This window comes from Schistosoma haematobium, chromosome 1 (genome assembly GCF_000699445.3).
Source record: "Schistosoma haematobium chromosome 1, whole genome shotgun sequence".
NCBI lineage: Eukaryota > Metazoa > Platyhelminthes > Trematoda > Strigeidida > Schistosomatidae > Schistosoma > Schistosoma haematobium.
The window spans coordinates 5,987,860-6,059,948 of record NC_067196.1 but is presented as its reverse complement, the minus strand read 5'-3'; the positions used below and the strand labels follow the sequence as shown (position 1 = coordinate 6,059,948).

The window sequence follows — 72,089 nt, the reverse complement described above, 5'->3', positions numbered from 1 at the left end:
TCTTCCACCGTCTTCAGTGGGTATCTCCATCACACTCGACACGGTTGAACTCTGCTGGTCACTGTTTCTCACTAGAACTCCGAGAACTACCTCTTAAAGATAGTTGCTAGTAAATACATGATAATTGTCAGAACCGATCAACTGATCAGTTTACGATTTCAATGCAATTTAACAATCTCCACAACCCCTTACTGAAAATCAGTGAATGCATTTGTTATTACTGTCATATCTCTGTCTTATTGTGAGCAGGAGGTAGAAATAAGAAAGTATTCCACTTTATCAAACGTCAAAACCAGTGTAGTTTAATTGGGAATTGTGAGGTATTCTTATTAGTTTCATTGGCATCTCATACATAACACACGACATTGAACTTAATACTTTAAATTGTAGCAGAAAGTATAATGTATCTATTTCTTTTTGAATCTTGATAAAGCTCAACTAATTTACGAATCTAACATGTTGTCTATTGTACAATTTAATTTAATTAATGTCACCAGTCTTAGACTTCTAAGCTCCCTCTCTTCACTGTCTTTCTGTTAAAAACCAAGCGACAATAATCTTACTTTTAAAAGTAGGATCTAAAAAATATCTGGTAAAGTATCCTAGTAACTAATGTATTCTGTCACCAAGTGAAATTGATTATTAAACAAAACTCGTCAGTATGACTATAATTTATGGACGACTTTGAGTGATGCCAGAGTGACCTTGAGAGTGTCCGCCTAATAATTAAGACCAAATGAGGATTATAAACCAGTGTGGGAAATTAGAATTATGACTTACGGTCGATGGTCAAGGTTAGGAATTGGATTTTTGGTTTTCATCGCGAAATGACATCAGCTGTAATGCGAAAACTATTTAGCCAAATGAATGAGTGAATTTCGCGCCAAAATTCGAGACCTGTTATCTTATACGTGATTGGTGCGTCTATAAATTATAGTCTCGCCAAATCGTCATACGATATCATGAATTTTAAAGCTCTGATATAAAAATGCAAATCGTTGAATCTTGACTCAGTGATTCTTAAGGTATTGTTCTTACTCATACACTTATATGTATTAATTGTGGTCCGATATAAGTTTATCGGTATTAACACTGGTATTAAATACTGGTTCACATCAAGGCCTAGTCTTTTGTTACAATTCTAAATTGACTAGTGTTAAGTGAAGAAAAACCTTCCCTTTTTTAGCTGATATTTCCGTATAATAATTATGATAATTGTATGGGCTATTAAGTTCCTTTCGTTAATGCACAACATACTTTTGTTTTTATCATATATAGCTATCCAAGAGGAGCGATAAAGATAAAAGATGAAGCGTTATCTTACTTTAAAAAGTAAGGTTACCATTAATTACATTTTATGCATACCGCCTGGTTGGAGTCTTCAGGAAAACTGCTGTCAGTGGTTAGAGACATTACATGATATGGTTCGCAATCGCTTGCAGTGGCACAGATGTATTCACTTCTTATCTTCAATTCGATTGTGAATTCTAGTATTTCTTCGCACACACACAAAATTCCATTCTGTCTTTGCGAACTATATTTCCGATGTTTATTGTGTTTCATCATTGATACAACATTATTTTAGTTTCTTTTACCATTCACCCTGTTATTCTGATCTCGTCGTGTTAATGTGGCATGATAACACATCATTACTTAGACTCTACGTTGATGATATCTCTCTATCTATACTAATGTATTCGCTTTACATTGATCTAAAGTCAATTTCAATAAATTTAACTCATTTATTTGACATCATGAGAATACCAATGAATATCATATTAAATTAATCCGTAGATTAAAGTAAGAAATAAACTAAATAATATCAGAAAACTTATTTAGGTCTCAAACAGTCAAATTGTTGAGAGATTTCAGCACGTCTACAATCGCAGAAGTCTAATTAGACCTTGTGTTATTGGATGAAAAGAGTTACTAAGTGGATATAAAGGGAATAAGCACAATGCAATAATTTACTGTATTCAGACTTATGGTTATGCAATATCAAAATTAAAGGTAAATAATATACATGGATTATTAATGTCTGATTATGAGTACCTCACAACATTACTAATTCATTCCGAAAACACCAATTCAGCAATACTATGATTAGATTTTGGTTAACCGATTATGATTTAGCACAATTTATTATATGAGTTCATGAGTCTTAACATAGTGACTGCCACCTTAAACATACACACAACCCGTTTATTCAAGTTCAATTAACCATAAAACACATATTTATCGGTTACTATTTCATGCATCTATCAAATCAGTCAGCGTTTTACTTATCCACTTTCATCAATAGATCTTAGTTCATATTACCGACGTTGTTTATTCTCATACACTAAACTAACTCAAAGGAAGATATCAACTACTCATATAATTTAATTTCATAGTATACTATGTAGTGTTGCTTATACAAACTATAGCTTATTCAATCCACTTCTACTAATTCCTCCCATTACATGAATATGGACATTTTTCCATCTGAACAGACATTGTAACCTCTTCTCACTATGACAGTTTGTGTTTTGATCAAGTATTAAGTGATATTCATCGTTTTTTAACTTGTCATCTAACTTGATAAAACTTCTCCCACAAAATGAGTATGATGTTACTCATTTACATGATAACAATTATTAGTAACCTTGGTTACTCACAGTAATCAATAAACAAACTACAATTTATGAATGAACTCAATCTCAAAAGAAAGAAAAAAACAATGATACATACATGATCACAGTACGTAATTGATTAGCAATTCATTTATTCATGCGTCGAAAAATGGATTCTCCAGAAAATAAACATTTCTCCAACTAGTTGAAGAATAACACTCCAATTTGAATTGAACTGTAAAATATCAAACTGCTATTTCATCTTCTTCTTCATCATCATCATTCTCATCGTTACTGAATGAAATGTTCTTATGTGTTCACAGTCTATACAGAGTGAAGAAAATATGATCTACCAACCGAAATGATTATTAATATTCACTCTATTCAATAGTTTGTTCACATACTAATAGTTAATATTATCATCAAGTTAAAAGAAATAAACACATGTTAATAATATGACTTTCAGGTCTTGTAACGAACACTTAACTATTATGTTCAATCTCTAATTGGGGCTTAGGTACACATGTACCATAAGTCCTATATTAGGTTGGAATAGCTCTCCAGTGTCATTTGTTGTTCATTGTTACCCCCAAATGAATCCAACTCGTAATAAATATCACTTTCAAATGAAACAAATCGTCATTAAAAACAATATATCTTCAATGAGAGATAATTTTATAAAGAGCGCAAATAGGTCAGATGGCATAGTAAATTAATTTATCTTAAATAAAAGTGTCTTATATCCTTGAATAATTTATTCTACTGATAAAGCAAATAACAATAAGATTTCAAGTGCTCTAAGGATTTTCAATCTTTTTCCTAATATGTAACAAATCGTGGAATATGCTCTGATGATGTTGTTCAGAACATCGATGAGAACTCCACAATTAAATAGTCTAGCTCACAGAATTCAACACCAACAAAAGCATCCACCCAGGTTGGACATCTTTATCATTTCATAATAATTAACACTAACTAAATTGGAAATGTGAACTAGTGATTACCAATTCAGTGATAATCTAAACAAAGACAATGCATTCATTGTCAAGGCCTGTACATTTTAGGTTTGATTTCTGGTAAAATCATCAATATATACTATAGATGAGCTCCAAACTAGGATGAAGCATTCGCCTAAAATTCCACAGTTTGTTTCTTTGAATGACTTTGATGTCTAAAACAAAACAGTCCTTAGTATACCAGTTCTTTTCAATATTTCTTTTGAAGGTGTGGTTCCTCATAATTCTTGTAGGAAATCATGACTTGTAATGTTGGCGATAGTATTGTGTGGAGATGAGCTTAAAAATTACGCAACGAGTTTTCCACCAACTTCTGACCAATCGAAAAACAGTTTGTAAATGAATAGTTTATGGAAAGGGAAACAATAATATTTCAAAGTGTAGACAAATTTCACATTATCAATAAATCTATTAACAATTTCCGTGGGTTACTCTGTCAATTAATCGAAGAAAAAAAACAGCAACAGATTAACTCATCCTTATGAATGTAGATTATCTGTCTTTTCAAACTCTTAAAAGGACCCAAACAGATTTTTAAGAATCTTCATACTATTCTTCGTTAGGATTTGGTATCCTGGTTAGGAATAATGAGTTTATGGTTAGGGTCTCGATCACGAAATGGCAACAGCCATAATGAAGAAAATCTCTGTTGTTGAATTGATGAGTGGATTTCATGTAGAAGTGTAAGAGGCGATTTCTGGTTATTCGATTGTAAAAATCAAGAGGAACTATCTCATAAGTTCGTCCTTAAAATCTAATGCTATCTGGTTTAGGCTTATTTCAAGATGAGGGTGTAGTGAATGAGGACATATTACAGAATATACTGGTAAAATCTGAGATCCATACAGCTATACTTCATCTGCAACATATCCATTAATTGTCTCAGACTTTGTTGATCCCTCGTTTCCATACCAATCACTATCTGTTCTCGTTCTCTTCTCTTCGATTTAGTCAACCTTCTGCCACCAGACATTCCACTTCCGCTTGGTGATACATACTGCTTATATTTGTCGACATCAGTAGTATACACCACAAGGGGTTCATGGTCACAACTTTGTAGTAGTATCTATTTGGTTGTTTCACATACAGACTAGACAGGTATATTTGAATATTTTATGACTTTAACATTATCATTTTATTTCGTGATGGTGGAAACTAATTATTCTTCATTATTTTAAGTGTTAAAAGCAGTATGAATAGGTATTTCTACATCTTGCCATACATGATATTTAAACTTCGCGTGAAAGTCAAAAGTCAAGGTTCTTAATTCTAAATGCCTGATCCATATACATACTTTTACAGTAGAGTTCAGCAACAAAGGTAAAAATGATATCATCAGTCATCAATGAATCTGGACAACATTCATAAAGTAGATTGTAGATAGTATAAAGTTAAAAAGAAAATGCTGACTATAGAAAAATGTATGTATTTAATAATTTTAATACGTTGAGTTATTGTTGAGCAGAACAACGTTTCGTAATTGAGTGTCAGACAGCTCTGCTTACTCTCACCCTTTCTTCTTCTCCTTGCTGTCAACTGGATTATGAAGACCTCAACATCTGAGGGAAAGCACGAAATACAATGGACAGTTTCGATGCAGATACGTGATTTGGATTTCACAGATGACCAGTTAAATACAGGTGAAGACAGTCAGTGAATTATCGATCTCCACAGCAGTAGGTCTCAACATACACAAGGGGTAAATCAAGATCCTCAAATACAGCACAGCGACCACCAACTCAACCACACTTGATGGAGAAGTTCTGGAAGAGGTGGACAGTTTCACGTACTTGGACAGCATCATCGATGAACAAGGAGGATCTGATGCATATGTGAATGAAAGGATTGGCAAAGTAGGGTCAGGATTCTCAAAACTGGAGAACATGTGGACCTGGAAACAACTGTCAACCAACATCAAAGTCCGAAACTCCAAAACGAACGTTGATAGAGCTCTATTGTACGGAGCTGAAACTTGTAGACCTACCACAACCATCATCAAGAAAATACAGCTATCTATAAAACATCTGTTTATGCAAGGTATACCAGATCCGTTAACCCGACACTGTCATTAGCAACCTACTGTGGGAGAGAGCAAACCAGATTCCAATTGAAAAAGAAATTCGGAAAAGACATTGGAGGTGGGTAGGACATGTGTTGTGGAAATCATCAGACTGTATCACGAGGCAAGTTCCATCTAGGAAATCGTGAAGGGGAATGAAAGGATGAAGACACAGGAACATATCGAGTTGAGAATTCGACTGAAATATGGAAAGGATGAATCGCGTTTGGAAACAACTTGAAAGAAGATTTCTGGACAGTGTTGTTTGAGGATTCCTGGTCGGTGACCTGTGGTCCTGGAAGGGTAGTAGGTGTAAGTAAATCATGGTTAACTCCAAAGATCTCTGAAAAGTGGGATCATTCGATAGTCGTCCAACATAATTTGATGATTGTAAGAATGATTGGACGTATATCTGTACATGCATAACGTACATTTACATTTAATGTTTCTAAGTTATAACAGTACACTATAATCATCGAAAATCAATAAGCATCGAATAGTTGTTGTGTTTTACCTTGAGAATACTCACAGTTATCATACTTATAATCACAGACAGCGGGAAAATTTACATCGGTAAATGAACAATAAATTTTCAGACTACTGTACAAAAATCCAGTAGTAGAAATGTTTAATTTCCATCAGTTTATGAGGAACTAACAGTACTCAACCAATATCATTCGTTTCACTTCGAACTTAATATTCTTTACAGTTATTGTAACAATCAAAATTCAAATATCGTGAACTGAATGCACGAAATGATCCAGCAAAATAAAGATCAGCTTGAATGGACCTAACCACTACATTCTTCTATATAGAGTACGAAGCTACTTCGAGTCACTTATGGTCAACCGTTATATCTCACCTATACTGAACACAATTTTACATCAATATCTGTGGTACTATGGTAACGAATTATATCGAGAAATGAAAAATACCTCAACTATTCCCTTCCGCCACCATACAATCTAACGTTTCTCTGATACAAAACAACGTACTGTACAGTGAAAAGTTTGTTATGTTCCTGAATTAATAGAAGTGTTCTTGAAGGAATAGGATCTAAATTCTGTCCACAAGAATCGGGTCAAGCAATAAATGTTTCAAGTAGATAACATTAGACAACAGCATGCCTCAATTTTGATTCCAGTAAGATAAGACTCTATTGCCAATGATGCGATATCACGTACTAACAAAATCAAATATTAAATGCAAATCTTAACCGAAATGAATGAATAAAACTTTAATCGGCTCATGACTGCAATTAAATTCAAAATTTCCACAACTCTATACTGACATATGCTGTTATGAAGTGAGGTTCTATCTGTGACGTGAAATTTCTATTGTTAAAATCGATGGGTAGAATGCTAATCGACAGATGAATGCAATGGTATACTGTGACCAGTGACGGCTACTCACGAGATCATAAATCGACTTCGACCCTCGGAAGATTAAAAATATTTTTAAAAAACAAGGCCATTAGCCAGATGAATAACTTTCACATACAATAAAATAACATGGTGATATACAAAAGATGGACACAAAATAAACACAACAAAACGTCATGAGCAATTGGAGAAATTAACTTATATTTAACCCATCCTCCAATCAATCACACCTGATTATTAGACTTAACCACTAATGACTAGCTTCGAGAGGAAACTGTCAAAGTTCTCATGAGAAACCATAACCTGTGGAGTTGATTTGAGCCAGGTTTGAGGGAGGTACTCAGCTAAGACAATGAAAGATGGCCAACCAGTGCCATGGACTGGTTGAAATTAGACTTGTACATTGTTGGATAATGACTCAGTAATCTAGATTTAAATTGCTCACGTGCAAGATCAGAGGTCCTAGATTTGGATGCACAGTGCTGAAAAGTCCCATAATAGAATGAAACGGTGTTCCAATGCTTCCAGGTTTTCAATGGTGGTCTAATATTGATCAATTTTGCATTACTGCAATGTTTAGCATTGCATTGACAATTTCAATTTGTATCAGAAGGGGTTTTGTTGGAGATTTTAGTAATTCTAATTGTTGAATTCATGAGTCAATTGAAGCTAGACCACCATGGAGAACCTAGAAGCACTAGAAGGCCATTTCGTTCTATTATGGGACTCCTCAACTGTTTTCATACATAATGAACAAAATCGTCCATTTTTTTTGTTTCTAACTAGATAAAAAGTCTTTTGCTCATACGAAATCATACTTTTCATCCCTTCTTATTCATTCTTTCTTTGTTATATCAATGAAATTGTTTTATAGGATATATCTCAAATTCAAACAACAACAAGAAAAAAGATAACGTATTATGTCAGTTCAATTGTCGACAATTCAAAATGTATATTACTTTAGTATAGCAACAATTTACTTATTCTATCTTTATTAAATTAATCGTTGTTCTTTTGTATTGTTAATGATTCATTTCATTTCATTTTGATTAAAATAATACAGTTATTTTATGGTTGTTCTCTTATTTTTCAAGAATAGAAATAGTTGTCATCATTTATTATTCTCTATTCATATTATATAATGTATGCACTTGTTTGTATGTTCATCTCTCTATATATATTTATATATGTGTATGTATGTGTGTGTGTCTAAAAATGTGTCTGTATTCTCTCTTTTTTTTCCACTTTGTATATTGTTTCTTGTCCCCCACCCCTGTTATTCTCCCATTGCTCATATTCATCAACTCTTCATATTTACGCTTGAGTATATATATTCATTTTGTAATTATAATTGTGTTATCACTTGAAAGAAAAAAAAGAAAAGAAAAAGAGACAATACACAGTTTAAAATAGATAAGTGAGACAATTATTTTTTACAATTTGAAAATAAATGAGAAACTTATTCGTTCTCCTTTTTTTTATTCAGAAACAAAAAAATTAATATTCATTATTTCATTTTAAGAGTTTATTGTATTGTTGCTATGGTTTATGTTTCTTTCTTTTTTTCTTCTAGCCTATGAATCAATCTAGTAATAATGATAATTGCAGTAGGTTGTTCTATATATAGATGTGTGTGTATGTGTGAAGATCCGCACGTGTTAGTACACACACACACACACATCAAATAGAGATAGATATATAGATAAACAAGATGTTGAACTGTAAATGATATAATCATATATGATTATTAGTTTGAGATTTAATATTCGAGGTTATGTGTAAATTCGAATGGCCTGCAGTATTATATATATAGGGAGCACGAGTTGTGGACATATATATGTCCATAAGTGTATGTACATATCAGTAAAATAATGGATGACTTCATTCAGATTGTTTCTTGTACAAAATTATTTGTTATTTTTAAGTGATAAGTAGTAGAAGAAATACTCTCGAATGAAACACCTATTATTATTAATAAGTGAACAACTGTCTACACTAAGTAAAAACTAAGTAATAACCAGTGTGATCTAACTCTTATTTCTGAACAAATACTAATCAGAATGGGTTTTGTGGAGATTTTTAGAAGTTTTACTGGTTGAAATTATGAGTCACTTAAAGCTAGACCACTTCAGGAGATACTCCTGGAGTTCTAGTGAAAGCCGTTACCAGTGGAGTTCAACCAGGTATGTTGTGAGATATAAACTCACTGAAGACAATGGTGTACGGTGGCGCAACTTCATGGATTGGTTGAAGTTAGACATTAACACCGTTGGATGCCGGCCGGCTCAGTGGTCTAGTTTGTTAAGCGCCTGGCGCGAGACTGATAGGTCCTGGGTTCGAATCTCGCGGGGGAGGGGTCGTGGATGCGCACTGCTGAGGAGTCCAGTGATAGGACGAAACGGCCGTCCAGTGCATCCAGGTTTTCCATAATGGTCTAGCTTCAATTGACTCATGATTTCAACCAGTGAAAATACTAATCAATCAAGCCATAATTTAGCCATTGGTTTCAGTGACTGAACATTCTATGTATATCATGTTTAATGTCAGAAATTCAAAGATAGCCTTAGAACAAGAATTCACGCTAGTTGGTCCTTATGAGCGATTTATATCTATGATCTTGATGGGATTAATGATCTCCATGAGATTTAACTTCGAATTACGCAATGTCACAGGAATTCAGGAACTACTCAGATAACATACGGTAGTAACTTCCTTGATTAAGAAACTTTATTGGATGAATTAGGATCTTATGGCAAGTACTGATCCCTTTGACGAGTACAAACTAGGTTTGAAGTCTTTTCAGACTAAAGTCAACTATTAAAAATCCAGTAACTACTCCAAATCAATTTTGAGTATTGAAAATGAAAACGGAAATGTATTTCAAAATGTGTAAAGAGTGGCACTTTTCATTATCTTGATGTAGTTAAAAATCAATCAACTACAATACATGATTGAATGAAAGTGGAAGAATACGATTTGGAGAACAACATGAATTCATTATACTTTAAGATTTCCAATCAGTTCAAAGCAAATTAAATTCTATATTAATAATACTATTATACATAAAGTTTATTACATACTGTAATCGATGAAGGTTAGTTCGAAACAACATAAGAAACATTTAATAAAATTGTTATAACGCTCGGTTTTACTTCATCTCATGTTATAACGGTTGAGTTTACACGTTTTCACGTATGGGACGTTGATTTACCTTAGACGAATATTCCCTCCCAGTGTCTATTCTAAAGGACTTCAACACAACTCAGATCAAGAACACGTGATTAACCTGACCACAACGTAAATATATTTCCACACCAAAAACCCGACACAATCCAACAACAATGAACAATCCATAATAAATGAGTCACAATAATAAGGATAAGGGAATATATAACTCATTTGACACCTGTCAGACTATCTACATATCTGACTAAGCAGACAACCAAACATTATCATTCTCGCCCACATATTAACACCGTTGGATGCCGGCTCAGTGGTCTAATGGTTGAGTGCTCGCGCGCGAAGCCAGTAGGTCCTGGGTTCGAATCCCGCGGGGGGCGGGTTCGTGGATGCGCACTTCTGAGGAGTCCCATACTAGGACGAAACAGCCGTCCGGTGCTTCCAGGTTTTCCATAGTAGTTTAGCTTCAATTGGCTCATGATTTCAACTTGTGAAACATCAATAATAGTTAAGATTGATTAGTATTGATATGATGAAGATGAAATCATAAAAAAGAGGAAAAGAGGTAAAGTTGTAAGTGATAATAAATAGATAATGAATAGAAACAAATTATTAACAGATTAGTGATAGTCCAGACACCTAATTGACATATAATTAACACTAACGTTGTAAATGGATGTCAGTGCGATTTTCTACTTCAAGTTATAAATCATATTGAAAAGATAATGTAACTGACAAGCATTAAAGTAATATAACTATCTTACTGTGGTCATGATAGATTTACTACACTGTCTTTTGTATACACAGGTGATGTCGTAAGCTCTTGATGGTAATGTCCTTGGAGAAAATAGTATATTTTACCATTAATTATTTCTAACGTTGTTGATACATCCACCTTGTGTTTATTATCTATTAAATGTTTAATGATCACACTTATGAATACTTCATTTTGAACACAACTTACGGAGAATGTATTTGAAATACCATGTAAATATCCTTCTTTTGATCCTTCCTATTCAATTCCTTTCACAAGTACATGTCAATTCATAACTACAGTTAAAGGTGATATCAAAAAGAGTATTGATCCACCTTTGATTGATTTAAGGAATCATTTGATGTTATACACCAAAAATAGTTGAGCTTTATAGAAGTTTCTCTTTAGCATTGCTATAATACTGTAATCAATCTTGCCCAATATTTTCTCACCTATACACATAAGAATATTGTTTTACTTAATTTAATTATAATGAACACTTAAAAATACAAGATAATTATTTATATCCGATCTAATGTGATTCGTATGTTAGTTTAATTTTTGACTTACTTAGATGTTTATCTATAACAATTATGAAGGCCAACTATGATTTGGAAAGAGAATATTATTAGCTCAGATTGTCTTACTGTAAACACATAAAGTTACTTTCAAAAATTTTCAGGAAAACGTATAGGGTGGTGATAACATTGCAAACCGTAATGTTACTAAGAAATCAGAACACTATACTCGAGTAGGTAAAAAAAGTTGAAGTGATCCTCAACTAGACATCCTAAATTTTCTTGTTTTTTTTTAAGAACAGGAGGAATTCGTGAAAATACATTATCATAGTTCACAAACAAAATAACATTTACTTTTTAAGTTGACTACCGACATCCAGACTGAATCATTAACCATTGATAATCTATGAATTTAACCATAGTAAAAGTTTCTTCCTTAAGTGTAGTAAAGTGAAAGTTCGATCATTTGAGAGATCATACAGATAAAAACACATGCCTTTGAAATAAGTTATCTTTGTCAAAGTGAATTTTGCTTGACCAGTATTAATCGAATGCTGTAAAACGTCTATGATTCGATCATTTTGTTTCAACCATAAGAAGTAAATTTGTGTAAATTAGTTCATTTGAACAGTTTGTAAAATCGAATAATCACTAAGACAATGTTTCCTTCAAGTTAGCAACTCATTCACCATACTCAGTCATGACCTGTTTAGAGATCATAACATCGATATCAAAGTTTAATTTCAGATACTTTACTAATCAGACACTAAATAATAAGTCAGTAATCTACTCCCAACATGACTGAATTCCATCAGTCATTCTTTTTCACAAGAAGTTAGAGAAATATTTGCAAAACCAGTCACTATTTTATCTACACATCATTGTCATTTATTAAGGTTGTGAGTTGTAGAGATTGTTCAGTCTTGACGATCGTAGACTATTGGTTTCAGATTCAGTGATCTAAAAGTCGTATGCTCATCATAAGACTTGCATATCATACGTGAGATTTCGTTTGAATTCTCAAAAACCTATCGTACTAAAGTTCAGTGTTTTTCTATTCGTGTTTCAATCATTGACCTATATCAGTCAATCATATTTTTAAAATAAAAACATCAGTAAAACGTACTTTAAGTTATTAATAAACTTGACTTTTATGTTAGGATAACTATCCTTTTTTTCAAGTGTTCGATAAGTGTGTAATATCTAGCATTTTCAGGCATATTTCTGTTTATTTAATCAGTCAGTACTGAAAATAAAACTCCGCCTGGAGTCCCTCCAGGGGCTACTGCTGGTCCCAAACCCAGGTAAAGGAGGAGGGTTGGGCATGGGGTTAGCGACCCATATCCCGTAGAAAACTAACTCGCTAAAAATACGCTTAACAGAAAAAAATTATTTAAACCATTTAAGTACTGCAAATAAGAATATCATTTTCACTTGAAAGTTCATTTCAATCATTTACATATGTCTCCCATGAAGACGACACTGTAGAACATTCCAACTTGACAGAAAAGTAAAAAAAACTAAATAAACTGAGAGTCAAAACTTAAAATAAAATTTTCAATTTTCAATGTAACACACCTACTTTTTCTGGTTAGCGTTTTTAGAGAGTTAGTTTTCTACGGAATAGAGTCCTTAACCCCATGTAAAACCCTCCGGGGCCGGCAGTAGCCCCAAGGGGCTCAGATATTATACAATATATTGAACATTAAGACATAGATTCACAGTAACTTTACATATATGTATCTTATCTCAATTTTTATCTCTCCTATTTTGATACATCTCACTTCTATAATATCATATCTTTGGGTCAATATTAAAGATTCAAAATTGTTCCACTGCTAACCACTATTAATCTTTGTATATAATACTTGTGAATTAAGACTATATCGAGGCAATACATAAAGTATGCAGATATGCCAATAACAAACTGATCATTTACAGTCCTAAATATCAATGGAAAGATTCAAACAAACAGTACCAATTGAATTTAAACTTGATCCCATTGCGTAAACAAGTGGCTATCAGGACTCAGTAGCTAAGTAGATAACACGAAGGCGCTTCTAGCGAATGATACTGAGTTCGAGTCCTAAAGTGAACATAAACTTTGAGATACAGGTACATCCACCAGCTGACGAATAAAAATAGGACAAAACATGCGCCTTGTATTCCACTACTAATCACTAACCATCTTTGTATATAATACTTATGAATTAAGACTATATCGAGGCAATACATAAAGTATGCAGATATGCCAATAACAAACTGATCAATGGGAATATTCAAACAAACAATACAGAAGTGAATTTAAAATATTACTTCCCTTAATAATTTTTTGATTGGTCAATTCATCGCAATATTTCTTCTTTTTTTTTGAATGGTTACCATGTCTACTTTATTTATTTATTTATTTGAAAGAAAAATCTGATTGGTCAATTCATGGTCATGTGTCATCAATTCTATTTTCATAATATCCATGTAAAATTAGGCACGCGATCAATTTAAAAAAATTAGTTACAATTATTGTGTTTAATTCAAAATGTCAATCGATTGCAATTTATCACCTACCATTGAACCAATTCGTCAATTATTTACAAATAAATTATTACAGAAACCAATAAAATATAAAAATATTCAAATAGAAGCCTATGAAGCATGTATGAAAAGTATACAAAATATTCAAGATCAATATAATATTGATTTAAATCAATTAAATACATTAAATTCAATAATAATTAATGATAAATCCTATTGGAAATGGGAAATAATTAATTCAACTATTGAATATATACCATCATTTTATTATCATCAAAATTATGATCGATCTAATAAAATGATAAATAATCATCATCATAATAATAATCAATTCAATAATCAATATTCTATAAAACATTCAATGATAATTCCATCAACTCCATGCAAAAATCAAATCAAATTGATCGAAATCATCATACAACCGATAATAATGGAATATATATTAAAGATCAATTCACTTGTAAACAATCTATTCCATTGAATAATGAAATGAAACAGATAACATTACATAATAATCAATCATGTAATTTATTTACACTATGGCAACCAAAAATAAAACGTGAAAATTACATTCATTTAAACAAGAATCAATTAACAAATAAATTAAAAAATCAATCATCTTTCATAAATTATCGATCTAAAAGTTTAGATCATTATTCAAATCATTTAATACAATTAAATCAATATCATAAAACTAAAATAAAAAATCACTTTTCTTCATGTATTGATCTTTATCAAATGAATAATAAACAAATAAAAAATCAATATGAAACCATTGATTCTCTATCGAAAGAAATCAATAAAAAATCAAAAAATGAACATGTGATTAAAAAATCTAAGCAAAAAATAATCAATAATCATTTATTGATTACATGAAATATAAAATCGAATATTATGGTTTCTACTACTATTATTTAAATGACGATAAGTAAGTAGCATGTTAAACATCTTTTTTAAAAAATGTTCATTTATTTACTGACTACATGACGCTACAATTTGTTTTTTCTTCTATTCAATGTATTCATGTTTTCCGTAAACAAAATAGTTTCTATGCCGTTTTGTGTTGTTGTTTTTTTGGTGGACTTTGTTCTTTGAGCTGGAATAAAACTCTATCAAAATCATTCATCTGAAATACAAATCTTTTCCATCATCTCAAATCATAAGTGTGTTGTTGAAATGTCATCATAAGCGACAAACAGTTTGTTCTGATTAAGTATATACTTGATAATTCACTTAGTTGATTTCATCTTGATGATATCATCTAAAAAAATATTCATAATTCAATCTTTCATCTGGAAGAATTCGATATTACAGAAATCCTTTATTCATCCTTCCATAATTACTTTAATTTTTAAGTTCAAAACAGTTTAATCATCCGATAGCCTTTCAAAGTTCGTGTCCTTTTCTAAAGATTACTAGAGTTCTTTTTAAAAACCACCTAATAATAATCTTACTTTTTGAAGCACTTCACTATCAATGGATTGAAAGATAATTGAATGCCGACTATGTGGTTTAAAGGTTAAGCGATCACTGCAAGGTCTAAAGATGTTGAGTTCAATCTTTTATAAGGTTGTAGATAAACACAACTGAATAGTTCCATATTAGGGGCTAAACTAGTACGTTTTAGTCATTGGTTGTTATTATCACTAAAATTAGTTCGTGATGTAAACTATTAACCATTTCAACTCCTTTAGAACTTCAAAAATAGTTTATAATTTGATATTAACTAGAAAATGATCAAATAAAAGTTATTCTTATTATTGAATTACCTAAATAGTGACTATATTATATTCCATATCAATAATTATAGAAAATTCATTTCGTCCAACTTTAAGACTCATCAGTGATGCTCACTTATAAGCTTACAGTAAATTATTATCTACAAATATCATGTTTTACATTAACCATGATACTTTTTATTCATTAAATCGAGATCTAATGCCGAATAGTCTCAGATTAACATAAAATACTTATTTACTACTTTTTTATAATCAGTAGTTTACAAACTGTTATTAGTCTCTTGAAAAAAATAGTTTTAATGCAACTCAATAATTAACTATACACACTTTTGTATTTCATTTAATCTTGTTTACCTAAATCGAAGTAAGTTAAAGTCAATGACATAAATTATACTTCGTATATGTTTAAATTCATTAATTCCCTATTTTCAGAAGGGATTTTGTCGAGATTTTTAGTAAATTCAATAGTTGAATTCATGAGTCAATTGAAGTTAGACAACCATGGAAAACCTAGATACACTAGATGGCCATTTCGTCCCATTGCGGGACTCATCAGCATTACGCACCCACGATCGTGCCTCGTGGGATTCGAACCCAGGACTTACTGGTCTCGTGCGCGAGCACTTAACAACTAAACCACTGAGCCGTTCGGCATCCAACGGTGTTAATGTCTAACTTCAACTAATCCACGAAATTGCGGCACCGTACACCAATGTCTTCAGTGAGCTAATATCTCATAACAGAACTGGTTGAACTCCATTAGTGACGGCTTCTCACTAGAACTCTAGGAAATACCTTTTGAAGTCAGTCAATAGTGAGCATAAAATGATTATTATGAGAAGGGGTTTTGTGGAAATTTTAGTAATTCCAATGGTTGAGTCGCACAATAGGACGAAACGGCTGTTTATTGTTTTCAGGTTTTTCTATGGTGATCTAGCTTCAATTAACTCATGATTTCAACGATTGAAATTTCCTATTTGTTAAGGTTATTTTTTTCAAGATCAACATGATGAATTTTAAGCAGAATCAAATGTATTTATTCAAGATAAATTAGAATTAAATAACTGAACAACAATATGGTATGTTAATTAGATGTTAAATTATAATTAAACAATAAAAAGGTGTAGTTGGTAATCACTAAGGCGAAGTATACTCCCTTTTTTTTGAAAAAAATTGATTTTCTAGTCATTTTATTAATAATTATATTTCATCTTAAACAATGACAGGGCGGATTTGCATGCATATAGCATACAATTCTCTTTGAACCTAGCACACAACAATAGCATCATGCACTGTCCCATCGCCATTGGCAGATCAGGCAATCCGAAAGTTAAGAGAACACCATCAGGGCATACGACAGGCTATATGGCTATGTAGAGCTGAAGATCTCATATGAGGCTGGAGGTTCGCCATTGGTATTGTGGATGGTTCGGCATTGCTTTGGCAAGTTTTTCTGACTGTTCATGCAAAAAATTGGTTTGCTGGTTAACTGATTTCATTCATACTTGTGGTTGCTTTTCAGTGTTCCCGAGGGCCATTGTCATTGGGACATTGTAAAGCATGTCGCCATTGTTAACATTAACGAGTTTGACTGTTGTGTAAGCGGAATAGTTCAACTTTGGCCTGTTCGTGCTGTGCATAATTGATTCACGCGATCATTGATCGGAATAACTATACATGTGATGTGAATGTGTATATGAAAGGTGAGAATGGTCCACCAGGGTGCTTGGTACCTGTGTGGTTGCGCCACAGGATTGAGCTGTACCATTCAGATTGTAGCGTTAAAGCCCATACGTTGTCTGGTTCTCCTGAAAACCAATGTAAAATTACCCTGGCTCACAAGGGTATATTATATAACTAACTAATAATATTTCATCTTATCAACAAAATGTATTACAACATACACATATGACAGGACAGGACAGGACATACAGTATGGAAAAGAAACTTTTTAAATTTACATTTTCACATTAAAGAAGAGTGTAGTTAGTTATAGAAATTTTGAAAGTTTCTATTCATAACTACACTAGGGATTATACTCAAGACATTCAGATTTTCTAGTGAAGACTAAGTCATTAGAACCACTGAGTCAGCATTCAATATTATAATTTTGACTGTAACTAATTTATGATATACTGGAACGGTCATTCAATCCAACTAATGATAAGTGTTTCACTCACAAGAAGTCTGAACTTCTTTAGTCACGATTTATCAACCAAAATTTTTCAAGTAAACTCTATTCATCAGTTTACTGATGATCTATTTAATAATGTTCTTCAAATTCCACTGAGAAATTATGTTTAGTGGAGTTTGAACATAACGTGAATGAGACAGCTATCTCTAGTTGCATTTTGATGATTATCCTGCTATATCATCAACTGAGTGAAGCTGGAATTTTACAAGTGAACGCCGATTTGTTAGTTCTAATAGTTAGTGGTTTATAGTGAGGTACGAAGGTCCTACTTTCGAACCCTAGGTGAGCACCACCGAAAAGCCTCCTTAGGAGAATCAAGTAACTGTTCAGTTCTCCTGGTTTCGAATCTCGCTAGGCAGGATCGGGGATGCGCACTGCTGAGGAGCCGTATGCTAGAATGAAACGGCCTTCCAGTGCTTCCAGATTTTCCATGGTTGTCTAACTTCAATTGACTCATGAATTCAACTATAAAATTATCATTATTGTCATTGCTACAATTAACTTTTGTTTATTGTTTTTAGGTGACTACAAAACTGACTTATCGAATGTACAATATTCAATAGTGACTTTCGAGGAGATCATTATCATTATTATTTATCTTACTATTACTGCTAATAATAATAATAATATTCTTATTATTATGTACCAATTGTTTTAAAGCTAAACATTAATTTTATTCTATTTTGTATGTAACGCAATCTTTTCAAATATTTATGTATAGAATATTGAATTTTCTCTTGGGATTTTATATCTTCTCCTTGTATAAAAACAAATTAATATAAACTACGTGTTAATTTATACTTTTTTAAAATATCAGAAGGGTTTCTGTGGATATTATAGTAATTTTAATGGTTGAGATCATGAATACCATTGAATGATGGCCAGCTCAGTGATCTAGAGGTCAAGCGTTTGTGTGCAACCAATAGGTCTTGGGTTTGAATCTCGCTAGACAAGATCATGGATGTGCACTGCTGAAAAGTTCCACAATAGGATGAAACGGCCATCCAGTATTTTCAAGTTTTCCATAATGATCTAACTTCAATGGATTCATGATCTCAACCTTAAAAAAGTAAATTCTTCACATTGTACACATTACATATGAGTGTATATTCATTGATTTTGTTAAGAATAATTGTATGGATCCATTTCAGTTCTTTTATGAGTCAAATTACATGTACAGCCTCTTTGTTTTCTTTCTATTTATTTATCTTTTAACATTTAAAATGTAATCTGTAATAGACATGTAAACATTCCAAGTTTGTTTTTATCCCAATAGTTTTGAAGTTTAGGATTAATATCCTTGATATTCTTAGTTATTTCATTTATTGATTTATCAAATGATAAGTGTATATCTACTGCCATATCAAAGAGTGAATTTTTTTATTTATTTCAACACATAAATATTGGTATAAGAGGGCACTAAATATATATGCGCCACACCATATTTGTGTGTGTGTGTGTGGGCTGTGAATCTGCCCGGCTGCCCAAACAGAAGCAGGTGGTTTTCTTGGGGGCCACATCCCAAGCCTTTGACCTAAAAGTCTGATCCACAAGGTAGTGGAGCATCGTGAGGGGATGCATTCCCATGGTAGCCGGTGACCAACAATCGGTTCATACGCCATTCGTTCACTCAGGATACTGGAGCCCATGTGCACCATTGGTTTGAGATCCGGTTAAAGCGCCGGACATTCGTTTTTCATCCTCTCATTTTCGTAAACAACACCCCGCCACGAGAAGGCAGTGAGTAGGACTTCCTGGCAGAGGCTGTATACGCGTGACCGTTTGAGAGCATTTCGAGAGGGAGGGCGGGCCCACCCCACTCTCGGCCGTACCAGGGCATTTGGGGGTATCAAAGAGTGAATACAGAACATTCAAGTCTCATGACAAACAATTAATCATTCAACTGATTAATGTTTGACTTATAAACCAATGTATTAAGACTCAGTGATTTAAAAATTAAGTATTTGTTGTGGGAGTTAAGCAACCTGTATTTTGTCCTCGATGAGAACATAAATGCCCACAATTGAATAGTTCTATACTCGGAATAAGCAGTTGTTGAATACTTTCTAGTTTCGAGTGCTTGTTCAACCAAAGTCAATTTGTGATGTTAATCTTTATTCTCAATAATCTCCATAACATCCGGTGATAAATTTAATAATACACTTAGCATTGTGATTTCCATTCTTGAATAAGTTTGTCGATTACTCTCTCTAGTATCTTACAACTGATTTATTTTCTTCGCTGTTAATTTAGTGCTAGAAGACATTTATAACTGATCAAATAACTGAAATAACCATTCGTTATGCAATCGAAAAACTCCTAGATGATGCAGAAAGCAACATATTCATGTTATTGTCTAACTCAAATAATTAAACAGTACAGTTATTACTAATATTACTGTCTGTTTCATGTGATCCTAGAGCGCCAAAGTAACAAGTCCGGTTAACGGAAGAGGGTTGTGTATGAGGTTTGTAAACCCATGACGTAAAAACGACTTTTCTAAAACACGTTAATTCGGAAAAATCTTTTAACGTATTTAAACTCTGCCCTGAAAGTTGAAGGATTGTCATTTGGAAGAGTTATGATGCCTCATGGTAAAAGCCGAGATTTTCCGGAATTCACAAGGCCGAAGTCCCTCCCTAACAACCAGAGCATAAATTAACATAGCGATAAGTTCCGTCAAAACTGTATATTCTCAACACCATTTGGAACAGAGTTCAGGAATTTCAAGTCTTTTTGGTCATTGATCTTATGTTCAATGGCTTACATTCCTAATCTCAATCAATCCTAAATGTTTGGGCAAATATACTTCAAATATCACTAGTCGATTGGGGCATGGGGTTAGCGTCTCCATCCCGTAGAAAACTAACTCGCTAAAAAAACGCTAACCAGAAAAAATTATTCAAACCTTTTAAACTCTGCCCTGGGAGTCAGAAGATCTTCATTTAGAAGAATTATGACGCCTCATGATGAAAGCCGAATCCCTTCGGAAGTTACGAGGCCGATGCCCCTTCTGACAACCAGAGCGACCATTTATTTAGGTACATGGAATGTTCGTACAATGTGGGACACCGGAAGAGCCTTCCAGATTGCTGCAGAAATGAGAAGATACAACCTAGAGGTACTTGGGACAGTGAAACACATTCGACACAAGTTGGACAACAACGACTAACTACAGGAGAGTTCCTGTTATACTCCGGCCATGAAGAAGAAAATGCACCACATACACAAGGAGTTGCATTGATGCTGTCCAAACAAGCGCAAAATGCACTTATAGGATGGGAATCTCATGGACCAAGGATCATCAAAGCCTCCTTCAAAACAAAGAAAGAGGGCATTTTAATGAACATCATCCAATGCTATGCGCCTACCAACGACTACAATGAAGACGCTAAAGATCAATTCTACAATAGGCTGCAGTCAATAGTCGAGAAGTGCCCAACAAAGGACCTGACCATTCTGATGGGAGATTTCAACGCCAAGGTTGGAACGGACAACACTGGATATGAAGACATCATGGGACGACACGGACTGGGAGAAAGAAATGAAAATGGTGAGAGATTTGCAAATCTATGTGCCTTCAATAAGCTGGTCATAGGCGGCACCATATTCCCACAGAAACGCATACACAAAACCACATGGACTTCACCGGATCACTCTACACAAAACCAAATCGACCATATTTGCATCAACAAAACGTTCAGGAGGATTATAGAGGACGTGAGAACCAAGAGAGGAGCTGATATAGCATCAGATCATCACTTACTGGTCGCCAAGATGAAATTGAAACTCAAGAAGCACTGGACAACGGGGCGGACAATATCACAAAAGTTCAATACGGCCTTCCTTCAGGATACTGACAAACTCAACAAATTCAAGATAGTCCTCAGCAACAAGTTCCAGGCCTTTCATGATCTACTCAATGGAGAAGGAACTACTGTGGAGAGCAACTGGAACGGGATCAAAGAGGCAATCACTTCAACATGTCATGAGGTCCTGGGTCACAAGAAGCACCACCACAAGGAATGGATCACTGTTGATACACTGGATAAGATTCTAGAAAGGAGGAACAAGAAGGCAGCGATCAATACCAGCCGAACAAGAGCAGAAAAAGCCAAGGCACAAGCTGAATACACGGAAATAAACAAACAAGTGAAGAGGAGCATCAGAACCGACAAACGTAAATATGTGGAAGATCTAACAACGACGGCGGAAAAGGCTGCAAGAGAAGGAAACGTGAGACAATTGTATGACACGACAAAGAAACTCTCTGGAAATCGCCGCAAACCAGAACGACCAGTGAAAAGCAAGGAAGGCGAGGTAATCATCAACATTGAAGAGCAACGAAACAGGTGGGTAGAACACTTCAATGAACTCTTGAATCGACCAGCTTCACTGAACCCACCTAACATCGAAGCAGCACCCACGGACCTCCCAATCAATGTTGGCCCACCAACAATTGAAGAAATCAGCATGGCCATCAGACAAATCAAGAGTGGAAAAGCAGCAGGACCGGACAACATCCCAGCAGAGGCACTAAAAGCAGACGTAGCGGCAACTGCAACGATACTCCACATTCTCTTCAATAAGATTTGGGATGAGGAGCAAGTACCAACAGACTGGAAAGAAGGACTTCTGGTCAAAATACCGAAGAAAGGCGATCTCAGCAACTGTGATAACTACAGGGGCATCACTCTTCTCTCAATATCAGGAAAAGTCTTCAACAGGGTATTGTTAAACAGAATGAAGGACTCCGTAGACGCCCAACTTCGTGACCAACAGGCAGGATTCCGTAAGGATAGATCGTGTACAGACCAAATCGCAACTCTACGGACCATTTTGGAACAATCAATTGAATGGAATTCATCACTCTACATCAACTTCGTTGACTACGAAAAGGCATTTGATAGCGTGGACAGAACAACACTATGGAAGCTTCTTCGACACTACTGCGTGCCTCAGAAGATAGTCAATATCATACAGAACTCATATGATAGATTACACTGCAAAATTGTGCATGGAGGACAGTTGACAAAGTCGTTCGAAGTGAAGACCGGTGTTAGGCAAGGTTGCTTACTCTCACCCTTTCTCTTTCTCCTGGTGATCGACTGGATCATGAAGACGTCAACGTCTGAAGGGAAGCGTGGGATACAATGGACATCTAAGATGCAGTTGGATGATCTAGACTTCGCAGACGATCTGGCCCTTCTATCCCAAACGCAACAAAAGATGCAGGAGAAGACGAACAGTGTGGCAGCAGCCTCAGCAGCAATAGGTCTCAATATACACAAAGGGAAAAACAGGATTCTCCGATACAACACAGAATGCACCAATCCAATCACAATTGACGGAGAAGATTTGGAAGATGTAAAAACCTTTACGTATTTGGGCAGCATCATTGACAAACAGGGTGGATCTGATGCAGATGTGAAGGCGCGGATCGGCAAAGCAAGAGCAGCATATTTACAACTGAGGAACATCTGGAACTCAAAGCAACTGTCAACCAACACCAAGGTCAGGATTTTCAATACAAATGTCAAGACAGTTCTACTGTATGGGGCAGAAACCTGGAGAACTACGAAAGCCATCATCCAGAAAATACAGGTGTTTATTAACAATTGTCTACGCAAAATACTTCAGATCCATTGGCCGGACACTATTAGCAGCAACGTACTGTGGGAGAGAACAAACCAGATCCCAGCGGAGGAAGAAATCAGGAAGAAGCGCTGGAAGTGGATAGGACACACATTGAGGAAAGCACCCAACTGTGTCACAAGACAAGCCCTCACATAGAATCCTCAAGGTCAAAGGAAAAGAGGAAGACCAAAGAACACATTACGCCGAGAAATGGAGATAGACATGAGAAAAATGAACAAGAATTGGAAGGAACTAGAAAAGAAGGCCCAGGATAGAGTGGGTTGGAGAATGCTGGTCAGCGGCCTATGCTCCATTGGGAGTAGCAGGCGTAAGTAATCACTAGTCAATCTTATACTTGAGATAGTTGAAAGAAAGGTTTATCATCAGAATGATTTGTTTTCTTAAAAATTTCTAATATAATACAAGAATGATACAAATAATAGAGTGCATTATAACTCCTTCATGGAAAGAGTTGAAATATTGAAACAGTGTAATATATAAATTCCCTCGGTATTGTTTACTTCAATCTTCCCATTGATCAGTCTCTTATTGGCATTTGTGCATACTATGCGTATTGCCTAGATATAGCTTTAATTCACAAGCATTATATGCAAAGATGGTTGGTGGCTGGAAGTGGAATCCAGGACACGTGTAATACATAATAATTAAATTTTAAAAGAAAACTATAACATTTATAACTGAATAAAATAATTGTCTTAAAACTACTTATATTAATTAAGAAATATTTTAATAGTTGAGATCATGAGTCATTTAAAGCAAGAACACCATGGAAAACCTGGAAACACTGGACAGTCAACCGTTTCATCCTATTGCGGGACCCCTCAGCAGTGCGCATCCACGATCCTGCCTCGCGAGATTCGAATCCAGGCACTATTGGTCTGGCGTTAGGTTTTCCATGATAATCTAGCTTCAATTGACTCATGATTTCAACTATTAAAATCATTATAATATCTACAAAACCCCTTCTGATACTGACAAATATTTATCAATGGAAATGTGCAGATCAATTTAATTCACAGAGTGGAATAATTTAGACTACTAGAAATTTATAAGAAAAAAACTGGTATTCATGGTAAGGTGGAATAGATTACATGCCACTGCATGATCACATAGTAAGTATATAGTTGGTGCTCTGTGAATAAGTGATTTATGCGTTTGATTAAAATTAATACTCTCATGTTCTCCTGTCTGTGTCATTTCAGGCTATATATATGGAGAATTATGTATATCACTATTCGGATCTTGGCAACAAAGATTCCCCATACTGGGTTAATTGAAAGTTAAGGAATCGTGAACTAGTAGTTGAAATGAATCGAGGGCGAGATTATGATTTATGGACGAATCGATCAGATTTAGGATAATATGTCATGGATTTTGGCGTGAAATTCATTGATCCATTTGGCCAAATAGAGTTTTGGCGTTATGATTGATATCAGTTCGTGATCAAAACCCTAAATCTAATTTTTAACCTTAACCATCAACTGTAAATCATAATTCTAATTCCTCACACTGGTTTATAACCATCATTTGGTTCTAGTCATTAAGTGAACACTCGCAAGGTCACTCTAACGTGACTGAAAGGTCATCTATAAATTATAGTCTCACTGAATCGAGCTATATAATAAAAAAAACTCTTTGAATAGATGGATGGATGATTAGCCCATATACATATAATTTAAGCACATTTTTTTCAAAATATTAAATAACATTAGTATTGATAGCAGTATCTTCAGCAGTATAGTAATCAAGCTATGTCATCTATGTATTCTAAGTTGATAAGTGGACCTCCTGGAAGGAAATCGATTCCTGAAAATTCAGTCGACGCGAACGTTATTTCCATCAGTGTGTCTACGATAAAGTTGAACAAAAATGGAGATAGTGGACAGCCTTGCAGAACACCACTTGAGGCCGCGAAATCAGATGACAATTCCCCATAAGCTCTGACCCGACTGGTAGTGTTCAAGTGAAGGGCCTTTACAAGGTTTATGTACTTCCATATAACTAATATGCAAGAAATGAATAATGATGGTAGGATAACAGTTCAGATAAAATGGACCAGCTAAACAAACATGCATACATTCATAGAAACTACTTACTTCGACAACGAGAAATAGCATTTTCATGTAGATATGCAACTTCAGCACTATTTACATTATAATTAGCCTCATTCACAGAACTAGGAATCTCTCTGAAATTGGCATGATTATCGATATATGATAATTTTGTTCTTTGTTCTCCATTAAAACTTTGTGTTCGATTTCTTGCATTCCGTAATGTCACTGGAATTGATAAAATCTGATTTTATCAGTTATTAATTGACTATTTTCTATACAGCGTTCACGAACCGATGGGAGCGAGGTAATTGTTGTATAACCACTAATACTACCGCTACCACTGTTATTACTACCACCAATAGATGAGACACGTGACAATGACGTATGTATGTGATTAGTTGGTTGGTATTTATCTATATTAACAATCTGACTATGACTGGTAATACCAAAGCCGATACCGCTAACATTAGTTGAACTAACTAGAGGAGTTATAGAACCATTAGACGTGATATACGAATCATAACTTCGTGATAAATTCCTATATGATGATGATGATGTTGAAACAATTTGTTTAGATTTGCAAATAGCTGTTATTGCATTCTTTGAAATTTGTGTTGTATAATTCAAGCAACAAATAGGTATAAGATTTGATTCTACGGAAGATGACTGATCTGTTATAGATGATATCATATGTGAAGGATTATCATCCAGCTGATGTCGAACAGTTGATGGTGAACAATAATCACTTGTTATGGAATCGTGAGATTTTGTTATATTCCCACTGATTACTTCATTCGGTAGTTGATGTGATTTTTTACGTTTGTTTTGGTTAGATGGTGATTGATATGGTGGATAGGCGATACGGTAGATAGGAAGAGATGACTTAGTGATAGTAATAAATGTAGTCGTAGGAATAGTATCATCAAAATTTTCCTTTGAGACGTTCCTATATGATATGAGAAAATAATAGCTATAACTTGACTGAAAAAATTAGAATATAACTGGAGTGTATTGATTCAACGGAACCACAAGGACACAAATTAGAATGGCAAAAGAACCAAGAATGGAGACATGTGAATGATAGTTTAGGCTGAAAAAGCTTAGATATTATAATAGACAAAACATTTTGATATAAACTATGGTAAGTGAGCTTTCAAAGAAGTACCACATTTGAATCGTTATTGAATACAATAGAAAGTTGTTTGTGAATAAGCGACAATAGAATAAGTCCGTTGTTCATACATTCGTTTTTTAAAACTACATGCTCCATGATTAACTTCTCCTATAATTAATATTATTTAGAGCACTTAGTTTTGTTGCCTTGTTCATTTCCTCATTTAATGTACTGACGTAAAATGTAGCAACTTAGAACCATACATAGCTGTCCTAAGATCTAATTGACCGAGTAAATGATATAAAGAACAAGAGTAAGCACTAACAGTTAGACGATTCAGAAGGCTTGCATCAATAAATCAATGTTTTGAGCGGTGATCAGCCGATTCAAATATTGCGATGTTCCAAACTATTGCTCGGAAAAGTCTATAGAGGTCCAAAATGTTAGGAAACATTTTGTTCAATCAATGTTGAGTAAATGCTTCACAGAAACATCTGGAAGGTGGGGAGTCATATGTCATGTTATCGACTGGGCATTTACCTACACTGCTACTATATTTATTATGGTTTTAGAGACTTCCAAAACCTAAAGTAATTCTATTAACACTCTAGTCTTTCTGCATTTAAATAAATCTAGAATTGAACGTTCTTTTTGCACTTCACGCCTAGTCTTTTGTATTCAAGTTGCCGTGTAGATTTAGACTGAATTTATTAGAAACAGCTAAGAAATCGGGTCAAGCAAGACTTATCATGTATCGTATTACCATGCACCATCTATCTACCTATTTATCTATCTGCATTCTCTTAAATACTTAAATAATCATCCAAGATATGTTCATCATTATAAACCGTTAACTTGATAATATGTATACTTTCAAACAAGATTTATGTATAAAAAATCTTAATCGAGTAATGGGATCATTTTTATTGAGATACCATTCTATCTATACCTATAAAATGAATCATATCACCTATTTTCAATGTTGATAGGTGTAGACTACCTGGTTGAGATCAGTGAGACGATAGCAACTGATGGTTAGAGACCTTGAATGACATGGCTCGAAATCGTTTACAATGGTTTAAGTGCATCCACTCTTTGTGTTCTCCCAAATTCTAATCTTCTGAATTCTTCATGTCCCTTTTTTCTCTTTCCAAATTTATTTCATTGGATTATACTCCTTAAATAACATCTTCAAACCCTAATGTTTTCGATTACTGCCTATACTTTTACTACCTGTATGACTATGGGATTTGAATCGACAATTGTATCTATGTGCTAATATGGTATGGCAACTTGAACTGATGTACGTACGTACGAAGTTCTACGTTGTTACTGACTGACTGACTGACCTATTTTCAATAAACTGTGTTAAATACATTATAAATAAAAATATATCCTTTACATGACATACATAAATTTACCAAGTAAGCAGTTTAGCGATCATAAATTACTTTTAGAATAAATTTTTGAAAAAAGATTTTAATATGACATACTTTTGCTGATTACCAGGTTCATGATCATCTCTTGGTAGATTATTGATAAATGCCGAAATGGGTACCTCATTTGAATGTTTAAAAGAAACAACCTATAAAAAGTTAAGCATACATTAAGAAACATGATATTGAAGTCAGTGAGTTAAAAATAAAAGTTCAAACACCTATTCACTATGTAGAGTAATAAATTTTCAAAGTTAAACTGGAAGAGATTAGAGATTCGAACTCGACGGTTATATAGTGTCAGTAAGCCTTAAACAAGAAAAAAAGTGAAACTTAGTTAAAATCCCACCGGTAAGGAAATGCTGGCATCTATTCATCAAGAATAATTTTCAGAAAACAAGTAAGTAACTGCTTAAGTTATCTGAAGCCCACTAAATTTATATAACAAGAAATATAAATTCTAAATGGATTAGAATGTATATCGTGGTCAAGTTAACATGAATTATTTAACATTAAAAGATATACTACTGATAATAGACAAAATAGGTATACACAAAAAGACTACTTACTTTAACCCGTGGAAATGGTTTGCCCATTTCAATATATTTCAATTCTTGTGCTGATTTAAAATAGCTATTGTAGATTAATAAAACAAAAGATTATTGATTTCTTTCAGTGAAAAGTAACCTTACCTGCAATTAATCCAATGAGGTGCAACATATTCTTCTGGATTTATAAAAGATTCAGATAAAATCTAAAGAGAAAAACGAGGAAGAGAAAAATCATTGTTAAAACTAGGTATCATAATATAATAATCCAGATAAAGATAAACTAACTTTTGAAATAAATTCAAGGGTCCAGAGTCAAGGTAAATATTCAAACTCAAAACAGAGCATTTGTTTATAAAATGGTACAACTCGTGCTTCGGTTTGGGCACCCGGACAGTATTATAAACCTCATACAAATCAATGATGACTGATACTAGTTTCATTGTTACTGTGTGGCACATATGTATTTAGTACCCCCTTGTACCAATGTTTATATGTTCAAATAAATCAATAAATAAAAGACTGATTGCAGTCTAACTTAAATGTTGCCTTATGAATCAAATGAATGGTCATAAAAATAGACTTCGAAAATCTTTTGCATAATCTGTTTACAGATAAATCTGAATGCTTTTCTGGGATCACGAAAAACTTGACAACCATGAAAATTTGAAAACACTGAACAGCTGTTTATCCTAATGTACGACTTTAGAATTGTGTTAATTCAGGGTTCAGGATCTTCAGTGTCTCAAGCTATCGTCGAACCTTTAGACTATTGAACCGAAATCAAGTTGTGTGCATGTTAAACTTCAAGGTTTTTAATAAACCAACAGGCGGATTCGTGATCTCAGTAATATTCAAATATCTCCACAAACTTTCATAATGCTAAATGATTTCGTTTACGATCGCGATTTTGTCCAGGGATAAATCACTGCACACAACTCGATGGTATTTGAGATGAAAGTAACTGCAAACCAAGTAGCTATATCTTCAGCTTATTATTTTCGCATGTCACAAAAGCTATGACTTGAATATCGTCAATCAGCCTTTGTAATAAAAATCAGAGAGGGAATACACACTGTAGCTTAATAGATGATGTGTTTTTATTAATCTAATAAACCAAATTAACTTTCTGAATGCTATGTAGTGCATAGTACCAAATAATACAATAACCCATTTACTTATTTCAGTGATCTGTAGCGATGATTCAATTAGAAAATTACCTTTGTCATGCATTGATATTGTGAAGCCATTAAAAGCCAAAAACAATGCATAGTTACTACGCTTTAATGAATTAGTGGTTAAGGTGTTTGGCTTTCAACCACTAGGTTTTAAGGCTTTAGTACCGTTCCACCTACTTTAGTTTGAGCAACCTGCTAATATTACTAGCCCTCAGACAGAGAGCGTGGTTAAAAGTGAGTACATGGATCAACACTAAGTGAATAAGTTACTTCCGTACGTTTCAATTCGGAACGCCATAAGAGTGTACAGATATGAACCTGTAAGAAATCGTACTAACCATCTCTAGGTCTAAGAGTGATCTATATTTTTCACATCAGTCTACTAGCCACATAGTGAGAACAACTTTACATTGATTAACTACTAAATGATGATGAAAAGTCAGTCAGTCAGCTACAACGTAGTGCCAGGCACATATATGCATCGGTCCCAGTTGCCACACATCATTAGCATAGCAGGATGAACACCGAATTCATAGACGCAGTTAATTCAGTGGTTTTATATATAAAGGAAAGATTGTATATAAGGATACAGTACAGGAAGAAAGAATTAGTTCGTAGAAAGAAAGATATGAGGCGATTTTAATCTCTTCGTTTAAGGGAAGACAGAGAGTGTATACACCGACGCCATTGTGATCGACTCTGAGCCATGTCACCAAGAGTCTCCAACTATTGGTTACGATAGTCACGCCGACCCCAACCAAGTAGTCTGCATCTCCCAATATGGCTCAGACTAGAAGTAGGTGACTTCAAGCAGATGCCACGTTTTGGTTCGGCCGCCCCTAACTTTCTTCCAACCATCCCCAACACTAATCAGCATTACGCGTCGTGGTAATCGATGTTCAGGTATACGCAACACGTGGCCCAACCATCTCAGTCCACTTTCACCACTTTTGTTCAACTTTATTATAGACACACTGATGGAAATAACGTTCTCGTCGACTGAATTATCGGGCATTGATCTCCTTCCAGGAGGTCCACTTATCGACTTACAATACGCAGATGACATAGTCCTGTTTGGTCAAGACGCTGATAAAATGCAGTCATTTGGTAACACTGAGCAACAATGCCAGAATGTTCGGAATGCGCTTCTCTCATTCTAAATGCAAGTTGTTGCTTCAGGACTGGTCTGCGTCAACACTTGGACTAAGGATAAGGAGTGAAGTAGTCGAACTCGTTGACAACTTCACTTATCTTGGAAGTCTGATCAGCCCTAAAAGGTTGGTGTCTGACGAAATCTCAGCACGGATTCGAAGAGCTCGCTTGGCTTTTGCCAACTTACATCACCTAAGATGATGAAAAAACATCATAAAATATCATATTACTTTGGTACATTTTGGATTCTATCTACCAAATAAAACCGTAAACATTAGGTGATTCGACATAGTATGAACATACTACATCTTAATGCTAAGTGGTGATCGGAGGAAGTTAACAAAAGACACTGGATCTCAGTTTCGTCCTACCTGCCAACTGTGAACTAGGAATACCTACAATCTTGAGAGAACATTATTTCGCACTATATTGTGAATGAATATTCTGACTTGACGGTAATGCTATTTTGCTAACCACTAAAATTTAAAAATCCCTGGTTCAATATTCATGTGAGGTTATGTGTTTATACTGATGAGGAGTTTTGAAATTGAAACAAAGAAATTATATGATGCTCTCTAATTGAAGAATCCTTTTACATCCGATATCAGTCCATGAAGAAAAACATTCTGTCAAAATATTCATGCATTTAGAATATTGAACATTACAAATAATGATGAAAATCAAGATGCATGTTCTAGCGAAGCAATCTGCACATGATGCATATACGTGAAAATAGAGACTGATCAATGACAACTCTTAATAGGAACAAATGGAAACTATAAACATTTATTAATTTATATACATATTTTATTGAATATAAATTTATGATAAACATACTTTAAACAATGGAACTGCATGAAGAGGTTGTTCTGCCAAACAGATTAAATCTACTCCAACACCTACACTCCAGAAATGAAGAATAATAATAATATACATGGAGATTCATGATAAACAAGATATGGAATGTTAATTTATTTAAATTATTTACGTGAAAGTAATAATGAAATAGTGAAAAATTAATTATTTCATAATACGAAATTTGATTACTTAATGACAAAGTAAATTTTCATTCATATAGAATTAGTTGAAGAAGTTCATTAACTAATTAATTACCCTATTTTCATCATTATGTGTTTGTAATTTATTTTTGTCTAAATATAAATATCGATTCATAATTAATCAAAATGAGTTGGCTCAATTACCTGCTCCATTGAGCCTAATGTCGTGTCGCTTCCCAAATGACCTAGTATGGCCGAGAATGGGCAGAGTCCGCTCTCCCTCTAGAAATGTTCTCACATGGCCACGCGTATATAGCCTCTGCCAGAGAAGTCCTACTCACTGTCTTCTCGTGGCGGAGGTGTTGTTTACGAAATTGAGAGGAAGAAAAGAGAATGTCCGGTGCTTTAACTAGGTTGATAGATATGGAGATTCCACCTAGGGAGTTCGAAAACTCTGATTCCAAACCAATGGTGCACATGGGCTCCAGTATTCTGAATGAACAAATGGCCTATGAACCAATCATTGGTCACCGGCCACCATGGGAATGCATTTTCTGACGTTGCTCCACTGCCTTGTGGATCAGACCTTCAGATCGAAGGCTCCGGGTGTGGCCCCTAAGAAAACCGTCTGGTTTGGTTTGGGCACCGGGCAGTATCACAACCCTCACACAAATCAAGTGACTTATATGGCACATATGTATTCGGTGACCCTTTATACCAATATTTATGTGTTAAAACAAAACAAATAAATAAACGTCGTGTCGTTTCGCTCTCTCCTCTTCACTTCCTTCAGTCCGTTTCCCTAACTGTCTGTCTAGATCAACGATTGTATGAAATATACGTATTCAAAATTCATTCTCCTATTTGATTTATTTAATTCCGTTATTCACTAGCGTGATTTAAGTCGATAATTATATACGAGGGTTGATGGTATGTAAAGTTCGATAACAAACATCATACGATCTAATTGGAATTAGATATAAGGGCCACTAAAAACAGATGGTTCGGGTTAATAACAGAAAGTAACTAAATATTAAGTAAGTGGTTAAAACAGAAATGAAACAAAGGAACAGAAAGTATAAGATAACGTAAAGGCTCCGAATAAGTAAGTGGATAGAAAAATGATAACATTTGATAGGAGTTATGTTACTCAGTGTCTTCCTGTTAGGTATGCAGAGGAATATACCAATAATTATCGTGTTAAGTCGAATGGTGTCCTTGGACGTTAAATATACACTCCCTATTGGTCGATATTTGTTTCACTTGTTAAATATTGTGTAAATGTTGCTTTCTATTTTATGGTACGATGTGGTTTGTTTGTTTGGTATATAAATAGAGTATGGCTGAAATATAATGATTCATAACTCAGAGGCTGTGACTTGCGTTCTAGACTCAACTGGCTGGGCTAGACAGAGAAGCGGGACCAATCAGGGCACTAGGTCGTCTACTACGTGTTTTCTGTGTCACTGATTCTGATCGATAAAACGCTGCATATCAAAACCTGCAGTCTCACACGTTACAACACTTCCACCATTAATTATGATTATCGCGTACCGATTATTGTATGTCAATCAACATGGCTCACATCAGTAATCAATAACATCATGGATTAATTCCACGTCTTGATTTAGCTACTCTTTTTTTTTTAGCCTACTTATATGCTGAAACAGAATTAAACATTGAGAACACTGGTAGACGGCCTATGCTCCACGAGGGCTAGCACGTGTACATAAGTAAGTAACAACGATTGAGAGGTATGTATAAGACGTACACTAACACATATTAAATTGATGTAAACCTAGACAATGATAACGAATTCACTTTTAGAGAGAAACTTGACAATCAAAACAGTTGGAAAATCAAATAACACTAGTTCAACCTAGGAGTTAATCAAGTCAAAATTCTGGTAGGCAAGAGAACTACGGGAGGAGGGGGTGACGGGGAAAATGTAGATACATAAAAATATTTTCTACTCACCTAAATCAAGAACTCGTTTTTTGTTAACAATAAAAGATTTTCATTGACATGATAGACACCAGAACCTGGTGTAATTACAAATAGAAGTTTACCAGTACGATCAAAATTTCGATCAATATTATATCCCGAATAAACTATATATAATAAATAATATTTTAATTAAATGATTTGTATTGTAAAAAAGAGGTAAATTTTGTTGACAAAAAGAACGAAAAACTTGATCGAATATTGTTCTATTCAATAAATGAATGAAGCCATGACCAGTGGAGTAGATTCGTGTCAAGTAGAGAAAGGTATCTACCTAAAACAATGGAAGATGGTCGTGCTATTTCGTGGATTGGTTGAATTTAAACATTAATACCGTTAAATGACGGTTTAGCGGTCTAGAGGTTGGGCGTCCGCGTGGAAGATTGACGGCCCTGGGTTCGAACTCCGTGTGAGGGATCATGAACGTGCACTGCTGAGGAGTCTTATACCAGGACGTTAGTCACAATATTGTTTGTCAGTAGTATAGATACGTTAAAACACTACATTATTCAACAAGATGTGAGATTTACCTAGCTTTCTAAGATTCGGCTCTTTATCTGTCCCATCAAATGTCATAAAGACAGTTTTCTTTACTTTAATGTAACATACGTTTCAAGGTATCAGTGTAAAAATTAACAACGTCAATTTCATATGGCAAGGATTTATAATTACACCACAGAAATGTCTATTTTGTTTTAATAAATTACGTTAGACTACTTATTAGTAGATCGAAAAGTTACTTGAAATAACTAGACAAATGAAGTATATATGGTATAAACAGAATGGGGCAAAGTATTTGTTTGATACGGTTTTTGGCCTAAGTATACTTCAAATGACTTTCCATCTAATTATAAAACAGTATTCACTTATAATAGAGCTTATGAAGTTTTACAGGTTAGGAACTGGTTTATTCTCTGTGGGATTAAAAGATCTCCAATGTAAAAACTCACTTTCCAGGCTATAGAGCATTTTTCTACGAGAGCTTTTATATTACCTTCAGATAGAACCACATCAGAAGTAGTTAGTATTTCTTGTAACCAACGTTTCACAACGCGTTTTATCCAATGTTCGGTTGAATAAAATACATGTTTAAGCATCTTAAGAAATGAATAATGGAAAATTCCGCCAAGCTTTACAGAAGGTAGAAAAGCTAGCAGTCATTACGTTTCGGATTTCGCTCAAACAACCAAATGTAGCTTTGTTGAACAGGTCAAGACAACATTCCAGCAGAGGCACTAAAAGCAGACGTAGCGGCAACTGCAACGATACTCCACATTCTCTTCAATAAGATTTGGGATGAGGAGCAAGTACCAACAGACTGGAAAGAAGGACTTCTGATCAAAATACCGAAGAAAGGCGATCTCAGCAACTGTGATAACTACAGGGGCATCACTCTTCTCTCAATATCAGGAAAAGTCTTCAACAGGGTATTGTTAAACAGAATGAAGGACTCCGTAGACGCCCAACTTCGTGACCAACAGGCAGGATTCCGTAAGGATAGATCGTGTACAGACCAAATCGCAACTCTACGGACCATTTTGGAACAATCAATTGAATGGAATTCATCACTCTACATCAACTTCGTTGACTACGAAAAGGCATTTGATAGCGTGGACAGAACAACACTATGGAAGCTTCTTCGACACTACTGCGTGCCTCAGAAGATAGTCAATATCATACAGAACTCATATGATAGATTACACTGCAAAATTGTGCATGGAGGACAGTTGACAAAGTCGTTCGAAGTGAAGACCGGTGTTAGGCAAGGTTGCTTACTCTCACCCTTTCTCTTTCTCCTGGTGATCGACTGGATCATGAAGACGTCAACGTCTGAAGGGAAGCGTGGGATACAATGGACATCTAAGATGCAGTTGGATGATCTAGACTTCGCAGACGATCTGGCCCTTCTATCCCAAACGCAACAACAGATGCAGGAGAAGACGAACAGTGTGGCAGCAGCCTCAGCAGCAATAGGTCTCAATATACACAAAGGGAAAAACAGGATTCTCCGATACAACACAGAATGCACCAATCCAATCACAATTGACGGAGAAGATTTGGAAGATGTAAAAACCTTTACGTATTTAGGCAGCATCATTGATGAACAGGGTGGATCCGATGCAGATGTGAAGGCGCGGATCGGCAAAGCAAGAGCAGCATATTTACAACTGAGGAACATCTGGAACTCAAAGCAACTGTCAGCCAACACCAAGGTCAGGATTTTCAATACAAATGTCAAGACAGTTCTACTGTATGGGGCAGAAACCTGGAGAACTACGAAAGCCATCATCCAGAAAATACAGGTGTTTATTAACAATTGTCTACGCAAAATACTTCAGATCCGTTGGCCGGACACTATTAGCAACAATCAACTGTGGGAAAGAACAAACCAGATCCCAGCGGAGGAAGAAGCGCTGGAAATGGATAGGACACACATTGAGGAAAGCACCCAACTGCGTTACAAGACAAGCCCTCACATGGAATCCTCAAGGCCAAAGGAAAAGAGGAAGACCAAAGAACACATTACGCCGAGAAATGGAGATAGACATGAGAAAAATGAACAAGAATTGGATGGAACTAGAAAAGAAGGCCCAGGATAGAGTGGGTTGGAGAATGCTGGTCGGCGGCCTATGCTCCATTGGGAGTAACAGGCGTAAGTAAGTAAGTAAGTATAATACTGCCCGCGTGCCGAAGCAGGTGGTTTTCTTAGAGGGCCACACCCCGAGTCTTCAATTTAAAAGTCTGGTCTACAAGGCAATCGAGCAGCGTGAGGAGATGCAGTACCATGGTAGCTGGTGACCAATAATAGGTTCACACGACATTTGTTCCTTCATGATACTGGAGCCCATGTGCGCCATTGATTTGGAATCAGGGTTTTCCAACTCCATACCCAACAACCCGGTTAGAGCGCCGGAATTCGCTTTTGGTCCTCTCAATTTGGTAAATAACAGTAATGCTGCGAGAAGGCGGTGAGTAGTTCTTCCCTGGCAGTGGTTGTATATACTTGGCCATGCGAGAGCATTTCGAGAGGGAGAGCGGACTTTCTCCACCCTCAGCCATACCAGGGCATTTCGGGGCAATATAGATCGAACAGTAAAAATAGGAAGAAATATTATTGCGAGTGTAAAATGAGCTAAATCATAGAAATATGGTTACAAATGATTTCTATTAGTAATAGTTCGTTGTTACAGAAAGATATTCGTTTCAACACTCATGTCATGGAAATGGTTGAGTATAATATCAACTACTGAATAACGACAAGTAGTATAGTGCAACAAACAAAAACGGTTATGCGTTGGCACACGTTATGAGTTTTAACTTTGAAATTGTTGGCTTCTTGGCCGTGAATTCACTTTCAAATGAATATCAACTGATAATTCAATTGGTTTGGATGGTGTTTTTACAAATATTTTCTATACGTGTTTTAATACTGTTGATTTGTATTAGACCATTCATAATAATTGAATCAATTAACCGTGATCTTAACAGGGAAATATAGCTTCATAATGATATAAATACCAAACCTAACTCAATCACGTGTTGTTCCAGAATCAAATGATAGGTGAGAGACGAAAGTGTGGATGGTTTATTTTGAGTAAGTGGACTACTTACCTGACCATGGTCAAGGCTAACATGTCTGTCTTGTTCAGCCTGGTAACTTATATTATACACTTAAGTTGTGTTAAATGTTTTTCGACTTTGACAGTAATTCTACTTATATTCTTCGTTTTCTCCCACCCCATAGTTGATTGGTCAAGTTTTTAAGAGTCTGTATTTAGGGACTCGATTGAACCCTCAAACACAACACATCAATCTTTCCAAAACAATTTGCTTAGTCCGTAGCCTTAGGGAACTTTCTTGTAGATATGGTTTTGAGTTATATGGACTTATAACACTAAATTGTTTAGCTATATGTTCTCTCTGTTTGACTGCTCAAAACTGAGGACGAATGATATTTTAAAAATATAAGTAAATGTTTGCAATTAAGTTAGATGAGTATCCTGATAAACAAATAGATTTCTCAGTGATAAAAAATTTGATATTATATTTTTTTACATATTTTCGTGCAGATTCGTCGTGATGGATGGAAAGATCATCCGATTGTCTTGCCAGAACTTGATTTAATTCAAGAAAGTGATCAAATCACTCATACAACTTCACTTCTTGATCAAGTAGATCCAGAGGAACATTTGAATGTGTTTAAATTCGATCCAGAATTCTTGGCAAATGAAGCAAAGTATGCTGAAATCAGAGCAGCATTATTTGAATCGAATGAAGATTCAGAAGCTGAGTCAGATGGTGAAAATGAAGGTGAAGATTCAGACGAATCAGGTGATGAAGATGATGACGGTGATGAAGAGGATGAAGAACATAAACGTAGTGCCGCTGCAACTGCAGAGAATCAACAAACAATTATTGATCAAACAGAAACAAATCTAGTCCACCTACGTCGTACCATCTACTTGATGCTGCAAAGTAGTTTAAGTGCAGATGAAGCTGGACATCGTCTTCTGCAGTTGAAAATTAAACCTGGAGAAGAGTATGAAGTAGCTTCTATGGTTTTAGATTGTTGTGCTCAAACACGTAGTTATGAAAGTCGTTATGGTCGATTAGCTCAAAGGCTTTGCCGAGTTGTCTTTCCATCTAGTACCCCATCCAGCACGGGATCTACTACTGTTTCTGTAAGCTCCGACTTAGGTCCCGGTAGCCGATATCGAAGTAATAAAGAGGTCAGTAAGCCTACAGCGAAAGAAGAGACTCCTGCACCGGTTGTAGAAGAATCAGGTCCACCCGTAGTTATGTTGCTCAGTTTGAAAAGATTTTCTCTGAACAATACTCAATTATTCATAGATTGGAAACTGCAAAATTACGTAATGTTGCTTTCTTGTTTGCCCATCTTTTATACTCTGATTCTATATCATGGGGTGTATTTGAATGTGTACGTTTGAATGAACGTGATACAACTTCTTCTGGACGCATATTTCTCAAGCACCTTTTTTGGAACTTTGCTCATTTATGGGCTTGTCGAAGTTACAAGCAAGACTTCGTGATGAGACACTTCAGCCATTTTTGCTGGTCTCCTACCACGTGATAATCCTAAAGATACACGATTTGCTATTAATTTTTTAACCACAATTGGTTTAGGTGGTTTAACCTTAGACCTTCGTGAACATTTACAGGCATCACGTGATTCAGCTCTGGCAAAAAAGAATCTGAATCCAAGAATAAACTATCATCATCCGTCTTAGGTGATATATCAATTTCATCTTCATCGTCTTCTTCAAGTTCATCTAGTGGTGATAGTAGTAGTAGTGAATCAGAGTCGAGTTGTTCAAATGATGAAAAGCATCGTAAAAAGAGGAAACATTCTAAAGACAAGCATAAATTACAAAAGAAATCACATAGCAATCGTCATCATGACGAACATCACCAGCAACATAAATCTTATAAACATACTTCATCGAAACACTCTGAAATGCCATCGGATAGAATTTCCAAACATTCTGATTCAACACATAAAAATGATAAAAGGTCTCGTTTAAAAACTCGTCCTGTAGACACTCCATTTTCAATGATACACCCAATTCGCCTGCCCATTCACGTCAAATAAAAATGAAAGTGAAATAACTATGCCTTTTATTAATGTTTTTACAGTTCCTATATTTGTACAAAAAAATTGTATAATTATTTATAAAGATATCTTTTTCAATTGGTTCTAATCATTTTGTTGCATCCAGCAAAATCAATCGTCACTTTTTTAATAGAATTTATCTCCGAGATAATTTAAAAACTTGTTTCTTTCTAAAAATACAATTACGTCCTAAATATGCTTGACTACCGTCTATTTGAATTCGCACTATTGTCTGAAATACAAATAGATTGGTAAAAAAACCGGAGATATTAGTCCATGAAATTGTTGAGTATTGAACTTAGCTGTGTTGGTAGGCATGGAATACACGTGGTTAGGGTCCGTGTTATAATCACTACCAGTGGCTAAGAACGTTGAGTAACTTGGCTCGGATTTAGGGACAACGGTTCAGCCTTACTCACCTTTTATCCTACTCTAGGTCTTTTCATTCCTTTCCGAACCATATCCTCAGCTTCTAGTCTCACTATTATCAGGACTACTATCGTTGTGACTCGTTTGGTATTTATCTCGTTAATTTCTTTTTGCTACGCTAACGCATATTTCAGGCTCTATACTAATTTTGGCTATCAAGTCAGCTACAACATAGGACCAGGCTGACTTCAAAAACATTTAGAATGTTTCCCGTAAAAGAAAGTCGAAAGATAACACTCTTTTCGTAAGACCATTGAAGGTTTGTAGAAGCCTAGGGATTTCAAACAAGAAAAAAACAGCTATCCAACCCATCGTGGTTTTCATCGGTTCTAAAATATTGAAATTTATTGATTAGCTCTAAGAAATCGTTCCTCTTATTTCGTCATTGTTAATTGAGTTAAACTTATTGTATATATAGAAAACACGAAGTTCAACGAATTTATTAACAAGCTGTACAATCATGTATGTGTATGAAATTTTTTTAAAGTACTAGTTCCATGAGGACATATGAACAAGGAATAAATATGATAATGTAGTCGTGCACAGACCAAATTGCAACACTACGGATCATCGTCGAACAATCAGTTGAGTGGAACTCATCACTATACATAAACTTCATTGATTATGAAAAGGCATTCGACAGTGTAGATAGGAGGACATTATGGAAACTTCTTCGACACTACGGAGTTCCTGAGAAGATTGTCAATATTATCCGGAACTCATACGACGGACTACAGTGCAAAGTAGTGCATGGAGAACAGCTGACAGATGCATTCCAAGTAAGGACCGGAGTCAGACAAGGCTGTTTACTCTCTCCCTTCCTCTTTCTTCTGGTGGTCGACTGGATTATGAAGACCTCGACATCTGAAGGAAAACACGGAATACAATGGACAGCTCAGAACCAATTAGACGATTTGGACTTCGCAGATGACCTAGCCCTCCTATCACGTACACACGAACAGATGCAGATGAAGACAGCCAGTGTAGCAGCAGTCTCTGCATCAGTAGGCCTCAGCATACACAAGGGGAAAACCAAGGTCCTCAAATTCAAAGCGAAAAACAGCAATCCAATCACTCTTGATGGCGAAACTCTGGAAGATGTAGAGTCCTTCACATACCTGGGAAGCATCGTCGATGGACAAGGAGGATCCGATGCAGACGTAAAGGCGAGGATCGGCAAAGCAAGGGTCGCATTCCTACAATTGAAGAACATATGGAACTCAAAACAACTTTCAACCAATATCAAAGTGAGAATCTTCAATACGAACGTCAAGGCAATTCTACTGTATGGAGCTGAAACTTGGAGAACTACAACAACCACAATCAAGAAAGTACAAGTATTTATAAATAGCTGTCTACGCAAGATACTCAACATCCATTGGCCGGATACCATCAGCAATAACCTTCTGTGGGAGAGAACAAACCAACTTCCAGCTGAGGAAGAAATTAGGAAAAGACGATGGAAATGGATAGGACATACATTACGCAAATCGTCAAACTGCATCACGAGGCAAGCCCTAACGTGGAATCCTGAAGGGAAGCGGAAAAGAGGAAGGCCAAAGAACGTATTCCGTCGGATAATAGAAGCAGATATGAAAACGATGAATTACAACTGGACGGAGCTAGAAAGGATTGCCCAGAACAGGGTTGGATGGAGAATGCTGGTGAGCGGCCTATGCTCCTTCACGAGGAGTAACAGGCGTAAGTAAGTAAGCAAAATTACATTATTAGATTGCGTAATATGGATTATTACAATAGAAGATTGTGTGTGTACAAATAGAAACTAAGAAGTTAACAACGGATTATAATGTGAATTAAGTAAGATGATTAAAATGTTTTTGTTACAATAACTAAAGGTAATCAAGGCGCAAAGTTAAACGAAGTGATATCCGAAAGAATTATAAATGATATCATGAAGATATGAGACATAAGTAAATGGAAAGGAGGATATTTTCAACTTCGGAATGAAATAATAGATTAAGGCCAAGATAACGATACGACATACTTCGTTTATATGCGCAGTTCTGGCTTGAGCTCATGGATGGTGAGAGCTTCTGCTGTTTTGAGGAGTTGGATAAGAACAAATCTAGGTAGATTTAGAGGAATTGTGTAAACAACCTTAAAATCAACCTGTGGATCAGTAGGACGATTAAATGTTCAAGAATATAACTTTTAAGTGCTTTCCTCTCATCCTTGTAGAATCTTATTGGGACATATTTTCGTATCCGATTTGGAAGCAAGCACTGGCTACGGCCTATAATACGTTGTACCCAGAAAAGCACAAATCTAAACACATGATTTAAAAGTAATGTATTCCAGTGACCATTTTGTGGAAAACTTCCTTGAATAGCTTCTCTTAGTGAAATATATAAAGTCAAATAAGGGATTTTGTGGATATTATAGTAATTTAATAGTTAAATTCATGAGTAAACTGAAGCTAGACCACCATGGAAAACCTGGAATCATTGGACGGCCGTTTTGTCCCAGTATGGGAATCAGCAGTGCGCATGCACGGTCCCGCCCTGCGAGGTTCGGACCCAGGACCTGGCGGTCTCGCACGTAATTGCTTAACCACTGAGCCAGTATCCAACGCTGTTAATGTCTAACTTCAACTAATCCACGAAATTGAGCTACCGTTTACCATTGTCTTCAATGAGTTACTATCTCACAACAGGCCTGGTTGAACTCCATTGGTCACAGCTCAATAGAACTCCAGGAAATACCTCTTGGAGACCACCGGTTCAGTGGTCTAGTGGTTAGACACTCGCAAGACTGATAGGTCGTTGGTTCGAGTCTCACGAGGCAGGGTCGTGGTTGCTCAGTGTCCCACACTAGAACAAGACGGTCATCCAATGCTTCCAGGTCTTCCATGGTGGTTTAGCTTCAATTGACTCATATATTTAAAGCATTAAGTTATCCTTTGAATAATTTTCCTCTTTTTTCAACCATATTTCTAGTTGAAATTCCGTCCGAAGTTTGATGAATCCGTTGTATTGTGATAAAAGCTAGTTAAATGCAAAGTTAGTAGACGGGTTCTGTGGTGTTTGTATGAACTAATAATTCCTTTGTACTTGATGACTGTCTTATTTCGAATCCCAAATACAATACGTTCTTTCGTGCTCATATTAGTTCTTCTTTGTTAAATTGCGTTATTTATGGGATTCCTAATTTGTACAATAATTCAAATACTCCTAATCATTACAGGTTCACACCATAAATGATCTGCCTGGTTCTATAAATAACATATAGCTAATGTGAATGGTATGGTTGTATGTTCTTCAGATTGCAGTCTGTTACAACGGACAAATAAAACATTTAATCATATGACCATGACGAAAAGATGAAATCTGACAGCAAGAAATCGAAAGTAAGGTAAGGACCATGAACGACAATGTCACAAAAGTGAGTCAAAGATCAAGGTTATGTTGCGTAATTTTTAGTGTTCGTATTATTTTCATAGTTTATATCCAGGACCGAACTTCTTTAGAACATCGAAAAGCACTGAATGGAATTTTGATTTAGCCTAGTAGTCTACTTGTTAAGCGAGACCGAAGGTTTTCAGTCTTATCCCTTATGGTGGGAGTCGTGGATATCCAATCCTTATGAGTCCCATACTTGAACGAAACAGCTGTCCCATACTTTTCGGTTTTCATCAGAGGTTTAAGTAAGATCGGTCCATGATTTAATCTATGAAAATTTAACAGTTCGTTGTGTTGTTCACCATGGTCAAAATAAATGCTGTGGGAATTCTCAACAACTTGAGGGGTAGTCTACAAGCAAATTTGTGTGATGCTGTTCGGTTTATGCTATAATATTCTCCCTGCTCACCAGATATAGCTCCTTAGGATTTATTTTCCTTCCAAAAAATGCAAAATAGTTATACAAAGGTTCTATTGTGAAACGATTGGTAGGCGAAAAATTTCTGCAGCAATTTGGACGACTCTTTCGGTCTCCACATTGTACGAGCGTCCCATGTATCTAAATTAATGGTTGTTCTGATTATCAGAAGGGGAATCAGCCTCATTACTTCCGATGCAAATCGGCTTTCATCATGAGGCGTCACAACTCTTCTAACTCCGAGGGAAGAGTTTAAATGGTTTGAATTATTTTTCTCTGGTTAGCGCTTTTTAGCGAGTTAGTTTTCTACAGGATGGGGTCTCTAACCCCATGTCCAACCCTCCTCGTTTAACCGGGCTTAGAACCGGTAGTAGCCCTAGAGAAGTTCCAGACGGAATTGTAGGCGAAAAATAGTGATACACTTAACTTCTGAATGCTTTCAATGATCCCTCAAATACTGGGAACTGAGATGGGAAAACTATTCTACTACAGATGAAACTATATCAAAAACCTTAAAAGACCTTACACCCTTATTTTGTATTACATAATCGTAAACTGAATTTCATTATCAAGACGTAATTTATTGTGTATAAGAAAAAAACTTTAAACTTAAAATGAGGCAATTGAAGCCAGACCACCATAAAAGACCTGGAAGCACTGGACGGCTGTTTCGTCCTAGTACGGGACTCCTCTGCAGTGCACACCCATGACCCCGCCTCGCGAGATTCGAACTCAGGGCCTATCAGTCTCGCGCGCGAGCGCCTAACCATTAGACCACTGAGCCGACCGGTATTAATGTCTAACTTCAATTATTGGAATTACTAAAATCTCCACAAAACCCCTTCTAATATTAAAGAAAATTGACAGAAAACATTAATAGATGAACTGAATACAAATAAAATTTGTAGAAACTAACTACTTACAAAAATTATTTAATAGCTGAGATCATGAATCATTTGAAAACCTTGAAATGCTGAACAGCCAGTCGTTTCATCCTATTGTGGGACTCTTCGACAATTCACATCCCTGATCCCGCCACATAAGATTTGAACCCAAGATCTATCGGTCTTGTGTCAAGTTTTACATGGTAGTTTAGCTTCAATTAATTCAAGATCTCAACTACTAAAATTACTAATAATATCTGCACACACACACGCACAAAAACCCTTCTGCTATTAATCAATTAAATATTTATTATCAGAATTAGTTTTGCGGAGATTTAAGAAATTTCACTGGTTGAAATCATGAGTCAACTGAAGCTAGACCATTATGGAAAACCTGGATGCACTGGACGGCCGTTTCGTCCTGTCACTGGACTCCTCAGCAGTGCGCATTTACGATTCCGCCCCCGCGAGATTCGACCTATCAGTCTCGCGCCAGGCGCTTAACAAACTAGACCACTGAGCTGGCCGGCATCCAACGGTGTTAATGTCTAACTTCAACCAATCCATGAAGTTGCGCCACCGTACACCATTGTCTTCAGTGAGTTTATATCTCACAACATACCTGGTTGAACTCCACTGGTAACGACTTCTCGCGAGGGGCGGGATCGTGGATGCTAACTGCTGAGGAGTCCCATACTAGGACGAAACGGCCGTCCAGTGTATCCAGGTTTTCCATGGTAGTCTAGCTTCAATTAACTCATGATTTCAACCAGTAAATATTTATTGTTAGATCAGAAAATGTAATTTCACTTAACTACTGTTGAATAACAAACAATTGACCTATTGATTTATTCTAAAGAAAATATATCAATGTCAAAATGAAGTGACATCGTAACTATTTAACCTTATTTTAAGAAATTTAATATAAATTCAATCTATGTATTATGTAAACGAATTCGAAATAACTTCTGTTTAACTAAGTAACGGAAATAAGAAGAAAAATAGAGAAAACATTTTTTTGTTTGTTTATTTCTGTCCTAAAATCAGTAAGATAAGAAAACAGACTAGACTACTCAAACTATGCATAGATCACACATTATTATTACTTAATCATCGTCATTATCATGATCAGCTGTTTTTACAGCTGAGCAGGTGTCATTGATCTTTATTTTATTGTTATTGTTGTTGTTGTTGTCGTCGTTGTCGTTGTTAATAAACGTGCCAAATTCAAATGTATCCTGCCTTTTTTTGACATAGAAAAAAGAAAAAAATATATTTTTTTTCTCCTGTTTTACATATTTGATTATAAGACATCTGGTCTAGAAAATAAATTAGTTACAAATGGATAAGAATTTTTGTACGTCCCATTAGTTTAAAAGTGGTTAGGACATTGAATTTTAGCGGTAAAATTAGTCAATCAATCAATGAGTATATATATGTGCATACATTATGGGTAATTTTTAAGAGATTAGATAAGACGTTGATAATAGTGACGTCGACGATAGAAAAAGAAAAAAAACGGGGGGGAGAGAGAGATAGAATGATAAAAAGTAAATAGTAGTGATAATTTAAGTAAACAATGACCATCGTTATCAGTCAAATCAACATCACTGTAACAACAATAACTATGCGAATAAATATTTTTATTGCAAAATGACAGGTTAAATAAGGTCATTATGACTTGTAATAATAATCATAATAATAATAATGACATAATTCATTTTCACTTAGTAACTAAGAATTTTAGGGAGGTGGGGAGCTAAAGGAATGTATTCAGGTCAAATACTAACATTCACTCATTTAGAGATATGCAAACAATTATCATTTATGAGAAAAACTATAAAAAAAATAACAATTATTTCCCATGTGATTTTATGTAATACTTATCCCAATTCTAGTATTATTATTGACTAAAATGAGGTAAAATTAAATTTACAATGAATTCATCACTGAGTAATGAACAATTTCATGTTTATGATCGAATTCTATCAATCACATTGCAATGTGGCTACTAGTCTAAGTGACTTGATATTGTGTGTACTATGTTTAGATGTAAGATGGAGGTTGAAGGTAGCCAACAGGAAATTCTGATAGTATTCATTAGAAAGACGTACCTGAAATCTTGGAGGATTGATGTTCTCAGAGAGATTTGAAATGTCTAACATACTGACATAATGAATACAATATCAAGTCACTTAGATGAGTGGGCACACTAAAACTTTACCAATAGAATTCGATCACTATCAAAGGATTAAACTAAAATGATATTGTTCACTATTTAGTGATTAATCCCTTTTAAGTATTTCAGTTCTACAGGAAGTCAGTCGCTGCCTGAATCATTAAGAGGTAACATTTCAAATTGTGGAATTAGGTGATATGGGTTCAAATCTTGGAACATACTTCAGTTTCTAAAAACTTGTGAATAAGCCGTGCAAATAAATCTCAGCAAAAATGGGACATTAGTTCAAGAATATATGCTGATTATTTCTAATCATTTCAGATTTAATAAAATATATCATAATTCTGAGTCACTTAATCTACTTTCTACACTTCACATGTGATCAATAGAATTTAATTAGCACTAAGCGGTAGACAACAGAATAATAGTTAATATCCAAGAATGAGTGAAAGTCATTAAAACCTTGAGCCGATCAATGTTAGGCCACCACTGAGAACCTGAAAGCATTAAACAGTCGTTTCGTCCCAGTATGGGACTCCTCAGAAGTGCGCATCTACGGTACCGCTTGTGGAAACCAAAACCACAACCTTTGGTCTCACGCAGATGCTTAATCTCTAGACCACTGACCCAGTGTCCAACGGTGTTAGTGCATGACACCGATCAATCCACAACATTGCGTGACCATCTTCCACCGTCTTCAGTGGGTATCTCCATCACACTCGACACGGTTGAACTCTGCTGGTCACTGTTTCTCACTAGAACTCCGAGAACTACCTCTTAAAGATAGTTGCTAGTAAATACATGATAATTGTCAGAACCGATCAACTGATCAGTTTACGATTTCAATGCAATTTAACAATCTCCACAACCCCTTACTGAAAATCAGTGAATGCATTTGTTATTACTGTCATATCTCTGTCTTATTGTGAGCAGGAGGTAGAAATAAGAAAGTATTCCACTTTATCAAACGTCAAAACCAGTGTAGTTTAATTGGGAATTGTGAGGTATTCTTATTAGTTTCATTGGCATCTCATACATAACACACGACATTGAACTTAATACTTTAAATTGTAGCAGAAAGTATAATGTATCTATTTCTTTTTGAATCTTGATAAAGCTCAACTAATTTACGAATCTAACATGTTGTCTATTGTACAATTTAATTTAATTATTGTCACCAGTCTTAGACTTCTAAGCTCCCTCTCTTCACTGTCTTTCTGTTAAAAACCAAGCGACAATAATCTTACTTTTAAAAGTAGGATCTAAAAATATCTGGTAAAGTATCCTAGTAACTAATGTATTCTGTCACCAAGTGAAATTGATTATTAAACAAAACTCGTCAGTATGACTATAATTTATGGACGACTTTGAGTGATGCCAGAGTGACCTTGAGAGTGTCCGCCTAATAATTAAGACCAAATGAGGATTATAAACCAGTGTGGGAAATTAGAATTATGACTTACGGTCGATGGTCAAGGTTAGGAATTGGATTTTTGGTTTTCATCGCGAAATGACATCAGCTGTAATGCGAAAACTATTTAGCCAAATGAATGAGTGAATTTCGCGCCAAAATTCGAGACCTGTTATCTTATACGTGATTGGTGCGTCTATAAATTATAGTCTCGCCAAATCGTCATACGATATCATGAATTTTAAAGCTCTGATATAAAAATGCAAATCGTTGAATCTTGACTCAGTGATTCTTAAGGTATTGTTCTTACTCATACACTTATATGTATTAATTGTGGTCCGATATAAGTTTATCGGTATTAACACTGGTATTAAATACTGGTTCACATCAAGGCCTAGTCTTTTGTTACAATTCTAAATTGACTAGTGTTAAGTGAAGAAAAACCTTCCCTTTTTTAGCTGATATTTCCGTATAATAATTATGATAATTGTATGGGCTATTAAGTTCCTTTCGTTAATGCACAACATACTTTTGTTTTTATCATATATAGCTATCCAAGAGGAGCGATAAAGATAAAAGACGAAGCGTCATCTTACTTTAAAAAGTAAGGTTACCATTAATTACATTTTATGCATACCGCCTGGTTGGAGTCTTCAGGAAAACTGCTGTCAGTGGTTAGAGACATTACATGATATGGTTCGCAATCGCTTGCAGTGGCACAGATGTATTCACTTCTTATCTTCAATTCGATTGTGAATTCTAGTATTTCTTCGCACACACACAAAATTCCATTCTGTCTTTGCGAACTATATTTCCGATGTTTATTGTGTTTCATCATTGATACAACATTATTTTAGTTTCTTTTACCATTCACCCTGTTATTCTGATCTCGTCGTGTTAATGTGGCATGATAACACATCATTACTTAGACTCTACGTTGATGATATCTCTCTATCTATACTAATGTATTCGCTTTACATTGATCTAAAGTCAATTTCAATAAATTTAACTCATTTATTTGACATCATGAGAATACCAATGAATATCATATTAAATTAATCCGTAGATTAAAGTAGGAAATAAACTAAATAATATCAGAAAACTTATTTAGGTCTCAAACAGTCAAATTGTTGAGAGACTTCAGCACGTCTACAATCGCAGAAGTCTAATTAGACCTTGTGTTATTGGATGAAAAGAGTTACTAAGTGGATATAAAGGGAATAAGCACAATGCAATAATTTACTGTATTCAGACTTATGGTTATGCAATATCAAAATTAAAGGTAAATAATATACATGGATTATTAATGTCTGATTATGAGTACCTCACAACATTACTAATTCATTCCGAAAACACCAATTCAGCAATACTATGATTAGATTTTGGTTAACCGATTATGATTTAGCACAATTTATTATATGAGTTCATGAGTCTTAACATAGTGACTGCCACCTTAAACATACACACAACCCGTTTATCCAAGTTGAACTAACCATAAAACACATATTTATCGGTTACTATTTCATGCATCTATCAAGTCAGTCAGTGTTTTTCTTATCTACTTTCATCAATAGATCTTAGTTCATATTACCGACGTTGTTTATTCTCATACACTAAACTAACTCAAAGGAAGATATCAACTACTCATATAATTTAATTTCATAGTATACTATGTAGTGTTGCTTATACAAACTATAGCTTATTCAATCCACTTCTACTAATTCCTCCCATTACATGAATATGGACATTTTTCCATCTGAACAGACATTGTAACCTCTTCTCATCATGACAGTTTGTGTTTTGATCAAGTATTAAGTGATATTCATCGTTTTTTAACTTGTCATCTAACTTGATAAAACTTCTCCCACAAAATGAGTATGATGTTACTCATTTACATGATAACAATTACCAGTAACCTTGGTTACTCACAGTAATCAATAAACAAACTACAATTTATGAATGAACTCAATCTCAAAAAAAAAGAAATAAACAATGATACATACATGATCACAGTACGTAATTGATTAGCAATTCATTTATTCATGCGTCGAAAAATGGATTCTCCAGAAAAATAAACATTTCTCCAACTAGTTGAAGAATAACACTCCAATTTGAATTGAACTGTAAAATATCAAACTGCTATTTCATCTTCTTCTTCATCATCATCATTCTCATCGTTACTGAATGAAATGTTCTTATGTGTTCACAGTCTATACAGAGTGAAGAAAATATGATCTACCAACCGAAATGATTATTAATATTCACTCTATTCAATAGTTTGTTCACATACTAATAGTTAATATTATCATCAAGTTAAAAGAAATAAACACATGTTAATAATATGACTTTCAGGTCTTGTAACGAACACTTAACTATTATGTTCAATCTCTAATTGGGGCTTAGGTACACATGTACCATAAGTCCTATATTAGGTTGGAATAGCTCTCCAGTGTCATTTGTTGTTCATTGTTACCCCCAAATGAATCCAACTCGTAATAAATATCACTTTCAAATGAAACAAATCGTCATTAAAAACAATATATCTTCAATGAGAGATAATTTTATAAAGAGCGCAAATAGGTCAGATGGCATAGTAAATTAATTTATCTTAAATAAAAGTGTCTTATATCCTTGAATAATTTATTCTACTGATAAAGCAAATAACAATAAGATTTCAAGTGCTCTAAGGATTTTCAATCTTTTTCCTAATATGTAACAAATCGTGGAATATGCTCTGATGATGTTGTTCAGAACATCGATGAGAACTCCACAATTAAATAGTCTAGCTCACAGAATTCAACACCAACAAAAGCATCCACCCAGGTTGGACATCTTTATCATTTCATAATAATTAACACTAACTAAATTGGAAATGTGAACTAGTGATTACCAATTCAGTGATAATCTAAACAAAGACAATGCATTCATTGTCAAGGCCTGTACATTTTAGGTTTGATTTCTGGTAAAATCATCAATATATACTATAGATGAGCTCCAAACTAGGATGAAGCATTCGCCTAAGATTCCACAGTTTGTTTCTTTGAATGACTTTGATGTCTAAAACAAAACAGTCCTTAGTATACCAGTTCTTTTCAATATTTCTTTTGAAGGTGTGGTTCCTCATAATTCTTGTAGGAAATCATGACTTGTAATGTTGGCGATAGTATTGTGTGGAGATGAGCTTAAAAATTACGCAACGAGTTTTCCACCAACTTCTGACCAATCGAAAAACAGTTTGTAAATGAATAGTTTATGGAAAGGGAAACAATAATATTTCAAAGTGTAGACAAATTTCACATTATCAATAAATCTATTAACAATTTCCGTAGGTTACTCTGTCAATTAATCGAAGAAAAAAAACAGCAACAGATTAACTCATCCTTATGAATGTAGATTATCTGTCTTTTCAAACTCTTAAAAGGACCCAAACAGATTTTTAAGAATCTTCATACTATTCTTCGTTAGGATTTGGTATCCTGGTTGGGAATAATGAGTTTATGGTTAGGGTCTCGATCACGAAATGGCAACAGCCATAATGAAGAAAATCTCTGTTGTTGAATTGATGAGTGGATTTCATGTAGAAGTGTAAGAGGCGATTTCTGGTTATTCGATTGTAAAAATCAAGAGGAACTATCTCATAAGTTCGTCCTTAAAATCTAATGCTATCTGGTTTAGGCTTATTTCAAGATGAGGGTGTAGTGAATGAGGACATATTACAGAATATACTGGTAAAATCTGAGATCCATACAGCTATACTTCATCTGCAACATATCCATTAATTGTCTCAGACTTTGTTGATCCCTCGTTTCCATACCAATCACTATCTGTTCTCGTTCTCTTCTCTTCGATTTAGTCAACCTTCTGCCACCAGACATTCCACTTCCGCTTGGTGATACATACTGCTTATATTTGTCGACATCAGTAGTATACACCACAAGGGGTTCATGGTCACAACTTTGTAGTAGTATCTATTTGGTTGTTTCACATACAGACTAGACAGGTATATTTGAATATTTTATGACTTTAACATTATCATTTTATTTCGTGATGGTGGAAACTAATTATTCTTCATTATTTTAAGTGTTAAAAGCAGTATGAATAGGTATTTCTACATCTTGCCATACATGATATTTAAACTTCGCGTGAAAGTCAAAAGTCAAGGTTCTTAATTCTAAATGCCTGATCCATATACATACTTTTACAGTAGAGTTCAGCAACAAAGGTAAAAATGATATCATCAGTCATCAATGAATCTGGACAACATTCATAAAGTAGATTGTAGATAGTATAAAGTTAAAAAGAAAATGCTGACTATAGAAAAATGTATGTATTTAATAATTTTAATACGTTGAGTTATTGTTGAGCAGAACAACGTTTCGTAATTGAGTGTCAGACAGCTCTGCTTACTCTCACCCTTTCTTCTTCTCCTTGCTGTCAACTGGATTATGAAGACCTCAACATCTGAGGGAAAGCACGAAATACAATGGACAGTTTCGATGCAGATACGTGATTTGGATTTCACAGATGACCAGTTAAATACAGGTGAAGACAGTCAGTGAATTATCGATCTCCACAGCAGTAGGTCTCAACATACACAAGGGGTAAATCAAGATCCTCAAATACAGCACAGCGACCACCAACTCAACCACACTTGATGGAGAAGTTCTGGAAGAGGTGGACAGTTTCACGTACTTGGACAGCATCATCGATGAACAAGGAGGATCTGATGCATATGTGAATGAAAGGATTGGCAAAGTAGGGTCAGGATTCTCAAAACTGGAGAACATGTGGACCTGGAAACAACTGTCAACCAACATCAAAGTCCGAAACTCCAAAACGAACGTTGATAGAGCTCTATTGTACGGAGCTGAAACTTGTAGACCTACCACAACCATCATCAAGAAAATACAGCTATCTATAAAACATCTGTTTATGCAAGGTATACCAGATCCGTTAACCCGACACTGTCATTAGCAACCTACTGTGGGAGAGAGCAAACCAGATTCCAATTGAAAAAGAAATTCGGAAAAGACATTGGAGGTGGGTAGGACATGTGTTGTGGAAATCATCAGACTGTATCACGAGGCAAGTTCCATCTAGGAAATCGTGAAGGGGAATGAAAGGATGAAGACACAGGAACATATCGAGTTGAGAATTCGACTGAAATATGGAAAGGATGAATCGCGTTTGGAAACAACTTGAAAGAAGATTTCTGGACAGTGTTGTTTGAGGATTCCTGGTCGGTGACCTGTGGTCCTGGAAGGGTAGTAGGTGTAAGTAAATCATGGTTAACTCCAAAGATCTCTGAAAAGTGGGATCATTCGATAGTCGTCCAACATAATTTGATGATTGTAAGAATGATTGGACGTATATCTGTACATGCATAACGTACATTTACATTTAATGTTTCTAAGTTATAACAGTACACTATAATCATCGAAAATCAATAAGCATCGAATAGTTGTTGTGTTTTACCTTGAGAATACTCACAGTTATCATACTTATAATCACAGACAGCGGGAAAATTTACATCGGTAAATGAACAATAAATTTTCAGACTACTGTACAAAAATCCAGTAGTAGAAATGTTTAATTTCCATCAGTTTATGAGGAACTAACAGTACTCAACCAATATCATTCGTTTCACTTCGAACTTAATATTCTTTACAGTTATTGTAACAATCAAAATTCAAATATCGTGAACTGAATGCACGAAATGATCCAGCAAAATAAAGATCAGCTTGAATGGACCTAACCACTACATTCTTCTATATAGAGTACGAAGCTACTTCGAGTCACTTATGGTCAACCGTTATATCTCACCTATACTGAACACAATTTTACATCAATATCTGTGGTACTATGGTAACGAATTATATCGAGAAATGAAAAATACCTCAACTATTCCCTTCCGCCACCATACAATCTAACGTTTCTCTGATACAAAACAACGTACTGTACAGTGAAAAGTTTGTTATGTTCCTGAATTAATAGAAGTGTTCTTGAAGGAATAGGATCTAAATTCTGTCCACAAGAATCGGGTCAAGCAATAAATGTTTCAAGTAGATAACATTAGACAACAGCATGCCTCAATTTTGATTCCAGTAAGATAAGACTCTATTGCCAATGATGCGATATCACGTACTAACAAAATAAAATATTAAATGCAAATCTTAACCGAAATGAATGAATAAAACTTTAATCGGCTCATGACTGCAATTAAATTCAAAATTTCCACAACTCTATACTGACATATGCTGTTATGAAGTGAGGTTCTATCTGTGACGTGAAATTTCTATTGTTAAAATCGATGGGTAGAATGCTAATCGACAGATGAATGCAATGGTATACTGTGACCGAGTGACGGCTACTCACGAGATCATAAATCGACTTCGACCCTCGGAAGATTAAAAATATTTTTTAAAAAAACAAGGCCATTAGCCAGATGAATAACTTTCACATACAATAAAATAACATGGTGATATACAAAAGATGGACACAAAATAAACACAACAAAACGTCATGAGCAATTGGAGAAATTAACTTATATTTAACCCATCCTCCAATCAATCACACCTGATTATTAGACTTAACCACTAATGACTAGCTTCGAGAGGAAACTGTCAAAGTTCTCATGAGAAACCATAACCTGTGGAGTTGATTTGAGCCAGGTTTGAGGGAGGTACTCAGCTAAGACAATGAAAGATGGCCAACCAGTGCCATGGACTGGTTGAAATTAGACTTGTACATTGTTGGATAATGACTCAGTAATCTAGATTTAAATTGCTCACGTGCAAGATCAGAGGTCCTAGATTTGGATGCACAGTGCTGAAAAGTCCCATAATAGAATGAAACGGTGTTCCAATGCTTCCAGGTTTTCAATGGTGGTCTAATATTGATCAATTTTGCATTACTGCAATGTTTAGCATTGCATTGACAATTTCAATTTGTATCAGAAGGGGTTTTGTTGGAGATTTTAGTAATTCTAATTGTTGAATTCATGAGTCAATTGAAGCTAGACCACCATGGAGAACCTAGAAGCACTAGAAGGCCATTTCGTTCTATTATGGGACTCCTCAACTGTTTTCATACATAATGAACAAAATCGTCCATTTTTTTTTGTTTCTAACTAGATAAAAAGTCTTTTTGCTCATACGAAATCATACTTTTCATCCCTTCTTATTCATTCTTTCTTTGTTATATCAATGAAATTGTTTTATAGGATATATCTCAAATTCAAACAACAACAAGAAAAAAAGATAACGTATTATGTCAGTTCAATTGTCGACAATTCAAAATGTATATTACTTTAGTATAGCAACAATTTACTTATTCTATCTTTATTAAATTAATCGTTGTTCTTTTGTATTGTTAATGATTCATTTCATTTCATTTTGATTAAAATAATACAGTTATTTTATGGTTGTTCTCTTATTTTTTCAAGAATAGAAATAGTTGTCATCATTTATTATTCTCTATTCATATTATATAATGTATGCACTTGTTTGTATGTTCATCTCTCTATATATATTTATATATGTGTATGTATGTGTGTGTGTCTAAAAAATGTGTCTGTATTCTCTCTTTTTTTTCCACTTTGTATATTGTTTCTTGTCCCCCACCCCTGTTATTCTCCCATTGCTCATATTCATCAACTCTTCATATTTACGCTTGAGTATATATATTCATTTTGTAATTATAATTGTGTTATCACTTGAAAGAAAAAAAAGAAAAGAAAAAGAGACAATACACAGTTTAAAATAGATAAGTGAGACAATTATTTTTTTACAATTTGAAAATAAATGAGAAACTTATTCGTTCTCCTTTTTTTTTTATTCAGAAACAAAAAAAATTAATATTCATTATTTCATTTTAAGAGTTTATTGTATTGTTGCTATGGTTTATGTTTCTTTCTTTTTTTTCTTCTAGCCTATGAATCAATCTAGTAATAATGATAATTGCAGTAGGTTGTTCTATATATAGATGTGTGTGTATGTGTGAAGATCCGCACGTGTTAGTACACACACACACACACATCAAATAGAGATAGATATATAGATAAACAAGATGTTGAACTGTAAATGATATAATCATATATGATTATTAGTTTGAGATTTAATATTCGAGGTTATGTGTAAATTCGAATGGCCTGCAGTATTATATATATAGGGGAGCACGAGTTGTGGACATATATATGTCCATAAGTGTATGTACATATCAGTAAAATAATGGATGACTTCATTCAGATTGTTTCTTGTACAAAATTATTTGTTATTTTTTAAGTGATAAGTAGTAGAAGAAATACTCTCGAATGAAACACCTATTATTATTAATAAGTGAACAACTGTCTACACTAAGTAAAAACTAAGTAATAACCAGTGTGATCTAACTCTTATTTCTGAACAAATACTAATCAGAATGGGTTTTGTGGAGATTTTTAGAAGTTTTACTGGTTGAAATTGTGAGTCACTTAAAGCTAGACCACTTCAGGAGATACTCCTGGAGTTCTAGTGAGAAGCCGTTACCAGTGGAGTTCAACCAGGTATGTTGTGAGATATAAACTCACTGAAGACAATGGTGTACGGTGGCGCAACTTCATGGATTGGTTGAAGTTAGACATTAACACCGTTGGATGCCGGCCGGCTCAGTGGTCTAGTTTGTTAAGCGCCTGGCGCGAGACTGATAGGTCCTGGGTTCGAATCTCGCGGGGGAGGGGTCGTGGATGCGCACTGCTGAGGAGTCCAGTGATAGGACGAAACGGCCGTCCAGTGCATCCAGGTTTTCCATAATGGTCTAGCTTCAATTGACTCATGATTTCAACCAGTGAAAATACTAATCAATCAAGCCATAATTTAGCCATTGGTTTCAGCGACTGAACATTCTATGTATATCATGTTTAATGTCAGAAATTCAAAGATAGCCTTAGAACAAGAATTCACGCTAGTTGGTCCTTATGAGCGATTTATATCTATGATCTTGATGGGATTAATGATCTCCATGAGATTTAACTTCGAATTACGCAATGTCACAGGAATTCAGGAACTACTCAGATAACATACGGTAGTAACTTCCTTGATTAAGAAACTTTATTGGATGAATTAGGATCTTATGGCAAGTACTGATCCCTTTGACGAGTACAAACTAGGTTTGAAGTCTTTTCAGACTAAAGTCAACTATTAAAAATCCAGTAACTACTCCAAATCAATTTTGAGTATTGAAAATGAAAACGGAAATGTATTTCAAAATGTGTAAAGAGTGGCACTTTTCATTATCTTGATGTAGTTAAAAATCAATCAACTACAATACATGATTGAATGAAAGTGGAAGAATACGATTTGGAGAACAACATGAATTCATTATACTTTAAGATTTCCAATCAGTTCAAAGCAAATTAAATTCTATATTAATAATACTATTATACATAAAGTTTATTACATACTGTAATCGATGAAGGTTAGTTCGAAACAACATAAGAAACATTTAATAAAATTGTTATAACGCTCGGTTTTACTTCATCTCATGTTATAACGGTTGAGTTTACACGTTTTCACGTATGGGACGTTGATTTACCTTAGACGAATATTCCCTCCCAGTGTCTATTCTAAAGGACTTCAACACAACTCAGATCAAGAACACGTGATTAACCTGACCACAACGTAAATATATTTCCACACCAAAAACCCGACACAATCCAACAACAATGAACAATCCATAATAAATGAGTCACAATAATAAGGATAAGGGAATATATAACTCATTTGACACCTGTCAGACTATCTACATATCTGACTAAGCAGACAACCAAACATTATCATTCTCGCCCACATATTAACACCGTTGGATGCCGGCTCAGTGGTCTGATGGTTGAGTGCTCGCGCGCGAAGCCAGTAGGTCCTGGGTTCGAATCCCGCGGGGGGGGCGGGTTCGTGGATGCGCACTTCTGAGGAGTCCCATACTAGGACGAAACGGCCGTCCGGTGCTTCCAGGTTTTCCATAGTAGTTTAGCTTCAATTGGCTCATGATTTCAACTTGTGAAACATCAATAATAGTTAAGATTGATTAGTATTGATATGATGAAGATGAAATCATAAAAAAGAGGGAAAGGAGGTAAAGTTGTAAGTGATAATAAATAGATAATGAATAGAAACAAATTATTAACAGATTAGTGATAGTCCAGACACCTAATTGACATATAATTAACACTAACGTTGTAAATGGATGTCAGTGCGATTTTCTACTTCAAGTTATAAATCATATTGAAAAGATAATGTAACTGACAAGCATTAAAGTAATATAACTATCTTACTGTGGTCATGATAGATTTACTACACTGTCTTTTGTATACACAGGTGATGTCGTAAGCTCTTGATGGTAATGTCCTTGGAGAAAATAGTATATTTTACCATTAATTATTTCTAACGTTGTTGATACATCCACCTTGTGTTTATTATCTATTAAATGTTTAATGATCACACTTATGAATACTTCATTTTGAACACAACTTACGGAGAATGTATTTGAAATACCATGTAAATATCCTTCTTTTGATCCTTCCTATTCAATTCCTTTCACAAGTACATGTCAATTCATAACTACAGTTAAAGGTGATATCAAAAAGAGTATTGATCCACCTTTGATTGATTTAAGGAATCATTTGATGTTATACACCAAAAATAGTTGAGCTTTATAGAAGTTTCTCTTTAGCATTGCTATAATACTGTAATCAATCTTGCCCAATATTTTCTCACCTATACACATAAGAATATTGTTTTACTTAATTTAATTATAATGAACACTTAAAAATACAAGATAATTATTTATATCCGATCTAATGTGATTCGTATGTTAGTTTAATTTTTGACTTACTTAGATGTTTATCTATAACAATTATGAAGGCCAACTATGATTTGGAAAGAGAATATTATTAGCTCAGATTGTCTTACTGTAAACACATAAAGTTACTTTCAAAAATTTTCAGGAAAACGTATAGGGTGGTGATAACATTGCAAACCGTAATGTTACTAAGAAATCAGAACACTATACTCGAGTAGGTAAAAAAGTTGAAGTGATCCTCAACTAGACATCCTAAATTTTCTTGTTTTTTTAAGAACAGGAGGAATTCGTGAAAATACATCATCATAGTTCACAAACAAAATAACATTTACTTTTAAGTTGACTACCGACATCCAGACTGAATCATTAACCATTGATAATCTATGAATTTAACCATAGTAAAAGTTTCTTCCTTAAGTGTAGTAAAGTGAAAGTTCGATCATTTGAGAGATCATACAGATAAAAACACATGCCTTTGAAATAAGTTATCTTTGTCAAAGTGAATTTTGCTTGACCAGTATTAATCGAATGCTGTAAAACGTCTATGATTCGATCATTTTGTTTCAACCATAAGAAGTAAATTTGTGTAAATTAGTTCATTTGAACAGTTTGTAAAATCGAATAATCACTAAGACAATGTTTCCTTCAAGTTAGCAACTCATTCACCATACTCAGTCATGACCTGTTTAGAGATCATAACATCGATATCAAAGTTTAATTTCAGATACTTTACTAATCAGACACTAAATAATAAGTCAGTAATCTACTCCCAACATGACTGAATTCCATCAGTCATTCTTTTTCACAAGAAGTTAGAGAAATATTTGCAAAACCAGTCACTATTTTATCTACACATCATTGTCATTTATTAAGGTTGTGAGTTGTAGAGATTGTTCAGTCTTGACGATCGTAGACTATTGGTTTCAGATTCAGTGATCTAAAAGTCGTATGCTCATCATAAGACTTGCATATCATACGTGAGATTTCGTTTGAATTCTCAAAAACCTATCGTACTAAAGTTCAGTGTTTTTCTATTCGTGTTTCAATCATTGACCTATATCAGTCAATCATATTTTTAAAATAAAAACATCAGTAAAACGTACTTTAAGTTATTAATAAACTTGACTTTTATGTTAGGATAACTATCCTTTTTTTTCAAGTGTTCGATAAGTGTGTAATATCTAGCATTTTCAGGCATATTTCTGTTTATTTAATCAGTCAGTACTGAAAATAAAACTCCGCCTGGAGTCCCTCCAGGGGCTACTGCTGGTCCCAAACCCAGGTAAAGGAGGAGGGTTGGGCATGGGGTTAGCGACCCATATCCCGTAGAAAACTAACTCGCTAAAAATACGCTTAACAGAAAAAAAATTATTTAAACCATTTAAGTACTGCAAATAAGAATATCATTTTCACTTGAAAGTTCATTTCAATCATTTACATATGTCTCCCATGAAGACGACACTGTAGAACATTCCAACTTGACAGAAAAGTAAAAAAAACTAAATAAACTGAGAGTCAAAACTTAAAATAAAATTTTCAATTTTCAATGTAACACACCTACTTTTTCTGGTTAGCGTTTTTTAGAGAGTTAGTTTTCTACGGAATAGAGTCCTTAACCCCATGTAAAACCCTCCGGGGCCGGCAGTAGCCCCAAGGGGGCTCCAGATATTATACAATATATTGAACATTAAGACATAGATTCACAGTAACTTTACATATATGTATCTTATCTCAATTTTTATCTCTCCTATTTTGATACATCTCACTTCTATAATATCATATCTTTGGGTCAATATTAAAGATTCAAAATTGTTCCACTGCTAACCACTATTAATCTTTGTATATAATACTTGTGAATTAAGACTATATCGAGGCAATACATAAAGTATGCAGATATGCCAATAACAAACTGATCATTTACAGTCCTAAATATCAATGGAAAGATTCAAACAAACAGTACCAATTGAATTTAAACTTGATCCCATTGCGTAAACAAGTGGCTATCAGGACTCAGTAGCTAAGTAGATAACACGAAGGCGCTTCTAGCGAATGATACTGAGTTCGAGTCCTAAAGTGAACATAAACTTTGAGATACAGGTACATCCACCAGCTGACGAATAAAAATAGGACAAAACATGCGCCTTGTATTCCACTACTAATCACTAACCATCTTTGTATATAATACTTATGAATTAAGACTATATCGAGGCAATACATAAAGTATGCAGATATGCCAATAACAAACTGATCAATGGGAATATTCAAACAAACAATACAGAAGTGAATTTAAAATATTACTTCCCTTAATAATTTTTTGATTGGTCAATTCATCGCAATATTTCTTCTTTTTTTTTGAATGGTTACCATGTCTACTTTATTTATTTATTTATTTGAAAGAAAAATCTGATTGGTCAATTCATGGTCATGTGTCATCAATTCTATTTTCATAATATCCATGTAAAATTAGGCACGCGATCAATTTAAAAAAATTAGTTACAATTATTGTGTTTAATTCAAAATGTCAATCGATTGCAATTTATCACCTACCATTGAACCAATTCGTCAATTATTTACAAATAAATTATTACAGAAACCAATAAAATATAAAAATATTCAAATAGAAGCCTATGAAGCATGTATGAAAAGTATACAAAATATTCAAGATCAATATAATATTGATTTAAATCAATTAAATACATTAAATTCAATAATAATTAATGATAAATCCTATTGGAAATGGGAAATAATTAATTCAACTATTGAATATATACCATCATTTTATTATCATCAAAATTATGATCGATCTAATAAAATGATAAATAATCATCATCATAATAATAATCAATTCAATAATCAATATTCTATAAAACATTCAATGATAATTCCATCAACTCCATGCAAAAAATCAAATCAAATTGATCGAAATCATCATACAACCGATAATAATGGAATATATATTAAAGATCAATTCACTTGTAAACAATCTATTCCATTGAATAATGAAATGAAACAGATAACATTACATAATAATCAATCATGTAATTTATTTACACTATGGCAACCAAAAATAAAACGTGAAAATTACATTCATTTAAACAAGAATCAATTAACAAATAAATTAAAAATCAATCATCTTTCATAAATTATCGATCTAAAAGTTTAGATCATTATTCAAATCATTTAATACAATTAAATCAATATCATAAAACTAAAATAAAAAATCACTTTTCTTCATGTATTGATCTTTATCAAATGAATAATAAACAAATAAAAAATCAATATGAAACCATTGATTCTCTATCGAAAGAAATCAATAAAAAATCAAAAAATGAACATGTGATTAAAAAATCTAAGCAAAAAATAATCAATAATCATTTATTGATTACATGAAATATAAAATCGAATATTATGGTTTCTACTACTATTATTTAAATGACGATAAGTAAGTAGCATGTTAAACATCTTTTTTAAAAAATGTTCATTTATTTACTGACTACATGACGCTACAATTTGTTTTTTCTTCTATTCAATGTATTCATGTTTTCCGTAAACAAAATAGTTTCTATGCCGTTTTGTGTTGTTGTTTTTTTTGGTGGAGTTTTGTTCTTTGAGCTGGAATAAAACTCTATCAAAATCATTCATCTGAAATACAAATCTTTTCCATCATCTCAAATCATAAGTGTGTTGTTGAAATGTCATCATAAGCGACAAACAGTTTGTTCTGATTAAGTATATACTTGATAATTCACTTAGTTGATTTCATCTTGATGATATCATCTAAAAAAATATTCATAATTCAATCTTTCATCTGGAAGAATTCGATATTACAGAAATCCTTTATTCATCCTTCCATAATTACTTTAATTTTTAAGTTCAAAACAGTTTAATCATCCGATAGCCTTTCAAAGTTCGTGTCCTTTTCTAAAGATTACTAGAGTTCTTTTTAAAAACCACCTAATAATAATCTTACTTTTTGAAGCACTTCACTATCAATGGATTGAAAGATAATTGAATGCCGACTATGTGGTTTAAAGGTTAAGCGATCACTGCAAGGTCTAAAGATGTTGAGTTCAATCTTTTATAAGGTTGTAGATAAACACAACTGAATAGTTCCATATTAGGGCTAAACTAGTACGTTTTAGTCATTGGTTGTTATTATCACTAAAATTAGTTCGTGATGTAAACTATTAACCATTTCAACTCCTTTAGAACTTCAAAAATAGTTTATAATTTGATATTAACTAGAAAATGATCAAATAAAAGTTATTCTTATTATTGAATTACCTAAATAGTGACTATATTATATTCCATATCAATAATTATAGAAAATTCATTTCGTCCAACTTTAAGACTCATCAGTGATGCTCACTTATAAGCTTACAGTAAATTATTATCTACAAATATCATGTTTTACATTAACCATGATACTTTTTATTCATTAAATCGAGATCTAATGCCGAATAGTCTCAGATTAACATAAAATACTTATTTACTACTTTTTATAATCAGTAGTTTACAAACTGTTATTAGTCTCTTGAAAAAAATAGTTTTAATGCAACTCAATAATTAACTATACACACTTTTGTATTTCATTTAATCTTGTTTACCTAAATCGAAGTAAGTTAAAGTCAATGACATAAATTATACTTCGTATATGTTTAAATTCATTAATTCCCTATTTTCAGAAGGGATTTTGTCGAGATTTTTAGTAAATTCAATAGTTGAATTCATGAGTCAATTGAAGTTAGACAACCATGGAAAACCTAGATACACTAGATGGCCATTTCGTCCCATTGCGGGACTCATCAGCATTACGCACCCACGATCGTGCCTCGTGGGATTCGAACCCAGGACTTACTGGTCTCGTGCGCGAGCACTTAACAACTAAACCACTGAGCCGTTCGGCATCCAACGGTGTTAATGTCTAACTTCAACTAATCCACGAAATTGCGGCACCGTACACCAATGTCTTCAGTGAGCTAATATCTCATAACAGAACTGGTTGAACTCCATTAGTGACGGCTTCTCACTAGAACTCTAGGAAATACCTTTTGAAGTCAGTCAATAGTGAGCATAAAATGATTATTATGAGAAGGGGTTTTGTGGAAATTTTAGTAATTCCAATGGTTGAGTCGCACAATAGGACGAAACGGCTGTTTATTGTTTTCAGGTTTTTCTATGGTGATCTAGCTTCAATTAACTCATGATTTCAACGATTGAAATTTCCTATTTGTTAAGGTTATTTTTTTCAAGATCAACATGATGAATTTTAAGCAGAATCAAATGTATTTATTCAAGATAAATTAGAATTAAATAACTGAACAACAATATGGTATGTTAATTAGATGTTAAATTATAATTAAACAATAAAAAGGTGTAGTTGGTAATCACTAAGGCGAAGTATACTCCCTTTTTTTTTGAAAAAAATTGATTTTCTAGTCATTTTATTAATAATTATATTTCATCTTAAACAATGACGGGGCGGATTTGCATGCATATAGCATACAATTCTCTTTGAACCTAGCACACAACAATAGCATCATGCACTGTCCCATCGCCATTGGCAGATCAGGCAATCCGAAAGTTAAGAGAACACCATCAGGGCATACGACAGGCTATATGGCTATGTAGAGCTGAAGATCTCATATGAGGCTGGAGGTTCGCCATTGGTATTGTGGATGGTTCGGCATTGCTTTGGCAAGTTTTTCTGACTGTTCATGCAAAAATTGGTTTGCTGGTTAACTGATTTCATTCATACTTGTGGTTGCTTTTCAGTGTTCCCGAGGGCCATTGTCATTGGGACATTGTAAAGCATGTCGCCATTGTTAACATTAACGAGTTTGACTGTTGTGTAAGCGGAATAGTTCAACTTTGGCCTGTTCGTGCTGTGCATAATTGATTCACGCGATCATTGATCGGAATAACTATACATGTGATGTGAATGTGTATATGAAAGGTGAGAATGGTCCACCAGGGTGCTTGGTACCTGTGTGGTTGCGCCACAGGATTGAGCTGTACCATTCAGATTGTAGCGTTAAAGCCCATACGTTGTCTGGTTCTCCTGAAAACCAATGTAAAATTACCCTGGCTCACAAGGGTATATTATATAACTAACTAATAATATTTCATCTTATCAACAAAATGTATTACAACATACACATATGACAGGACAGGACAGGACATACAGTATGGAAAAGAAACTTTTTTAAATTTACATTTTCACATTAAAGAAGAGTGTAGTTAGTTATAGAAATTTTGAAAGTTTCTATTCATAACTACACTAGGGATTATACTCAAGACATTCAGATTTTCTAGTGAAGACTAAGTCATTAGAACCACTGAGTCAGCATTCAATATTATAATTTTGACTGTAACTAATTTATGATATACTGGAACGGTCATTCAATCCAACTAATGATAAGTGTTTCACTCACAAGAAGTCTGAACTTCTTTAGTCACGATTTATCAACCAAAATTTTTCAAGTAAACTCTATTCATCAGTTTACTGATGATCTATTTAATAATGTTCTTCAAATTCCACTGAGAAATTATGTTTAGTGGAGTTTGAACATAACGTGAATGAGACAGCTATCTCTAGTTGCATTTTGATGATTATCCTGCTATATCATCAACTGAGTGAAGCTGGAATTTTACAAGTGAACGCCGATTTGTTAGTTCTAATAGTTAGTGGTTTATAGTGAGGTACGAAGGTCCTACTTTCGAACCCTAGGTGAGCACCACCGAAAAGCCTCCTTAGGAGAATCAAGTAACTGTTCAGTTCTCCTGGTTTCGAATCTCGCTAGGCAGGATCGGGGATGCGCACTGCTGAGGAGCCGTATGCTAGAATGAAACGGCCTTCCAGTGCTTCCAGATTTTCCATGGTTGTCTAACTTCAATTGACTCATGAATTCAACTATAAAATTATCATTATTGTCATTGCTACAATTAACTTTTGTTTATTGTTTTTTTTAGGTGACTACAAAACTGACTTATCGAATGTACAATATTCAATAGTGACTTTCGAGGAGATCATTATCATTATTATTTATCTTACTATTACTGCTAATAATAATAATAATATTCTTATTATTATGTACCAATTGTTTTAAAGCTAAACATTAATTTTATTCTATTTTGTATGTAACGCAATCTTTTCAAATATTTATGTATAGAATATTGAATTTTCTCTTGGGATTTTATATCTTCTCCTTGTATAAAAACAAATTAATATAAACTACGTGTTAATTTATACTTTTTTTAAAATATCAGAAGGGTTTCTGTGGATATTATAGTAATTTTAATGGTTGAGATCATGAATACCATTGAATGATGGCCAGCTCAGTGATCTAGAGGTCAAGCGTTTGTGTGCAACCAATAGGTCTTGGGTTTGAATCTCGCTAGACAAGATCATGGATGTGCACTGCTGAAAAGTTCCACAATAGGATGAAACGGCCATCCAGTATTTTCAAGTTTTCCATAATGATCTAACTTCAATGGATTCATGATCTCAACCTTTAAAAAAGTAAATTCTTCACATTGTACACATTACATATGAGTGTATATTCATTGATTTTGTTAAGAATAATTGTATGGATCCATTTCAGTTCTTTTATGAGTCAAATTACATGTACAGCCTCTTTGTTTTCTTTCTATTTATTTATCTTTTAACATTTAAAATGTAATCTGTAATAGACATGTAAACATTCCAAGTTTGTTTTTATCCCAATAGTTTTGAAGTTTAGGATTAATATCCTTGATATTCTTAGTTATTTCATTTATTGATTTATCAAATGATAAGTGTATATCTACTGCCATATCAAAGAGTGAATTTTTTTATTTATTTCAACACATAAATATTGGTATAAGAGGGCACTAAATATATATGCGCCACACCATATTTGTGTGTGTGTGTGTGGGCTGTGAATCTGCCCGGCTGCCCAAACAGAAGCAGGTGGTTTTCTTGGGGGGCCACATCCCAAGCCTTTGACCTAAAAGTCTGATCCACAAGGTAGTGGAGCATCGTGAGGGGATGCATTCCCATGGTAGCCGGTGACCAACAATCGGTTCATACGCCATTCGTTCACTCAGGATACTGGAGCCCATGTGCACCATTGGTTTGAGATCCGGTTAAAGCGCCGGACATTCGCTTTTCATCCTCTCATTTTCGTAAACAACACCCCGCCACGAGAAGGCAGTGAGTAGGACTTCCCTGGCAGAGGCTGTATACGCGTGACCGTTTGAGAGCATTTCGAGAGGGAGGGCGGGCCCACCCCACTCTCGGCCGTACCAGGGCATTTGGGGGTATCAAAGAGTGAATACAGAACATTCAAGTCTCATGACAAACAATTAATCATTCAACTGATTAATGTTTGACTTATAAACCAATGTATTAAGACTCAGTGATTTAAAAATTAAGTATTTGTTGTGGGAGTTAAGCAACCTGTATTTTGTCCTCGATGAGAACATAAATGCCCACAATTGAATAGTTCTATACTCGGAATAAGCAGTTGTTGAATACTTTCTAGTTTCGAGTGCTTGTTCAACCAAAGTCAATTTGTGATGTTAATCTTTATTCTCAATAATCTCCATAACATCCGGTGATAAATTTAATAATACACTTAGCATTGTGATTTCCATTCTTGAATAAGTTTGTCGATTACTCTCTCTAGTATCTTACAACTGATTTATTTTCTTCGCTGTTAATTTAGTGCTAGAAGACATTTATAACTGATCAAATAACTGAAATAACCATTCGTTATGCAATCGAAAAACTCCTAGATGATGCAGAAAGCAACATATTCATGTTATTGTCTAACTCAAATAATTAAACAGTACAGTTATTACTAATATTACTGTCTGTTTCATGTGATCCTAGAGCGCCAAAGTAACAAGTCCGGTTAACGGAAGAGGGTTGTGTATGAGGTTTGTAAACCCATGACGTAGAAAACGACTTTTCTAAAACACGTTAATTCGGAAAAAATCTTTTAACGTATTTAAACTCTGCCCTGAAAGTTGAAGGATTGTCATTTGGAAGAGTTATGATGCCTCATGGTAAAAGCCGAGATTTTTCGGAATTCACAAGGCCGAAGTCCCTCCCTAACAACCAGAGCATAAATTAACATAGCGATAAGTTCCGTCAAAACTGTATATTCTCAACACCATTTGGAACAGAGTTCAGGAATTTCAAGTCTTTTTGGTCATTGATCTTATGTTCAATGGCTTACATTCCTAATCTCAATCAATCCTAAATGTTTGGGCAAATATACTTCAAATATCACTAGTCGATTGGGGCATGGGGTTAGCGTCTCCATCCCGTAGAAAACTAACTCGCTAAAAAAACGCTAACCAGAAAAAACTATTCAAACCTTTTAAACTCTGCCCTGGGAGTCAGAAGATCTTCATTTAGAAGAATTATGACGCCTCATGATGAAAGCCGAATCCCTTCGGAAGTTACGAGGCCGATGCCCCTTCTGACAACCAGAGCGACCATTTATTTAGGTACATGGAATGTTCGTACAATGTGGGACACCGGAAGAGCCTTCCAGATTGCTGCAGAAATGAGAAGATACAACCTAGAGGTACTTGGGACAGTGAAACACATTGGACACAAGTTGGACAACAACGACTAACTACAGGAGAGCTCCTGTTATACTCCGGCCATGAAGAAGAAAATGCACCACATACACAAGGAGTTGCATTGATGCTGTCCAAACAAGTGCAAAATGCACTTATAGGATGGGAATCTCATGGACCAAGGATCATCAAAGCCTCCTTCAAAACGAAGAAAGAGGGCATTTTAATGAACATCATCCAATGCTATGCGCCTACCAACGACTACAATGAAGACGCTAAAGATCAATTCTACAATAGGCTGCAGTCAATAGTCGAGAAGTGCCCAACAAAGGACCTGACCATTCTGATGGGAGATTTCAACGCCAAGGTTGGAACGGACAACACTGGATATGAAGACATCATGGGACGACACGGACTGGGAGAAAGAAATGAAAATGGTGAGAGATTTGCAAATCTATGTGCCTTCAATAAGCTGGTCATAGGCGGCACCATATTCCCACAGAAACGCATACACAAAACCACATGGACTTCACCGGATCACTCTACACAAAACCAAATCGACCATATTTGCATCAACAAAACGTTCAGGAGGATTATAGAGGACGTGAGAACCAAGAGAGGAGCTGATATAGCATCAGATCATCACTTACTGGTCGCCAAGATGAAATTGAAACTCAAGAAGCACTGGACAACGGGGCGGACAATATCACAAAAGTTCAATACGGCCTTTCTTCAGGATACTGACAAACTCAACAAATTCAAGATAGTCCTCAGCAACAAGTTCCAGGCCTTTCATGATCTACTCAATGGAGAAGGAACTACTGTGGAGAGCAACTGGAACGGGATCAAAGAGGCAATCACTTCAACATGTCATGAGGTCCTGGGTCACAAGAAGCACCACCACAAGGAATGGATCACTGTTGATACACTGGATAAGATTCTAGAAAGGAGGAACAAGAAGGCAGCGATCAATACCAGCCGAACAAGAGCAGAAAAAGCCAAGGCACAAGCTGAATACACGGAAATAAACAAACAAGTGAAGAGGAGCATCAGAACCGACAAACGTAAATATGTGGAAGATCTAACAACGACGGCGGAAAAGGCTGCAAGAGAAGGAAACGTGAGACAATTGTATGACACGACAAAGAAACTCTCTGGAAATCGCCGCAAACCAGAACGACCAGTGAAAAGCAAGGAAGGCGAGGTAATCATCAACATTGAAGAGCAACGAAACAGGTGGGTAGAACACTTCAATGAACTCTTGAATCGACCAGCTTCACTGAACCCACCTAACATCGAAGCAGCACCCACGGACCTCCCAATCAATGTTGGCCCACCAACAATTGAAGAAATCAGCATGGCCATCAGACAAATCAAGAGTGGAAAAGCAGCAGGACCGGACAACATCCCAGCAGAGGCACTAAAAGCAGACGTAGCGGCAACTGCAACGATACTCCACATTCTCTTCAATAAGATTTGGGATGAGGAGCAAGTACCAACAGACTGGAAAGAAGGACTTCTGATCAAAATACCGAAGAAAGGCGATCTCAGCAACTGTGATAACTACAGGGGCATCACTCTTCTCTCAATATCAGGAAAAGTCTTCAACAGGGTATTGTTAAACAGAATGAAGGACTCCGTAGACGCCCAACTTCGTGACCAACAGGCAGGATTCCGTAAGGATAGATCGTGTACAGACCAAATCGCAACTCTACGGACCATTTTGGAACAATCAATTGAATGGAATTCATCACTCTACATCAACTTCGTTGACTACGAAAAGGCATTTGATAGCGTGGACAGAACAACACTATGGAAGCTTCTTCGACACTACTGCGTGCCTCAGAAGATAGTCAATATCATACAGAACTCATATGATAGATTACACTGCAAAATTGTGCATGGAGGACAGTTGACAAAGTCGTTCGAAGTGAAGACCGGTGTTAGGCAAGGTTGCTTACTCTCACCCTTTCTCTTTCTCCTGGTGATCGACTGGATCATGAAGACGTCAACGTCTGAAGGGAAGCGTGGGATACAATGGACATCTAAGATGCAGTTGGATGATCTAGACTTCGCAGACGATCTGGCCCTTCTATCCCAAACGCAACAACAGATGCAGGAGAAGACGAACAGTGTGGCAGCAGCCTCAGCAGCAATAGGTCTCAATATACACAAAGGGAAAAACAGGATTCTCCGATACAACACAGAATGCACCAATCCAATCACAATTGACAGAGAAGATTTGGAAGATGTAAAAACCTTTACGTATTTGGGCAGCATCATTGACAAACAGGGTGGATCCGATGCAGATGTGAAGGCGCGGATCGGCAAAGCAAGAGCAGCATATTTACAACTGAGGAACATCTGGAACTCAAAGCAACTGTCAACCAACACCAAGGTCAGGATTTTCAATACAAATGTCAAGACAGTTCTACTGTATGGGGCAGAAACCTGGAGAACTACGAAAGCCATCATCCAGAAAATACAGGTGTTTATTAACAATTGTCTACGCAAAATACTTCAGATCCATTGGCCGGACACTATTAGCAGCAACGTACTGTGGGAGAGAACAAACCAGATCCCAGCGGAGGAAGAAATCAGGAAGAAGCGCTGGAAGTGGATAGGACACACATTGAGGAAAGCACCCAACTGTGTCACAAGACAAGCCCTCACATGGAATCCTCAAGGTCAAAGGAAAAGAGGAAGACCAAAGAACACATTACGCCGAGAAATGGAGATAGGCATGAGAAAAATGAACAAGAATTGGAAGGAACTAGAAAAGAAGGCCCAGGATAGAGTGGGTTGGAGAATGCTGGTCAGCGGCCTATGCTCCATTGGGAGTAGCAGGCGTAAGTAATCACTAGTCGATCTTATACTTGAGATAGTTGAAAGAAAGGTTTATCATCAGAATGATTTGTTTTCTTAAAAATTTCTAATATAATACAAGAATGATACAAATAATAGAGTGCATTATAACTCCTTCATGGAAAGAGTTGAAATATTGAAACAGTGTAATATATAAATTCCCTCGGTATTGTTTACTTCAATCTTCCCATTGATCAGTCTCTTATTGGCATTTGTGCATACTATGCGTATTGCCTAGATATAGCTTTAATTCACAAGCATTATATGCAAAGATGGTTGGTGGCTGGAAGTGGAATCCAGGACACGTGTAATACATAA

General features: G+C 34.9%; 3 protein-coding genes across 3 annotated transcripts; 2 read left to right on the top strand and 1 right to left on the bottom strand.

Moving 5' to 3' along the window:
* Positions 1 to 25,920: 25,920 nt before the first annotated feature.
* DEPDC5_1 (GATOR complex protein depdc5) lies at positions 25,921 to 32,062 on the bottom strand (the record flags this gene model as incomplete). Its single annotated transcript, XM_051218369.1, has 5 exons — positions 25,921 to 26,644; positions 28,306 to 28,397; positions 28,818 to 28,881; positions 28,941 to 29,002; positions 31,964 to 32,062. The coding sequence occupies 5 exons, from the start codon at positions 32,060 to 32,062 to the stop codon at positions 25,921 to 25,923; spliced, it is 1,041 nt and encodes a 346-aa protein (XP_051073012.1).
* A 3,171-nt stretch (positions 32,063 to 35,233) lies between these two features.
* Positions 35,234 to 39,739, top strand: CWC22_2 (pre-mRNA-splicing factor cwc22; the record flags this gene model as incomplete). The annotated part of the gene is made up of 3 exons (XM_051218368.1): positions 35,234 to 35,269; positions 38,199 to 39,067; positions 39,325 to 39,739. The coding sequence occupies 3 exons, from the start codon at positions 35,234 to 35,236 to the stop codon at positions 39,737 to 39,739; spliced, it is 1,320 nt and encodes a 439-aa protein (XP_051073011.1).
* Positions 39,740 to 61,828: 22,089 nt separating this feature from the next.
* On the top strand, positions 61,829 to 62,723 carry MS3_00009832 (uncharacterized protein). Its single transcript, XM_012941617.2, has one exon. The coding sequence runs from the start codon at positions 61,852 to 61,854 to the stop codon at positions 62,473 to 62,475; it is 624 nt and encodes a 207-aa protein (XP_012797071.2). The 5' UTR covers positions 61,829 to 61,851; the 3' UTR covers positions 62,476 to 62,723.
* The last annotated feature ends 9,366 nt before the right edge of the window (positions 62,724 to 72,089 follow it).

Bases quoted from the DNA above. Each gene is read 5' to 3' on its own strand.
- MS3_00009832 (XM_012941617.2), top strand. From the start codon at position 61,852: ATGTCAATCGATTGCAATTTATCACCTACCATTGAACCAATTCGTCAA.